The sequence below is a fragment of the Pelophylax lessonae genome, assembly GCF_965119305.1.
Source record: "Pelophylax lessonae genome assembly, chromosome: 8".
Lineage (NCBI taxonomy): Eukaryota > Metazoa > Chordata > Amphibia > Anura > Ranidae > Pelophylax > Pelophylax lessonae.
The window spans coordinates 301,486,730-301,541,659 of NC_138775.1; the positions used below are offsets into that span (position 1 = coordinate 301,486,730).

The following is a 54,930-nucleotide window of genomic DNA, read 5'->3' on the forward strand; positions in this document are numbered from 1 at the left end:
CAGTGCAACAAAAAACATATTGATTTACCAAATTTTATTACATAAACAAAAACACATTATTTTAGGGGTCAAACATTTAGGTCTTCTTTTTGCCAATAGAAAAAAAACCTTGCAGTGATCAAATACCACCAAAAGAAAGCACTATTTTTTATGAAAATACTGTCATACATTTGTGTTAGGTACAGGGTTGCATGACCGCACAATTGTCATTCAAAATGCAACAGTATAAAAAGCTGAAAATTGGCCTGGGCAGGAAGGGGTGTAACTGCCCTGTAAGGAAGTGGTTAACTATTGAAACATGGGAATAAATATTCCAGGGGGTAATCATGCTCAGCTCAATGGTTTAGTGGTTAGTGTTCCTGGCTATAAACACTGAGAGCATGAGTTCAAATCCCAAGTGTGCCATCACCTTCTTAAATTTTAGACAGCTATAAATAAATACTGAAACTTGGCAAATGCATAATTGCACCCTGCACATATGCATGTTTGTTTCTTGAATATACAAGGCCATTGACATGCAATTTTAGGTGATGTAGCCAATGTATTACTATGTGGCCAAAATAAAATTATGGCACACAGGGTGTTATCATGGTTGGGCCTTGAACTCATGACCTAGCAATCTTTAGCTGTGAGCTTAGCCCACTACACCAAAGTGCTGAATACAATCAGATATGCCTGAAATAAAGAATGAAGACTGCTAATTAGACAGCTGTGTAGTCTGCTATTAGAAAATCTAAAGGTTAAAACACATAAGATACATAACTATACCTTAAAATTAAAATAAACCATAATAAATGACATTGCTGTGTAATAGTGATTCAGAATAGACAAATTTCCTTTTATGAAAAACACAAAGGGAATTTGGCTAACTCCAAACTCAAATTCAGCCTAAGTTAACTCCAAACCCGAATTCAGTCTAAGTTAACTCCAACTCCGAATTCATTAAAGCATCTAGTTGATGGTTTAACTCCAGCCACTTACCTAATTAGGATGCAATGAGTTTAGGCTGGAGTTATTTCTGGAGAAGTGAGCAGCTCTACTCCAAACTTATACTGAATTAGGCCCAAAATGTGGGACCCTTGGAGTAATGTTATTTTGGATTCAAGTCCATGTCTTTCCAAGACAGTCAGACTTATAACAGATACTAATATCATCAGCTCACCCACCCGTCTTCCACACATTGGTGAATATGCTGCTTTACTCACCTGTTATCTACTGTGGGTTCTGTGTTTGTTTGTGTTGTATTATTGTACTTCAGGAGCTCGAGGATGGCAGTCTGCTAGTTAATTGGCTCAGGTTGATTCAATCATTGTCAGCTATTAGTTTCTGGTGGAAAAGTAGAATACTGTTTGTGTTGGTTGTTCTTTGGATAATTAGTTCAGGTAATTCTATTTCTGTATACAATTTAATCTGCATATGATAATGTAATCAGGCAACCCCTGACTTGTGTGTGGTAATCTGATCAGGAGGGGGAGGTCCATCCTGTATATATTTGGTGTGAGTTGTTCAAATAAAGTTTCCAGTTCTCTACAAGCTAAGTTCCGTCTAGTTTTGTATGGGGGGCGGCTGTAATATCTGATATCTATGTTCAGATTGGAGGAAGCCCACAAACACAGTGTGGGTCGCGGTTCCGTTACAGGAGTTTTGCCGCTCTGGCGCTTCCTATACAATCATTAGGGTTGTTCACACACGCAGCTGTTATTGCTGTTCCTTTGAAAAGCAATCTGTGGTGGATCACTTTTCAGAAGGTGAGAAGGCCTGTTTTAACCCACAAGATGCCAACCCACCACCCAGGGTGCATTGTGTTGTAGGGGTGGTTTGCGGCAGGCTCCAGTTCACTGGAATGGGTGGCAGTCAGCTGTAGTAGCGCCCGCTAAATGTCACCTCATTATTGCTGCAGGCTGTAGAGCACGGAGGTGCGGTATTTGTACGGCCGGAGAGGCTGCATTTCTGTGTGTAGGTGAGCAGTTGGGGTGTCATAACTATGGCTCAGCCACCTGCTTTTACCACGCCCCACCCGCCTGTGTGAACGAGCCCCGGGGTGAACTGGCCTTTCATTTGGTGGAAGACGGGAATGGAGATCACAACAAAAGGTTTGGCTGTATATTGCTTGTCATTACCGCCCCCTAAAATACATCCCCCCCTCCTCCGATGGTTCATGGTGATACCAGATCTGTGCATATTATATCTGATTGGTTTGAGGGGCCAATAAACAGAGGAGAGAACTTTGCTGGGTTTTTTTATTCTGTTCTGACTTTTGACCCTGACATGAACCTGGATTCCAGTGACCCTAAAGCCAGAAGGTTCCCCTCCCCCCATACTTTCCGGAGCCCCATCTCCATCCAGCAATGTGCATGAGACCCAGATCTCTCCCTCATGATTGGCTGAGATTCAACAGCAGAGGCCATTGCCTCCCACTACTCTCTATCACAGCCAATGAGGTGTGAGCAGGGGGGGCGGGGCTGAGCTGGGCTCTGCGTGACCAATCGATGATCTCCATCACATCCCCGACCAATCATTGATCTCCATCACATCCCCTACCAATCAATGATCTCCATCACAGCCCCGACCAATCAATGATCTCCATCACAGCCCCGACCAATCAATGATCTCCATCAGAACCCTGACTAATCCATGATCTCCATCACAACCCCGACCAATCAATGATCTCCATCACAGCCCCGACCAATCCATGATCTCCATCACAGCCCCGGCCAATCCATGATCTCCATCACAGCCCCGACCAATCTATGATCTCCATTACAACCCCGACTAATCAATGATCTCCATCACAACCCTGACCAATCAATGATCTCCATCACAACCCTGACCAATCCATGATCTCCATCACAGCCCCGACCAATCAATGATCTCCATCACAGCCCCGACCAATCAATGATCTCCATCACAGCCCCGACCAATCTATGATCTCCATCACAGCCCCGACCAATCAATGATCTCCATCACAGCCCCGACCAATCAATGATCTCCATCACAGCCCCGACCAATCTATGATCTCCATCACAGCCCCGACCAATCAATGATCTCCATCACAGCCCCGACCAATCAATGATCTCCATCACAGCCCCGACCAATCTATGATCTCCATCGCATCCCTGACCAATCCATGATCTCCATCACATCCCTGCCCAATCCGTGGACGTCACGCTGGCGCTGGGGAACGAGACCAGTTGTCTCCACTCCCAATGAGGCCTGCTGCTTCTGGGGAGAGGGACCGAGAATCTCCTCTCCTGGTACCTCCGGCTGCTGCTGGGGAGAGGGAACCGAAAATCTCCTCTCCCTGTAACTCTGGCTGCCGCTTGAGGAGAGGGAACAGAAAATCTCCTCTCCAGGTAACTCTGGCTGCTGTTGGGGAGACGGACCAAAAATCTCCTCTCCCGGTAACTCCGGCTGCTGCTGGGGAGAGGGACTGAAAATCTCCTCTCCCGGTAACTCCGGCTGCTGCTGGGGAGAGGGACCAAAAATCTCCTTTCCCGGTAACTCTGGCTGCCGCTGAGGAGAGGGACAAGAAAACTCCTCTCCCAGTAACCCCAGCTGTCGCTGGGGAGAGGGACCGAAAATCTCCTCTCCCTGTAACTCTGGCTGCCGCTTGGGGAGAGGGAACAGAAAATCTCCTCTCCCGGTAACTCCGGCTGCTGCTGGGGAGACAGACCAAAAATCTCCTCTCCCGGTAACTCCGGCTGCTGCTGGGGAGAGGGACTGAAAATCTCCTCTCCCGGTAACTCCGGGTGCTGCTGGGGAGAGGGACCAAAAATCTCCTTTCCCGGTAACTCCGGCTGCCGCTGGGGAGAGGGACCAAAAATCTCCTCTCCCGGTAACTCCGGCTGCTGCTGGGGAGAGGGACCAAAAATCTCCTCTCCCGGTAACTCCGGCTGCCGCTGGGGAGAGGGACCAAAAATCTCCTCTCCCGGTAACTCCGACTGCTGCTGGGGAGAGGGACTGAAAATCTCCTCTCCCGGTAACTCCGGGTGCTGCTGGGGAGAGGGACCAAAAATCTCCTTTCCCGGTAACTCCGGCTGCCGCTGGGGAGAGGGACCGAAAATCTCCTCTCCCGGTAACTCCGGCTGCTGCTGGGGAGAGGGACCACACCTCCTCACATCACCTCCTCACTGCCTGTCAAATGCCTCTAAAAAGTGATTTAAACGGGGATCACATTTTAGAGCAGTAGCACTTAACCACTTAAGCCCCGGAGGATTTGGCTGCTCAAAGACCAAGGCCTATTTTGCGATTCGGCACTGCGTGACTTTAACGGACAATTGCGCGGTCGTGCGACACTGTACCTAAATGAAATTGACGTCCTGTTTATCCCACAAACAGAACTTTCTTTTGGTGGTATTTGATCACCTGTGCGATTTTTGCTTTTTGCGCTATAAACAAAAAAGAGCGTAAATTTTGCGAAAATAACAATATTTTTCACATTTTTTATATGAAATTCCCCCAAAAAAATGTAAAAATCAAAATTTTTTAACATTTTAGGCCAATTTGTTTTCTGCTACATATTTTTGGTAAAAAAAATCTCAATAAGCGTAATCTGATTGTGTCAGGACTCTGGAGGTGAGCCTGACGTGCAGAGGGTAGCCTCTAGCTCACCGAGGGATGGAGCACAGACGAGTCACCTAGGCAGTAGACGCAGGCTAACCCGAGGTGCGGAATCTAAGTGCCAACCGGTCTTCACCAGAGCCTCTGATGGTGAGGATGGGTTTTGCTGCGTGTATAGCACCAGGTCGCGGTCCTCAGGGTTGCCCTGCCAGGAGGTGAACAGGTCCGGATCCGGTGGCAGATAAACAGACAAGGATAAGACAAAAGAGTGGCCACAAACAAGCCGAGGTCAGGGCGGGCAGCAGACAAGCGAGGTGAGGGACAAGCCAGGAGGTCAAACAGGAATCAAACTGGATACAACAGGTTTCAGGTTCAGGAACACAGGAGAAGCTGCAGATCAGACAGCAAAGACACTGTGCTGCTGAGGTGCTTAAATAAGCCAATTAATGAAATTAATCTGAGCTAGGTTAACCCTTAGAGCCCATTCACACTAGCGCGACTTGTGAGGCAACTTGTGTCGCCAGGTCGCCCCAGGTCGCTTGACATAACAAAAGCAATGTTAATAAATCAGTGCCGTCTTAATTGGCACTACTGAAGTCACTCCGACTTCAGAAAAGGGTCCTGTACAGAGTTGTATAAAGTACTCGAAACCCATACTTGAGTAAAAGTACAAGCGCTCGATCAAAAAGTGACTTGAGTAGAAGTACTAAAGTATTCAACATTTTTTGTACTTAAGTATTGCAAGTAGTTTTTTTTTTAATTTTGCTACTCAAGTACTGAAAGTAAAAGTACAAGTACTGTGTTATGTAGTTATTAAAGAAAGAAGTCAAAAGTTTGAACATCATATTGTTTTTTATTATTTATACATACAGTAACATTTACTTTCCTATGCGCTGATAATACACAATGTTCTGAGCTTCATGAAACTTCCATCTACTGTTCTGGCAGTGGTAATTTTTATAATAGTAACGAGTAACTATGCAGCACAAAAAAAAAAAATGGAGTAGAAGTATTGAAATCATCGAAAAAATGTAGTGAAGTAAAAGTGGAAGTAGGAGAAAAAAATTCTACTCTAGGAAAGTACAGATACCGCCTTTCCGTACTTAGTACAGTAGTGAAGAAGTTCTACTTAGTTACTATACATCTCTGGTCCTGTACTACTTTGAGGCGACTTGTGATCCGACTGTCCCATAGACTTCAATGGGAGTCGCCTCCTTATCTTAATTAACACGACTTGTTATCAGACTTTCCAGGAAGAAGAAAGAGATTAGCCAGGCATTCCCCACATTGCAGCCATGCCTATAATGGAATATATATATATGTAATGGTATATATATTCCATTATCTCTGCTTGGTCTGTGTGAGTGGCACTGGTGGACACTGATTCGTGGCACTGATACGTGGCACTGGTGGACACTGATTCGTGGCACTGATACGTGGCACTGGTGGACACTGATTCGTGGCACTGATACGTGGCACTGGTGGACACTGATTCGTGGCACTGATTCGTGGCACTGGTGGACACTGATTCGTGGCACTGATACGTGGCACTGGTGGACACTGATTCATGGCACTGATACGTGGAACTTATACGTGGCACTGGTGGACACTGATTAGTGGCACTGATATGTGGCACTGATAGGTGGCACTGGTGGACACTGATACGTGGCACTGATACGTGGCACTGATACTTGGCACTGGTGGACACTGATTCGTGGCACTGATATGTGGCACTGGTGGACACTGATACGTGGCACTGACACGTGGCACTGGTGGACACTGATTAGTGGCACTGATACGTGGCACTGATATGTGGCACTGGTGGAAACTGATTCGTGGCACTGGTACGTGGCACTGGTGGACACTGATTCGTGGCACTGATATGTGGCACTGGTGGACACTGATATGTGGCACTGATACGTGGCACTGATACGTGTCACTGGTGGACACTGATACGTGGCACTGGTTGACACAAAATTTGTGGCACTGATACGTGGCACTGGTGGACACTGATTCGTGGCACTGATATGTGGCACTGGTGGACACTGATTCGTGGCACTGATATGTGGCACTGGTGGACACTTATTTCGTGCCACTGATACGTGGCACTGGTGTACACTGATACGTGGAACTGATACGTGGCACTGGTGGACACTGATTCGTGGCACTGATATGTGGCACTGGTGGACACTGATATGTGGCATTGATAGGTGGCACTGATACGTGTCACTGGTGGACACTGATACATGGCACTAATATGTGGCACTGGTTGACACTGATTCGTGGCACTGATACCTGGCACTGGTGGACACTGATTCATGGCACTGATATGTGGCACTGGTGGACACTGATTCGTGGCACTGATATGTGGCACTGGTGGACACTGATATGTGGCACTGATACGTGGCACTGGTTGACACTGATTTGTGGCACTGATACGTGGCACTGGTTGACACTGATTTGTGGCACTGATACGTGGCACTGGTGGACACTGATTCATGGCACTGATATGTGGCACTGGTGGACACTGATTCGTGGCACTGATACGTGGCACTGGTGGACACTGATTCATGGCACTGATATGTGGCACTGGTGGACACTGATTCGTGGCACTGGTGGGCAATGAGGAAATGAGTAAAAAAAACAGAAAAGGGGAATTAGGTCACAACACATCATATTCTGATTGGCCAAATACAAAGTCGTCTGTAATATAAGTCCTGCAAAATAATTCATAAGTCGCGGTAAAGTCGCGGTAAAAAGTCGCTCCGACATGGGGCGACTTTATGGTCGTGGCAGTGTGAACCGGCTCTTAGGTTGCAGATTCATGACAGTACTTCAGTGTGCACAGGGAGCGTTCCTGACAGATTGGTTTGCGCAAAGGTTATTGCGTTTACTAACTAAGGGAAAGATTTTTGTCATTTTTTTTTAACTAGTAATGGCGGCGATCTGCGATTTTTTTTGCGGGACTGCGACATTGCGGTGGACAGATCGGACCCCTGACTGACATTTTTGGGGTTACCAGTGACATTACTACAGTAATCAGTACTATACATATGCACTGTTACTGTAAAAATGACACTGGCAGGGAAGGGGTTAATTTTATTAGACATCCAGGGGTTAAGTGTGTCCCTAGGGGCGTGCTTCTAACTGTAAAGGGGCGTGGCTAGTGGTGTAACAACAGACATACAATCCTACATAGCAGGACCGTATGATCTCTGTTCTTACACAGGGGAGAATGACTGGCGGCTTTGTTTACATCAGCCGTCTGCCTTTCTCCCTCTGCACCGGACAATCGCGAGTGACCAGCAGACATCGGATCCGCCGGGTTACACGCGTGCGGATGTGCAGGAGCGAGCGGGGGCGGGAGCGTGCCTCCGGCGGCGTGCGCTCGCCCCCTAGAGCCTCACAGGCTAGCCACGTAGTCCTACGTCGCTTTGCCTGTGAGGGGCTGACTGCCGCAGTAAATATACTGTGGGCGGTCGGCAAGCGGTTAACTGGTCTTTTGACTTTTAATAAACAGATGTATTGTTACTCTTCTGGTCTTTCTCATGACGTATTTACAGCCGGTCACACCTCATATAAAGTCCCAATCTTGTTTTTACTTTATGCAACAGGGATGGAGTCTCACACAAAGTCCCACATTCTTTAGTTATTAGGGATGGAGGTGTGATTTACCAGCATCTTTTATGACCTCATTTGTTATATTTTTTTATTCTTTATTTTATTTTTTGTTGGCCCTGCTAACATTCTCTATATTCTCTGAACATCATGGTTCCGATTTTTCCTTGCTGGGCATATCCCCAGCATGTGTTCCATCATTTTTTTATCATCCTGTATTTTTGGGGCCGTTTATCTCTCCATGGTTCTGTCCCTCTTCGGGCACTGCAATGCACTCCATCCAATTCCCTCCCCCTTCTCCCCCCCTCCCCTTGGGGCGGGGTTGTGGGTGTGAGGGGTGGGCGTTGGCCGCAGTGCATCGGCGCCACGCTTCTCCAGATGGGATGTGACGTCAGTCGTGGCGTCGGCATCCCGTCACGTGTCTTCCATCTGTGCTTTAAATGGGGAGGCTGTGCGGCGGCCGCAGTCAGTCCGGTGTAATGTTAGAAAACCATACCCTCGTCACTTCCTGTCAGGAACAGCTGAGCAGCGTAGCAGTGCACATGCTCACAGCCCCGGATACGTCATTGAACAGCCGAGGGCCTGAGTGCGCATGCTCCGAGGGTATGGATTTCTCACGGTAGTGTGTGTAACGTTACACTTGCGGCGGTTACATTAAAACAGCTGTGCTGCAATATCTTCATCTCCGCTCCTAACCCTGACACTTCCCTGATCTTATCTCCGCTCCTATCCCTGACACTTCCCTGATCTTGGCTAATAAATATAAAAGCGGGGGCGGGTGTATGAAATATAAATGACAGAGATCTCGGCTCCGTGATCCGCTTTTATATTTATTAGCCAAGATCAGGGAAGTGTCAGGGATAGGAGCGGAGATGAAGATATTGCAGCACAGTGTAATGTTCTGGTACCTTTGGGTACCCTAATTACTCTTTCATAAGTGTATGCGCCCCACCATTCTCTTTTGGTAAGGTGCGCATACACCTTTAAGACTGATGCTGTCATCACTAAGCGCCGGACTGGATGGCTATTTAGATCGCCGGCTCTCACTCACATGTGTTCGTTCAAACTGCTTTGTACCTTGATGCTAACCTGTCTTGAAGCTCTCGTGCTTGCAAGCTTACCTCGCTGTCGGAACCACGCTGCGCTGATCCCTGTATCCCGCTACCGGATCATCCGCTCTTGTCGAACCTCTCCTCTGCTACATTGCTATTAGTGATAAGTACCCCACAGGGGAAACCTCTATAACCTTCATAGTAAAGCTTACACTATCTAGCTCTGCATACTAAGGACTATTACCATACATGATTGCTAAACCTACCTGCATCCCATCTGCTACTATCTTACCTTCAAGAACATTTCCTTTCAAGTGTCTGTCATCTACCATCTCTACCCAACCTGTCTCTTCAGCCTATCATCACTGTGTTACTATATACATAAGTCACTCTAGGAAACATCTTATTGAGTGTGTGTATTTACTTGCTGAATTGAGATCATCCACACATGATGAGTCATTGGGAGTTGGGATTGGTGTCTCAGCGTTTCTCTACATGACTACTGAAGTGGAATATTTCTGCAGCTGAAAATCCACATCATACATAAAACGCAGGAGCGTTACAGATTGAACGAACCACAAATGGATTCAGCAGAAATAACCACTCAGATGACACAATTAAAACAGCAAGTAACTGCGTTAATACACGCACTTGCTGAATTAAAAGAAGACAATCAGGCTCTGTCGCAGCAGGTAATTAGACTGACACAACTTACCACTGCTCAGTCCCCTGAACCCAAAATAAATCCTCCTTTGGTATTTACAGGCGATCGCAAAAAATTTCGCGAATTTAAAAACGCATGTGAGTTACTTTTCTTGCTAAAACCTCGTACCTACCTTACTGATCACATTAAGGTTTGTACTATTATTTCTTACCTAACAGGCGATCCTCGGGCCTGGGCAGACTCTCTTTTTGAGAAAAGCGACCAGCTTCTCAACTCCTATGCCTTGTTCCTAGCAGAACTCACTAGCCTATATGATGATCCCAATAGGCAGAGTACTGCCGATCTTCAATTAAGATCCTTGAAACAGGGTGGGAGACCTGTAGAAGACTTTGTCGCAGAATTCAAGAGATGGACCCTTGATTCAGAATGGAATGATGCATCTCTGAAAACCCAATTTAGGCTTGGCCTATCAGAGGCCGTTAAAGACGAGCTCGCCCGAGCGGATCTGCCAAAAACCCTGGATGCATTGATACAACTCAGTATCACCATAGATAGAAGACTACGAGAAAGAAAGGCTGAGAAAATGGGAATGCCATTATCCAGTTCTTCACACGTCCTCCTAGGGGGATTGACAACTTCAATCACTAACCCTTACCTTTCTGTTTGCTTAACATTACAGCGGGACCAGAACAGGATTACTACTAAGGCCATGATTGACACAGGATCTTGTGGAAATTATATTGACATACGTTTTGCTGCTTTAAATAAAGTTTCTATTATTTCTAAACTTAAACCTGTCTCAGTGAGTCTTATTAACGGTGTTCCTTTATCCTCTGGTCCGATCACTGATCAGACACAAGCACTCCAAGTCACTATTAACGGGTCTCATATGGAGACCACTACCTTCGATCTAATACCTTCACCCCACTTTCCCATTGTGTTGGGACTTCCCTGGTTGCACACACATCAACCAACCATAGATTTTAAGGAACGGACCCTGGCCTTCCTCTCTTGCTATTGCGAGGGTACGTGTAACCTCCCGTCTTTCGGGAAGATCCTGTCTGTGGTGACAGATGAGATTGCACCACTATGTTATCAGGATCTCTCTGAGGTTTTTCTTGAGAAAAATGCTCAAGCACTACCTCCCCATCGAGACTATGATTGTAGCATTGATCTACTCCCAAATAGCAAATTGCCGTTCGGTCATGTTTATCCTCTTTCACAGGATGAACTTTCCCATCTCAAAACCTATTTGGATGAGAATTTGAAGAAAGGTTTTATTAGACCTTCCACTTCTTCCACAGCAGCAGGACTCTTTTTTGTCCGCAATAAGGACTCAAGTCTCAGACCTATCATCGACTATAGGCAATTGAATGCTATTACAATAAAAGATCGCTATCCTCTACCGCTTATCCCTGAGCTCATTGAGCAGGTGCGTGGAGCTACCTATTTTTCAAAATTGGACCTGAAAGGAGCATACAATCTCATTCGAATCCGTGATGGACACGAGTGGAAGACTGCATTCAGAACCAGATACGGATTGTTCGAATATCTTGTAATGCCATTCGGGCTATGCAACGCCCCTGCAGTTTTTCAACGATTTATAAACAATATTTTCAGAGACTTACTAGATGTCTGTGTTGTGGTATATCTGGACGATATACTTATATATTCACGATCCCTGTCTGAACACATAAGACATGTAAGACTAGTATTATCGAGATTGCTTGCACACAACCTTTATGTGAAGCTGAAGAAATGCTTGTTCCATAAAGAAGAGGTACTCTTTCTAGGCTACATCATATCCAAAACAGGAATCGAGATGGACATGAGTAAAATATCCTGCATTCAGGATTGGCCTACACCAACCACACGCAAGGCGCTACAGCGATTCCTGGGATTTTCAAATTTCTACAGGAAGTTCATTAAAAACTTCTCTGCCATTGTGAGACCCCTCACACAGCTCACTAGCATTAAAAAACCATTCAAATGGTCAGATGAAGCAAATAAAGCTTTTCACCTGTTAAAGACAAGGTTTACTTCTGCTCCCATACTACGCCATCCAGACCCATCCCTCCAATACATTCTGGAAGTAGATGCGTCAAACATGGCAGTAGGAGCAATACTCTCCCAACGACCTACCCACACTTCACCACTTCATCCAGTCACCTTTTTTTCTAAATCCCTAAGCAGTCCAGAGATAAATTACCCCGTGGGTGAAAAGGAACTGCTTGCTATAAAATTGGCTCTGGAGAATTGGCGACATCTACTCGAAGGCACCCAATTACCAATAATTATATACACGGACCATAAAAACCTCCAATATCTTCAGACTAACAAAACTCTCTCTCACCGACAGGTACGATGGTCACTATTCTTTCTAAGGTTTAACTTCCTAGTGACTTACACACCTGCAGATAAGAACAAAAAGGCGGATGCACTATCACGACTAACTGAAGAAAACTACTTCGAAATCCCTTCCGTTCCTATAATACCTCACAAACGCATTATTGGAGTTGTCCGTTCCTTGAAGGAAGAGGTTTTGCATGGTATAAGTTTGGATTCACCCCCACCACAACTAAATACTGATGCAGAAGGCTTCCTCTACTACAATGACAAACTTTACATACCACCTACCCTACGCACCAAGATCTTGGAATTATCTCATGATGTGCCTATGGCAGGACATATGGGTATGACAAAGACTCTTAATTTGATTTCCCGGCAATTCTGGTGGCCTGACATGAAAACATCTATACAAAAATTCGTCTCTTCATGCAATGTCTGTGCCAGGTCCAAAATTGACACTACGAGACCATCCGGTCTACTATGCAGTCTACCAATACCCCAAACTCCATGGGAAGTTGTGTCCTTGGACTTTATAGTGGAATTGCCTCCTTCCAAAGGATTTAATACCATCTTAGTGTCAGTGGACCATCTGACAAAGATGGCACATTTCATTGCTATTCGCAGACTACCTTCGTCCAAACAAACGGCAGAGCTCCTGATGAAACATGTCTTTAAGTTACATGGTATCCCAAAAACTCTTCTGTCTGACCGTGGATCACAATTTATTTCCAAGTTCTGGCAAGAACTATGTCACATACTACGGATCGAGCGGAAGCTCACTTCTCCTTACCATCCGCAGACCAACGGACAGACTGAAAGAGTCAACCAATGCATCGAGCAATATTTAGGTTGTTACACTTCTTACCAACAGGATGATTGGGTGGATCTTCTCCCTCTGGCAGAATTTGTCTACAACAACGCAACCCACAGTACGACCAAGCAGAGTCCGTTCTACTTGAACTATGGGTTTCATCCCTCTATTCTTCCACCACGCATCCTTCCTTCAAATAACCCAGTAGCCTCAGACTATCTTACCCAAATAAAGGACTCTCTGGGTTTGCTTAATACTACCATTGCACACGCTCATAGTCAACAAAAGAAGTACTATGATCTTCGCAGAAGACCTTCTCCTCAGTACACTATCGGGGACCTCGTTTGGCTCTCAACAAAAAATTTAAGACTGAAAATCCCTAGCAAAAAGCTTGGACCTCTGTTCTTGGGACCTTTCCCAATCAAGAAACTTATTGGAAAAGCTGCAGTACAGCTTACATTGCCAATAGACCTCAAAATACATCCCATTTTCCATGTGTCACTACTGAAGCCCCATGTTCCTGACCAAGGAATAAGGCCTACTATCCCACCTCCTCCTCCTGTACAAGTTGAAGGTGGAGAAGAATATGGGATCAAAGAGATTCTGGATTCTCGTATCCACAGAGGAAGACTTCAGTACTTGGTTCGATGGAAGAACTATGGGCCCCAAGACGACACCTGGCTAAACACCTCTGACATACATGCCTCTAGATTAATCCGCAATTTTCATGCGAAGTACCCAGACAAACCAGCTCCAGAGGCCTTCAGGAGCCGGCCTTAAGGGGGGGGTACTGTAATGTTCTGGTACCTTTGGGTACCCTAATTACTCTTTCATAAGTGTATGCGCCCCACCATTCTCTTTTGGTAAGGTGCGCATACACCTTTAAGACTGATGCTGTCATCACTGAGCGCCGGACTGGATGGCTATTTAGATCGCCGGCTCTCACTCACATGTGTTCGTTCAAACTGCTTTGTGCCTTGATGCTAACCTGTCTTGAAGCTCTCGTGCTTGCAAGCATACCTCGCTGTCGGAACCACGCTGCGCTGATCCCTGTATCCCGCTACCGGATCATCCGCTCTTGTCGAACCTCTCCTCTGCTACATTGCCATTAGTGATAAGTACCCCACAGGGGAAACCTCTATAACCTTCATACTAAAGCTTACACTATCTAGCTCTGCATACTAAGGACTATTACTACATCTGCATTATCTAAGATTGCTAGCTCTTGAGCCTACTACCACCTGTTCTTGCACTGGGTTGATCTCTCTTGTATGTCCACCTGCTACTCTGTCATCTGCTACCATACATGATTGCTAAACCTACCTGCATCCCATCTGCTACTATCTTACCTTCAAGAACATTTCCTTTCAAGTGTCTGTCATCTACCATCTCTACCCAACCTGTCTCTTCAGCCTATCATCACTGTGTTACTATATACATAAGTCACTCTAGGAAACATCTTATTGAGTGGGTGTATTTACTTGCTGAATTGAGATCATCCACACATGATGAGTCATTGGGAGTTGGGATTGGTGTCTCAGCGTTTCTCTACATGACTACTGAAGTGGAATATTTCTGCAGCTGAAAATCCACATCATACATAAAACGCAGGAGCGTTACACACAGCTGTTTTAATGTAACCGCCGCAAGTGTAACGTTACACACACTACCGTGATAAATCCATACCCTCCGTAGGTGCACCGGAAGTGACGAGGGTATGGTTTTCTCACGGAACACCGGCAGCTCCCCCTATGATCTAGCACTTGCCTGACGCTGGGTGCGATCCCTGCCTCAGCGCCATTACAGGTATATTTTCTCTTGGTACATTCTTTACCACTCTTCATTGTTCATACTTTACATGTTCTATGGCGGCGGTAGCACCACTATCTGCTCATCTCTTCTTCTGTGACTCCCACATTCTTTCAACAGCTATTTCTTGTATTGCACTCTCATTTCTTACTCTTATTTTCACTTTTATATTGGGGATTTATGACATCTACTTATTGTTACGTTGCTGAGACTTTTATTATCACTACCTTTCCTCTATGTGGTTGTTCCACATACATACAGTGCATTGCAAAAGTATTCAGCCCCCTTGAACTTTTCAACCTTTTGCCACATTTCAGGCTTCAAACATAAAGATATAAAACTGTAATTTTTTGTGAAGAATCAACAACAAGTGGGACACAATCATGAAGTGGAACGAAATTTATTGGATATTTCAAACTTTGTTAACAAATAAAAAACTAAAAAATTGGGCGTGCAAAATTATTCAGCCCCTTTACTTTCAGTGCAGCAAACTCTCTCCAGAAGTTCAGTGAGGATCTCTGAATGATCCAATGTTGACCTAAATGACTAATGATGATAAATAGAATCCACCTGTGTGTAATCAAGTCTCCGTATAAATGCACCTGCACTGTGATAGTCTCAGAGGTCCGTTTAAAGCGCAGAGAGCATCATGAAGAACAAGGAACACACCAGGCAGGTCCGAGATACTGTTGTGGAGAAGTTTAAAGCCGGATTTGGATACAAAAAGATATCCCAAGCTTTAAACATCCCAAGGAGCACTGTGCAAGCGATAATATTGAAATGGAAGGAGTATCAGACCACTGCAAATCTACGAAGACCTGGCCGTCCCTCTAAACTTTCAGCTCATACAAGGAGAAGACTGATCAGAGATGCAGCCAAGAGGCCCATGATCACTCTGGATGAACTGCAGAGATCTACAGCTGAGGTGGGAGACTCTGTCCATAGGACAACAATCAGTCGTATACTGCACAAATCTGGCCTTTATGGAAGAGTGGCAAGAAGAAAGACATTTCTTAAAGATATCCATAAAAAGTGTCGTTTAAAGTTTGCCACAAGCCACCTGGGAGACACCAAACATAGAATGTGTCGGCAGATAAGAACCATTTGGCCCATCTAGTCTGCCCAATATATCTGAATCCTATGAATAGTCCCTGGCCCTATCTTATATGAAGGATAGCCTTATGCCTATCCCATGAATGCTTAAACTCCTTCACTGTATTTGCAGCTACCACTTCTGCAGGAAGGTTATTCCATGCATCCACTACTCTCTCAGTAAAGTAATACTTCCTCATATTACTTTTAAACCTTTGCCCCTCTAATTTCAAACTGTGTCCTCTTGTGGTAGTTTTTCTTCTTTTAAATATGCTCTCCTCCTTTACCGAGTTGATTCCCTTTATGTATTTAAAAGTTTCTATCATATCCCCTCTGTCTCTTCTTTCTTCCAAGCTATACATGTTAAGGTCCTTTAACCTTTCCTGGTAAGTTTTTTCCTGCAATCCATGTACTAGTTTAGTATGTGTAACATGTGGAAGAAGGGGCTCTGGTCAGATGAAACCAAAATCAAACTTTTTGGCAACAATGCAAAACGTTATGTTTGGCGTAAAAGCAACACAGCTCATCACCCTGAACACACCATCCCCCACTGTCAAACATGGTGGTGGCAGCATCATGGTTTGGGCCTGCTTTTCTTCAGCAAAGAATTGATGGGAAGATGGATGGAGCCAAATACAGGACCATTCTGGAAGAAAACCTGATGGAGTCTGCAAAAGACCTGAGACTGGGACGGAGATTAGTCTTCCAACAAGACAATGATCCAAAACATAAAGCAAAATCTACAATGGAATGGTTCACAAATAAACATATCCAGGTGTTAGAATGGCCAAGTCAAAGTCCAGACCTGAATCCAATCGAGAATCTGTGGAAAGAACTGAAAACTGCTGTTCACAAACGCTCTCCATCCAACCTCACTGAGCTCCAGCTGTTTTGCAAGGAGGAATGGGCAAAAATTTCAGTCTCTCGATGTGCAAAACTTTTATAGTTACATAGTTAGTGAGGTTGAAAAAAGACATCAGTCTATCCAGTTCAACCTATGATGTGTGTGTGTGTTTGCTTTTAACCATACATTGTATACCCCTGTATGTTGTACATTGTATACCCCCTGTATGTTGTACATTGTATACCCCTGTATGTTGTGGTCTCTAAGGTGTCCATCTAATAGTTTTTTGAAACTATCAATGCTCCCTGCTGATACCACTGCTTGCGGAAGAGAATTCCACATCCTTACCGCTCTTACAGTGAAGAACCCCTTACGCACTTTAAGGTTAAACCGCCTTTCCTCTAGTTTTAGTGAGTGGCCACGTGTCTTATTGTATCTCCTTTCTCTGAATAGTTTGTTCCTTATGCTAGGGTCGCCAGTACAGTATTTGTACATTGATATCATATCCCCCCTCAAGCGTCTCTTCTCCAGAGAGAATAAGTTCAGTGCTTGTAGTCTTTCCTCATAGCTGATGTCCTCCATTCCCCTAATTATTTTTGTTGCCCTTCTCTGGACTTTCTCCAGTTCCAGCACATCCTTCCTGAGGACCGGTGCCCAGAACTGGACAGCATACTCCAGATGTGGCCGGACCAGAGTCTTGTAGAGTGGGAGAATAATCTCTTTATTTCTGGAGTGAATCCCCTTTTTTATACATCCCAGTATTCTGTTGGCTTTGCTTGCGGCGGCTTGGCATTGCATGCCACTGCCAAGCCTGTTGTCTACCAGTACCCCCTCTTTTTCCATCCTAGACTCACCCAGAGGTTCCCCCCCCCCCCCAGTGAGTAGCTTGCTTTCTGGTTTCTGGCCCCCAAGTGCATTACTTTACATTTTTCAACATTAAACCTCATCTGCCATGTAGTTGCCCACCCCCCCCACCCCGTTATTTTGTTCAGGTCCGCTTGCAAGGTTTCCACATCCTGCATAGAAGATATTGGCATGCCTAATTTAGTATCATCTGCAAATACTGAGATTGTACTAGATATCCCCTCCTCTAGATCATTTATGAATAAATTAAACAGGATTGGTCCCAGGACAGAACCCTGGGGGACCCCACTTTCCACACCCGCCCAGTCTGAGTACTCCCCATTAATCACCACTGTACAGGTCGTAGACGGTGGGTCCTTGAAGGACGCTATATTTCCCCTCTGTTTGGGCTCTGGGCCCTTTAAGGGAGCAAAAGGGGTTAACTCATTGATCAGAGGAAGTGGGTTTAAGAAGGACATGAAGTTGTAGATTGGGGGTGGTGGAGCATAGAGGAGACTGTGGATGGTGAATGGTGGACTTTTGTACAGCCAAGAAGGTGCACGTCAGTGTGCTGACTGGGAACCTATTGCCAGGGGAAGCTACCCTCTTCAAAAGTTGGGACTGTTTGACTGCAAAAGCAGCTCTGAACTCTTCAAGTCGGTGAGACTGTCTTTTCCTTGTTGTGTTTCTTTTGCTGCTATGAAGCCTGTTTAAGTTAATAAACATTTCTTTGCTTGCAACGCCTGTGTCCGGCGATCCAGCTGATCCCCCAAACATTACACCACCCTCTGTACTCTCCCCTGGAGCCAGTTCTCTATCCAGGTACTCACCTTATGGTCCATACCTACCTTCCTTAGTTTGTACAGTAAGCGTTTGTGGGGAACGGTGTCAAAGGCCTTTGCAAAGTCCAGATACACCACATCCACAGACCTTCCTTTATCCAGATACACCACATCCACAGGCCTTCCATTATCCAGATACACCACATCCACAGGCTTACCTTTATCCAGATACACCACATCCACAGACCTTCCATTATCCAGATACACCACATCCACAGGCTTACCTTTATCCAGATACACCACATCCACAGGCTTACCTTTATCTAGGTGGCAGCTCACTTCATCGTAGAAGGTTAATAGATTGGTTTGGCAGGAACGATTTTTCATAAATCCATGCTGATTACTACTTATAATACCGTTTTCATTACTAAAGTCTTGTATGTGGTCCCTTATCATCCCCTCCAAAATTTTGCAGACTACTGATGTTAGGCTGACCGGCCTATAGTTACCCGGGATATATCTCGGCCCCTTTTTAAATATTGGTACCACGTTGGCTTTTTTCCTATCAGCTGGCACCATACCTGTCTGTAAACTATCCTTAAAGATCAAGAATAATGGTCTGGCAATCACCTGGCTGTGCTCATTAAGAACCCTCGGGTGCAAGCCATCCGGTCCCGGGGATTTATTTATGTTAAGTTTCTCTAGTTTAGCTCTAAGTCTATCCTCTGTTAGCCATGGCGGCACTTCCTGAGGTGTATTATTTAGTTCGGCCTTACAAGCGGGGTTCGTGTAGCCCCCCGATTCCTTTGTGAAGACTGAAGAAAATAAATTATTTAACACTTCCGCCTTTTCTCTGTCCTCAGTGGCCATTTTTCCTTTATCATCTTTTATGGAGCCAATGTGTTCTGGCCTCGCTTTCCTACTGTTTATATACTTAAAGAACTTCTTGGGGTTCTTTTTACTCTCCTCCGCTATATGTCTCTCGTGTTCTATTTTAGCCGCCCTGATTTCATCTTTACATTTCTTATTACACTCTTTGTAATGCTTAAATGCTGCCAATGACCCCTCAGTCTTGTATTTTTTGAAGGCCTTTTCTTTAGCTCTAATATACATTTTTATGTTGGAGTTTAGCCACCCAGGGTTTAGTTTTTCTCTTTTAAATTTATTTCCCTTTGGAATGCACTGGCCAATCCCCTTGTTAAGTATGCTCTTGAAGCACTCCCATTTTTCCTCCGTGTTCTTTGTCCCCAGGGTTCTATCCCATTTGATATTTTCTAGCAGCGAGCGCAGTTTAGGGAAATTGGCTCTTTTGAAATTCAGTGTCCTTATATTACCCTTGTGTTTCCTATTACTGTAATTAATACTGAAACCAATTGACCTATGGTCACCTAAGTTGCCCCGTATTTCTATATCCGTGAGCAGGTCTGTATTGTTGGTAATCAGTAGGTCAAGTACCGCATTGTTTCTTGTCGGTGCATTCACCATCTGACCCATAAAATTGTCCTGCAAAACATTTAGGAACTGCCTAGCCTTGGCTGAATGCGCGGTTCCTTCTGCCCAGTCTATATGTGGATAATTAAAGTCCCCCATTATAATGACATTTCCCATCCTTGCTGCCAATCCTATCTGTAACATGAGGTCCACCTCACCCTCCTCCCTCTGGTTGGGGGGCCTATAGCATACGCCCAATATTACCTTCCCCACCGTGCCTTCCCTTTGAAGCTCTACCCATAGGGATTCTGCCTCGTCCTTAGCTCCATTATTAATATCATCCCTCATATTTACCTGTACGCTGTTCTTAATATACAAACATACCCCTCCCCCTTTTTTACCTTCTCTATCTCTGCGATAAAGGGAATACACCTGAATGGTCGCCATCCAGTCATGAGAGCTGTCAAACCAAGTCTCATTTATCCCCACAAAATCTAAGTCCTCCTCAAACATCAGCAGCTCCAGCTCTCCCATCTTGTTGGCCAGGCTTCTGGCATTGGTATACAAACCTCGTAATTTTGATCGGTTACATTTATCCTCTTTTGATGTTTTTAGGCTGCTCTCTTGATTTTTCCCCATACCCATCCTGGGTATAGGAGCTCCGTACACCCTAACTCTAGTGCCCCCATTTCTGCCCTCTGAAACTTGCTTTCCACTGGCTAATTCTACATCTGTACCCTCCCCCCCATTCCCTAGTTTAAAAGCCCCTCTAACTTTTTGGCCATCCTCGCACCCAGTACGGCTGCACCCACCCCATTTAGGTGCAATCAGTCCCTACCAAAGAGCCAGTGGCCGACTGAGAAGTCGGCCCAGTTCTCCAGGAACCCGAAACCCTCCTTACTACACCAGCTCCTCAGCCACTCGTTAACTTCCCTAATCTCCCGCTGCCTCTCTGGTGTGGCTCGAGGTACAGGTAGTATTTCGGAAAATACTACCTTGGAGGTCCTTCTCCTCAACTTAGCGCCTAAGTCCCTGAAATCGTTTAGGACTCTCCGTCTTCCTCTGCCTATGTCATTGGTACCCACGTGTACCATGACAGCTGGGTCTTCCCCAGCCCCACCCAATAATCTGTCCACCCGATCCGCGATGTGCCGAACCCGAGCGCCCGGCAAACAACAGACTGTTCGGCACACACGGTCTTTGTCACAGATTACACTATCTGCCCTTCTAATAATTGAGTCCCCTACCACCAGCACCTGTCTTTCCTTTCCCTTTCTCCCGGCCTCACTGGAGGAGTTCTTCCCCTGGCAGCTAGGGGCGTCGCTCTGCTCCAGCAATGCTGGTCCCTGACTGGTTTCCCCAACATCACACAACGGGGCGTATCTATTGGGGTGCTCCAGCCCAGGATCAGCCTCCTTGCCTTGTCCCCTTCTACCCCTCCTAACTGTCACCCCTCTACTTTGCTCTGATGCCTGCACCTCCAATACTCCGCCCACCTCTGTGCAGGCCCCTGTCTGCACCTGACTGATAGAGACAAACCCCAAGCGACTTACAGCTGTAATCGTAGCAAAAGGTGGCGCTACAAAGTATTAACTTAATATTAAAACTTAAAATTATTCCGTTTTTTATTTGTTAAAGTTTGAAATATCCAATAAATTTCATTCCACTTCATGATTGTGTCTCACTTGTTGATTCTTCACAAAAAAATTACAGTTTTATATCTTTATGTTTGAAGCCTGAAATGTGGCAAAAGGTCGAAATGTTCAAGGGGGCCGAATACTTTTGCAATGCACTGTACCACTATATCTTTTTCATCCACTTTCTCTTTTTTCTTTCTCTTCTCCTTTTCTCCCCTCTTTCACGCTTTGGTTCTCTGGATCTCAATTTTAGTTCCATTCTCCGCTTTACCCATATTATTATATTGTATATATTACATACATACTTTATTATTTCTATAGATATGCAACTATCTGGTCAGTGGAGACTATTTGAGATCCATTTTTGGAGATCCTTATCACACTCTTCAATTCATTACCTGTCTGGCGCATGCAGTCTTCGTGATGGGCACTTCTCCGGATGATACATGACCACTGATAAAGCTGTTACTCAATTGTAAGCCATACCTTCCTGTAGGTTTTCGTGGTATATGTATTCGTTACACTGTTATTTATGATTATATGTATATTTTTTCCTAGATATTTGACTATGCATACTCCTGATGAAGTGAATCTTCACGAAACGCGTTGAGTCTAACATAGGCAACCCATTCATTACAAGTTTTTACTATATCTCTGTACTTTAGGACCTTATTACAATGTATCAGACTGTATCAGGTTTACACTCTACTCTTTTGTATGATTGTCTTGGCCCATTTACACCCTTATGTGTATCATTTATGTTTATCCCATTACCATGGGTTTACATGATTTCTGTGAACACTTTGGTTCTACTGTTAATTGGTCTATTGACTTACAGATGTATTTTTACTCTTCTGGTCTTTCTCATGACGTATTTACAATTTATTTACAGCCGGTCACACCTCATATAAAGTCCCAATCTTGTTTTTACTTCATTTCAGAAATGTCAGAGAAGAGTCTCAGAGTCCCGAGTGCTGAGCGGGGTTCCCCTTTAGTGTGGCGGAGTCCTTCCTTAGGTCAGTGAGCCGCCCTCCCTAGACCACTCCCCTCCAGCGCTGACACCACACACATGTACTTAAAGCTGTTGGGGGTGTGATTGAAGCTTTCTACCAGGTGGAACCACTCCCCTCCATAGAAAAGCTGCACCTGATTGGCCAGACATTGCGCCTCCGGAACACTCTGCAGGAAACAAAGAGAAACCATCAGACCAGGAATATGGAGGAGGAGCCAAACATCCCCCCCCCAGTATACAGACCACAGAGGTGACCCCAATGTATGACAGGAGGAGTCTGTGCCTCGGGGTCATTGGCCCACCGGCAGGAAAACCGCCCAATAATCTGATGAGTTATCATCAGTGATCTCTGGTTTGATGGAAGGGGCGGAGCCTGACAACCCTCATATTCGGAGAACTCCAAATATTTAAAGACACTGTGTAGATTCATTGAAAGCTCAATTCTCAGGACGAGCGGTGGGGTCAGGACGGGGGAAGCATAGGTGGCAGGGGTCAGGCTGGGTTGGAACACTGGTGGTGGAGGTCAGAACGGGGGAGCGCAGGTGGCAGGGGCCAGGACAGCTCAGGCGAAGGGGTTCAAGCTGGGGGGGGGGGGACGCAGGCGGCAGGGGTCAGGACAGGGGGAAGGACAGGGGGAGCGCAGGTAGCAGGGGTCAAGCTGTGGTGGAACACAGGCGACTTGGTCAGGTAGTGGGAAGTGCAAGTACCGGGGGTCAGGACAGTGCAGGCAGTGGGGGTAAAGCTTGATGAAGGGGGAGCCTGGGACGCAAGCGGCAGGGTAAAGAGGGGGGGAACGCAGCCGTTAGGGTCATGCTGGGGGGGCACAGGCAGCAGGGGTCAGGACGGGGGAGCGCAGGGGTCAGGATGTGGGGGGAGTGCAAATGGTGGGGGTCAAGCTGGGGTGGAACACAGGTGGCGGGGTAAGGATGGGGAAAGCACAGGCAGCGGGGGTCAGGCTGGGGGAATGCAGGCAGTGGGGTCAGAACAGGGGAGCGCAGGCAGCAGGGTCAGGACGGGGGGGGGGAGGGAGCGCAGGCGGCGGGGGTCAGGATGTGGGTGGAATGCAAGGTCAGCGCAGGTGGTGTGGGTCAGGCTGGGGGGAGTGCAGGCGGCAGGAGTCAGGACTGGGAGCGCAGGTGGCGGGGGTCAGGACAGGGGAGTGCAGGTGGCAGGTGTCAGGATGTGGGGGAAGTGCAAGTGGCAGGGGTCAAGCTGGGGTGGAACACAGGTGGCGGGGTAAGGATGAGGAAAGCACAGGCAGCGGGGGTCAGGCTGGGTGAATGCAGGCCGTGGGGTCAAAACAGGGGAGTGCAGGCAGCGGGGGTCAGGCTGGGGGGGAAGCAGGTGGCGGAGTCAGGACGGGGGACGCACAGCACTACCGGGGACTGAAATGCTCCAGGAAAGCTCTTTTCATACTGAGCCAATCACAATGAGCCGCAGCTGACCACAGATGACACATGGGAGGCGATTCGCTACACCTGACTGAGTCATTTTTGGGAGGGGGAGGGGTTCCTTTTTCCAACTCAGTGATTCTGTCCTCTCTGACACGTTGGGGTTCTATCTATCCCTTGGATGATATAAATCGCACGCAGTAAATACCGCTGGATAAAACAAAAACTGTGTCTGTCTTCATTTCAGGCTGAAAAGCAACAAATTCAGATTGTTTTAAAGGGGGGGAGGGGGAATTTGTTTCTATACCTGACTGACACAGGGAAATCCCCAATCCAGGCCACACCCACATCCCCATACATTGACAGGCCACACCCACATAAAGAGGCTCATGCACAGACAATATGGCGGCACCGTACCAGGAATGTGGAATCCATTTCCGACTTCATCAGAACCAATCCCTTCTCCTGCTGGAGGTCCGTGTAATGATAGAAGATCAGCTGACTGGGCGCCGCATCCCCCGCACTCTGCAACCGAGAGACCACACCCATTATCATCCCAGAGCTGACTGCCCTCCATACTACCCCATACCATCCATGACTGCCCACCATACTACCCCATACCATCCATGACTGCCCTCCATACTACCCCATACCATCCATGACTGCCCTCCATACTACCCCATACCATCCATGACTGCCCTCCATACTACCCCATTACTATCTATGACTGCCCTCCATACTACCCCATTACTATCCATGACTGCCCTCCATACTACCCCATACCATCCATGACTGCCCTCCATACTACCCCATACCATCCATGACTGCCCACCATACTACCCCATACCATCCATGACTGCCCTCCATACTACCCCATACCATCCATGACTGCCCTCCATACTACCCCATACCATCCATGACTGCCCTCCATACTACCCCATACCATCTATGACTGCCCTCCATACTACCCCATTACTATCTATGACTGCCCTCCATACTACCCCATTACTATCTATGACTGCCCTCCATACTACCCCATACCATCCATGACTGCCCTCCATACTACCCCATTACTATCTATGACTGCCCTCCATACTACCCCATTACTATCTATGACTGCCCTCCATACTACCCCATACCATCCATGACTGCCCTCCATACTACCCCATACCATCCATGACTGCCCTCCATACTACCCCATACCATCCATGACTGCCCTCCATACTACCCCATTACCATCCATGACTGCCCACCATACTATCCCATTACCACCCATGACTGCCCACCATACTACCCCATACCATCCATGACTGCCCTCCATACTACCCCATTACTATCTATGACTGCCCTCCATACTACCCCATTACCATCCATGACTGCCCACCATACTATCCCATTACCATCCATGACTGCCCTCCATACTACCCCATACCATCCATGACTGCCCTCCATACTACCCCATACCATCCATGACTGCCCTCCATACTACCCCATTACTATCTATGACTGCCCTCCATACTACCCCATTACTATCTATGACTGCCCTCCCTACTACCCCATTACCATCCATGACTGCCCACCATACTACCCCATTACCATCCATGACTGCCCTCCATACTACCCCATTACCATCCATGACTGCCCACCATACTACCCCATTACCATCCATGACTGCCCTCCATACTACCCCATACCATCCATGACTGCCCTCCATACTACCCCATTACTATCTATGACTGCCCTCCATACTACCCCATACCATCCATGACTGCCCTCCATACTACCCCATTACCATCCATGACTGCCCTCCATACTACCCCATTACCATCCATGACTGCCCTCCATACTACCCCATTACCATCCATGACTGCCCTCCATACTACCCCATTACCATCCATGACTGCCCTCCATACTACCCCATTACCATCCATGACTGCCCTCCATACTACCCCATTACCACCCATGACTGCCCTCCATACTACCCCATTACCATCCATGACTGCCCTCCATACTACCCCATTACCATCCATGACTGCCCACCATACTACCCCATTACCATCCATGACTGCCCTCCATACTACCCCATACCATCCATGACTGCCCTCCATACTACCCCATTACTATCTATGACTGCCCTCCATACTACCCCATACCATCCATGACTGCCCTCCATACTACCCCATTACTATCCATGACTGCCCTCCATACTACCCCATTACCATCCATGACTGCCCTCCATACTACCCCATTACCATCCATGACTGCCCTCCATACTACCCTATTACCATCCATGACTGCCCTCCATACTACCCCATTACCATCCATGACTGCCCTCCATACTACCCCATTACCCTCCATGACTGCCCTCCATACTACCCCATTACCATCCATGACTGCCCTCCATACTACCCCATTACCATCCATGACTGCCCTCCATACTACCCCATTACCATCCATGACTGCCCTCCATACTACCCCATTACTATCCATGACTGCCCTCCATACTACCCCATTACCATCCATGACTGCCCTCCATACTACCCCATTACCATCCATGACTGCCCTCCATACTACCCCATTACCATCCATGACTGCCCTCCATACTACCCCATTACCATCCATGACTGCCCTCCATACTACCCCATTACCATCCATGACTGCCCTCCATACTACCCCATTACCATCCATGACTGCCCTCCATACTACCCCATTACTATCCATGACTGCCCTCCATACTACCCCATTACCATCCATGACTGCCCTCCATACTACCCCATTACCATCCATGACTGCCCTCCATACTACCCCATTACCATCCATGACTGCCCTCCATACTACCCCATTACCATCCATGACTGCCCTCCATACTACCCCATTACTATCCATGACTGCCCTCCATACTACCCCATTACTATCTATCACTGGATTGGATGAGCTCTCAGCCCCTCCCACCATGCACTATCACTGGATTGGATGAGCTCTCAGCCCCTCCCACCATGCACTATCACCGGATTGGATGAGCTCTCACCCCCTCAAGACCAGCTGAGAGGAGTTCAGCCAGGCCAGAACATTTTTGTAGCAGAACCCCCTAAAAACAAGCACCCCCCCCCCAAACTTGCTGCCCCCAGAGGATGAGGGAGGTAGGGCGGCACAGGCTGGATTGGGTGAGGGGCTGAACCCACATGGAAAGGAATAGGAGATAAAGTGAACAGTAACCATTAATGATGTCATCACACGTCCCGGCCCACCTACAATGAACAACCTCACAGCCTATATAGCACCTCATTGGGGGAGAAGACAGAATGTCGCTGTCCTATGCCCCAAACCTCCACAACTCACCAGTCCACGCTGGCCCAGACTTCCCCCATGATGGTGGGAATGCCCCGCAGTGCCTTCAGGGACTCGACTTCCTCAGGAGAATCACTGCGTACTCCGTACATGGGAGGTCCAGTGTTGGCCGGCAGACATTACAGGCCATACCCACTCCTGCACCCCGGGTCCAGGGACAGTTGCTTTTGACCTGCCTCCCTTAGTGACCGATTCGGATAGGACCCACCTCTGCCCAGAGAAATCCCATAAAAGAAGAGTCTTCAGAGAGACTCGGGGAAGTGTCCATCACCTTCAGACCCTGGACCAGAACTGAGGCTTCACTGAGCTGGGAGGGGTTATGTCTGTGCAGAGACTCCATTCACCTGAAGGGGGCAGTGTAACCCAAGTAGTCATCACAAATAACCCCTCTGTGTCCTGTGATGTATGAACCCCCCTGGGAGTGGTTTGGGTATCTTCTGGAGAGTGAGATCAGATAAGGAGAAATGTCCACCCTGGTAGCAGGAGAGTGTGAGGTCTGGTGGGGGTGAGGTGTCATCCAATCAGGTGATGGTTCACAGTGGGAGGTCTGGTGGGGATGAGGGTTTGTCCAATCAGGTGGCAGAATGATTGGACTGGTATGGGTGAGGGGTCCTCCAATCAGATGACGGTGCACAGTGGAGAAAGGTCCCCCTTATTCATACAAGCGGAGAGTGCGCACAGGTTGTGTTGCACGTAGTGCCCGCCCCTCCCCCGGGTGGATGACCCGGGTGTCCGCCCCTCCCCCGGACGGATGACCTCACCTGGATATTGATCAGAGAGGTGAAGTGAAGTTCTGTTCCTGACCACTGACCCACATAGAACTCGTAGCCCTCCGCCCGCGGCAACGCATACAGGAACTAGAAGAGAGAAGACAAGAGTGAAGGTCGGCCATTGCTGGTGATCCCACCAATCACATCGATCTATGGGAGTCACAGTCCACAGATGGGGGTGTCACTCATATGATGAACATTGGAAGGCCTCAGAGATGAACTTACTGCAGGGCAGCTCTGGGCTCTCCTCCAAACCACATCGAAGGTTTCCGCCTGAAAAAAAAAAAAAAAGTCAGAGCAGTTCCACGACAGGAAGGAGACCACCAAGGAAATTCAGCTATCAGAGCAGACTAGAGCTGTACAGACTGCAGTACTTCGATCCTGCCTGTAGGTGGAGCTGTGTTATCTAACAGTAAATAAAGACTCCAAGGTCTACACAATGATGGAGGATATGGAATCTGTGACGGACCCAACCAAGACCGGGGCTTCTGGAGAGGGAATATGGTGGTCCTCCTGCAGACTGGGTTGGAGAGGGAATATGGTGGCCCTCCTGCAGACTGGGTTGGAGAGGGAATATGGTGGTCCTCCTGTAGACTGGGTTGGAGAGGGAATATGGTGGTCCTCCTGCAGACTGGGTTGGAGAGGGAATATGGTGGCCCTCCTGCAGACTGGGTTGGAGAGGGAATATGGTGACCCTCCTGCAGACTGGGTGGGAGAGGGAATATGGTGGCCCTCCTGCAGACTGGGTTGGAGAGGGAATATGGTGGCCCTCCTGCAGACTGGGTTAGAGAGGGAATATGGTGGTCCTCCTGCAGACTGGGTGAGAGAGGGAATATGGTGGCCCTCCTGCAGACTGGGTGGGAGAGGGAATATGGTGGTCCTCCTGCAGACTGGGTTGGAGAGGGAATATGGTGGTCCTCCTGCAGACTGGGTGGGAGAGGGAATATGGTGGTCCTCCTGCAGACTGGGTTGGAGAGGGAATATGGTGGTCCTCCTGCAGACTGCGTGGGAGAGGGAATATGGTGGTCCTCCTGCAGACTGGGTTGGAGAGGGAATATGGTGGTCCTCCTGCAGACTGGGTTGGAGAGGGAATATGGTGACCCTCCTGCAAACTGGGTGGGAGAGGGAATATGGTGGTCCTCCTGCAGACTTGGTTGGAGAGGGAATATGGTGGCCCTCCTGCAGACTGGGTTGGAGAGGGAATATGGTGGCCCTCCTGCAGACTGGGTTGGAGAGGGAATATGGTGGTCCTCCTGTAGACTGGGTTGGAGAGGGAATATGGTGGTCCTCCTGCAGACTGGGTTGGAGAGGGAATATGGTGGCCCTCCTGCAGACTGGGTTGGAGAGGGAATATGGTGGCCCTCCTGCAGACTGGGTGGGAGAGGGAATATGGTGGTCCTCCTGTAGACTGGGTGGGAGAGGGAATATGGTGGCCCTCCTGAAGACTGGGTGGGAGAGGGAATATGGTGGTCCTCCTGTAGACTGGGTGGGAGAGGGAATATGGTGGTCCTCCTGCAGACTGGATTGGAGAGGGAATATGGTGGTCCTCCTGCAGACTGGGTTGGAGAGGGAATATGGTGGTCCTCCTGCAAACTGGGTTGGAGAGGGAATATGGTGACCCTCCTGCAGACTGGGTGGGAGAGGGAATATGGTGGTCCTCCTGCAGACTGGATTGGAGAGGGAATATGGTGGTCCTCCTGCAGACTGGGTTGGAGAGGGAATATGGTGACCCTCCTGCAGACTGGGTGGGAGAGGGAATATGGTGGTCCTCCTGTAGACTGGGTGGGAGAGGGAATATGGTGGCCCTCCTGAAGACTGGGTGGGAGAGGGAATATGGTGACCCTCCTGCAGACTGGGTGGGAGAGGGAATATGGTGGTCCTCCTGCAGACTGGATTGGAGAGGGAATATGGTGGTCCTCCTGCAGACTGGGTTGGAGAGGGAATATGGTGGTCCTCCTGCAGACTGGGTTGGAGAGGGAATATGGTGACCCTCCTGCAGACTGGGTGGGAGAGGGAATATGGTGGTCCTCCTGCAGACTGGATTGGAGAGGGAATATGGTGGTCCTCCTGCAGACTGGGTTGGAGAGGGAATATGGTGACCCTCCTGCAGACTGGGTTGGAGAGGGAATATGGTGGTCCTCCTGCAGACTGGGTGGGAGAGGGAATATGGTGACCCTCCTGCAGACTGGGTGGGAGAGGGAATATGGTGACCCTCCTGTAGACTGGGTTGGAGGGGGAATATGGTGGCCCTCCTGCAGACTGGGTTGGAGAGGGAATATGGTGACCCTCCTGTAGACTGGGTTGGAGAGGGAATATGGTGGCCTTCCTGCAGACTGGGTTGGAGAGGGAATATGGTGACCCTCCTGTAGACTGGGTGGGAGAGGGAATATGGTGACCCTCCTGTAGACTGGGTTGGAGAGGGAATATGGTGGCCCTCCTACAGACTGGGTTGGAGAGGGAATATGGTGGCCCTCCTGCAGACTGGGTTGGAGAGGGAATATGGTGACCCTCCTGCAAACTGGGTGGGAGAGGGAATATGGTGACCCTCCTACAGACTGGGTTGGAGAGGGAATATGGTGGCCCTCCTGCAAACTGGGTGGGAGAGGGAATATGGTGACCCTCCTACAGACTGGGTTGGAGAGGGAATATGGTGGCCCTCCTGCAGACTGGGTTGGAGAGGGAATATGGTGACCCTCCTGCAAACTGGGTGGGAGAGGGAATATGGTGGCCCTCCTGTAGACTGGGTTGGAGAGGGAATATGGTGACCCTCCTACAGACTGGGTTGGAGAGGGAATATGGTGGCCCTCCTGCAAACTGGGTGGGAGAGGGAATATGGTGACCCTCCTACAGACTGGGTTGGAGAGGGAATATGGTGGCCCTCCTGCAGACTGGGTTGGAGAAGGAATACGGTGGCCCTCCTGCAGACTGGGTTGGAGAGGGAATATGGTGGCCCTCCTACAGACTGGGTTGGAGAGGGAATATGGTGGCCTTCCTGCAGACTGGGTTGGAGAGGGAATATGGTGGCCCTCCTGTAGACTGGGTGGGAGAGGGAATATGGTGACCCTCCTGTAGACTGGGTTGGAGAGGGAATATGGTGGCCCTCCTACAGACTGGGTTGGAGAGGGAATATGGTGGCCCTCCTGCAGACTGGGTTGGAGAGGGAATATGGTGACCCTCCTGCAAACTGGGTGGGAGAGGGAATATGGTGACCCTCCTACAGACTGGGTTGGAGAGGGAATATGGTGGCCCTCCTGCAAACTGGGTGGGAGAGGGAATATGGTGACCCTCCTACAGACTGGGTTGGAGAGGGAATAGGGTGGCCCTCCTGCAGACTGGGTTGGAGAGGGAATATGGTGACCCTCCTGCAAACTGGGTGGGAGAGGGAATATGGTGGCCCTCCTGTAGACTGGGTTGGAGAGGGAATATGGTGACCCTCCTACAGACTGGGTTGGAGAGGGAATATGGTGGCCCTCCTGCAAACTGGGTGGGAGAGGGAATATGGTGACCCTCCTACAGACTGGGTTGGAGAGGGAATATGGTGGCCCTCCTGCAGACTGGGTTGGAGAAGGAATACGGTGGCCCTCCTGCAGACTGGGTTAGAGAGGGAATATGGTGACCCTCCTGCAAACTGGGTGGGAGAGGGAATATGGTGGCCCTCCTGTAGACTGGGTTGGAGAGGGAATATGGTGACCCTCCTACAGACTGGGTTGGAGAGGGAATATGGTGGCCCTCCTGCAAACTGGGTGGGAGAGGGAATATGGTGACCCTCCTACAGACTGGGTTGGAGAGGGAATATGGTGGCCCTCCTGCAGACTGGGTTGGAGAAGGAATACGGTGGCCCTCCTGCAGACTGGGTTGGAGAGGGAATATGGTCACCCTCCTGTAGACTGGGTGGGAGAGGGAATATGGTGGCCCTCCTGTAGACTGGGTTGGAGAGGGAATATGGTGACCCTCCTGTAGACTGGGTTGGAGAGGGAATATGGTGACTGATGGGAGTCACCTTGGTTGGGGGGCCTGTGGAACACAGCTTACCTTAGAGAGGTTGGGAAATCCCTCTCTCAGCTCCCTAGGTTACTCTTATGTGTAAGTCACCCTGTGTCTATTAAGGTCAGGATCTGTGCATCTGGGGGATGGTACCAGAGAAAGGTTGTCCCAACAGCCAGATGAGGGTATGGAAGATGGAGCAGCCGACTCCCCACCCCAGAATGATGACACCAACCCAGCAGAAGAGGGTGGGTGTAGATATTGGGAGGGCCCGTGGAACACAACCTACCTTAGAGAGGTTGGAAAATTGCTTTCTTAGCCCCCTAGGCCCCTCTTATGTGTCTATTAGGGACACAGGGTGCCCAAGAAGCCCAGTCTGGCCGGCCCAAACCAGACTTCCACAGACTGATCGGCTATGAGAGCTCCATGTGCCCTGCTGGGACAAACTTACAAACTATGTGGAACTTTGTCAAGGAAGCTGCCATGATGGATTGACTCTTTGGGATTTGTTACCCGACTAACTCAGGCACAGAGCGATTGGAGGTCTGGTATCTGGTTAGTCTACCTTTGGGCAAAAGAAAAAACGGGCGGAGCGCCTCTAAGTGCAATAAGTTTAATGCAGTCTACACACACAAATATACATAACAACTCACAGGAAGATGGAAGACAATCGGCTCAATGCAGAGTCAGGAGGTGAGCTGTCCATGGCGCCAATGCCAAGAGGAAGGATGAGGTGGAGGAATCCTATCCGGTGGATGGTATGGGAAGACAGAAAGATGCCGGCTGCTGTCTTCCGGAACCGGCTCTCGTGGCAGGCTGGGACTCCGCGTCAACCCCGTGACGTCAGCAAGGTCAGGGGGCACACAACGCGTTTCAGAGCATGCGCCAAGCTCATGGGGAGCATGCGCGCCCTTTTCTCAAGTGTTGGTATAGTCTGCCTTTGGGGGAAGATATGTGACGGTTCTCACCGTCACTGGGAGTGAAAGACAGATACTTAATGGACACTGAGAATATGGTTTGGATAACTTCAAATGGGAGAGTAATATTTATCAACAATATCTCTCAAGAACTATGAAGATTTAATTCCCCTTTACACTGTGAGACCTATAGCCTGTTGTCATGAAGTCTGTGACACCTAGATGTGTATTCCATGTACTTCAATGAAGGAGACGGACAGACTGTCATTGGCAGTCTTATCCTATTGTCTATCTATTGAGGTGGGATGCATTTGTGTAAAGTCTGCCTGTCCCATTGTTAAATCTTAATGACCTCACATTGTTCTGTCCAGATGGCTAGATAATTAGTTCAGGTTAATTCTGTTTCTGTATACAATTTCATCTGCATATGATAATGTAATCAGGCAGAGGGAAGGGATTGTTTACACTTAGGGAGTGACTGAGTGTTTTTATTGGATTGTGAATTTAATATCCTGTTCCCCACAAGGCCCACCTGGGCGGTAACCTTGTGGGGGGAAATTGTATAAAAGAGCAGCTGTACCATTAAACCTTGAGTTCTACTTCACCCTCAATCTAGAGTCCTGACTCTCATTGGGGGAATCGGTTACAAGGGATTGCTATGCTCTTCATACTCCCTTGAATAATCACTGAGCTCATGTAAGAAGTTGCTCCTGTTTCTGCTGCACTCTCTGGGGAAAGAGAGGTTCACCCACAGGAACCTGGAGCCTTGTCGTAGGTCCAGAGTGGGTCGGAGATGGCAAGACCCCAACCAAGCTGCGGCGGTTCTTGGGTCTGAGGTGGTTATGGTGTCTGGTGGAGAGCTTGGAGCCCTCGGGAAGCACTGGGAGCATCCGTCAAAGGAGGTACCCAGTCGGGGTGCCAGTTGATCCGTTACAGAGGTCATTCCCGGAATGGAGCGGTAAGCACTTGGTGCTCTTCATACGATGGATGAAATGTGAACATTCCAGGCGCCATCTTTGTGGAAATCCTCGCCTAGAATCTGCCGCGGCCTTCTGTCTTCCATTCCTTTGCACACTACGAGGGTTCGCACTCTCTCCACATTTGTACCCGCCCACTTCTGGTGTCATGGTGGACATCTCCCCATCTCTACCATTCACAAACACGGGACTTCCTCATAGAATGTCCTCCAGAAGCGGCTGTCAGATGAAGCCACTCCCACTTTTCACACAAACTTTGATAATTCGTTGCTCTGGATTCCGGTCACTCATCTTCCGCCAACAACACAAAACACACGCGTGTTACATTACAAGTCCATGCAGTTCACGTGTTATTCCTTCTACTACTCCGAACAGACCGAGCCCACTGGTCTGTGACCCCGGAGAGTGCTACGTGTCAGAACATGCTGTGTGACTCCCCGCTACCGGCATTCCGGTAATTCCATTGTCACACCTCCTGTGTATATATATCGGGGGATCCCTGGAACACCCCTACAATCATTCCAGATACTAGATCCGCTATGTACTAACACTCCCGTATTGAGGGAGAAATTCACCAACTCACCGGAATGACGGCGTACACCGCGTCCTTCACCGAGAAAAACTCCTTCCAAATCTGAGGACAAAACGATCGTATGAAAATCAGAGTGCCCCTTTCCTAACCTCAGACTCCTCCCCCTTTGTTTCCCCTCCTTAATCACGGACTCCACCCCCTTTCTGTCCCCTTAATCACAGACTCCTCCCCTTTGTGTTCCCTCCTTAATCACAGATTTCTTCCCCTTTCTGCCCCCCTTAATCACAGGCTCCTCCCCTTTGTGTCTCCTCAGACTCCTCCCCCTTGGTGCCTCTCCTTAACCACAGACTCCTCCCCTTTGTGTTCCCTCCTTAATCACAGACTTCTTCCCCTTTCTGTCCCCTTAATCACAGACTCCTCCCAATTTTGTGCCCCCTCCCTAATCAAAGACTCATCCCCCTTTCTGCCCCTTAATCACAGACTCCTCCCCTTTGTGTCTCCTCAGACTCCTCCCCCTTGGTGCCTCTCCTTAACCACAGACTCCTACCCCTATGTGTCTCCTCCCTAATCACAGACTCCTCCCCCTTTGTGCTACTCCTCAATCTCAGACCCCTTCCCCTTTGTGTCCCTCAATCAGACTCCTCCCCTTTGTGCCCCTCCTCAATCACAGACTCCTCCCATTTGTGTCCCCTCCCCCCCCCACACATATCATCACCTGTTCTATCTCTTCAGCACTTTTCTCTCTCACCAGATCCAGGTTCAGGACGGAGTCCAGAGTCTGCAAAGGAAACACACCATCAATCCGACTGGGGGGAGGGGCAGTACATTCCATTTTAGGGGGGTGGTACTCACAGTGGGTGGAGTTAACCCTTCCTGTTCCTAGGATGCATTTTCTGCATGTTATCTTATTTTATATGGTGACGTCACATGATTGGGGGGGTGGGGGGCCATGACTCACCTTCCGTGTGAAGCTTCCTCTGAGTGGTCCCACCTGCGGGGGAGGGACAGACAGATTGTTATACAAAGACACTCACACCTCCATCACTGTATAGGGGGGCGATATTGGGGGACGCACCTTCTCCTCCACCCTGCGGGCAAACTCAGCTTGTCTGGAGGAGCCGAGGGGCCGCGACGTCACCTCCGTCCTCTTCTCCAACCGAGCCTCAAACACAGCCGGGTCCGACCTGGGGGGAGAAAGAACATCTCATTCTGGATGTGCCGGGACTCCGCCCGTAACCGGGGGAGGCCGCGGGACTCCGCCCGTAACCGGGGGAGGCCGTGGGACTCCGCCCGTAACCGGGGGAGGCCGCGGGACTCCGCCCGTAACCGTAAGAGACTGGAGGACCCAAACAATAGTTTGGAGGACTGGGATATATCGATGGGGGGTTGCAAATGTCATTAAAATGTAACTCCGCCTTTGCTGAGAGGACCCTCCCCTGCGGGTGATCTGTGTGCATTGACAGATTTATTGCACTGAAACCGCCCCCCCCCCCCCCTTTCCTGACCTGCCGGGCTGCGTGCCCAGATAAGAAACTGGTGGCAAGCAGAGAGCGGGGCCCCCCCGTGTGAATGACAACCCCTCCCCCCCATGTGAATGACAACCCCTCCCCCCATGTGAATGACAACCCCTCCCCCCATGTGAATGACAACCCCACCCATTCACCAAAAATGTATCAAAATTAAATAAAAACAAGTTTGTGACAAATTCCCTTATGGAAAGAACAAAACCAGCCCCCCCCCCCCGATGGAAATTCAACGCCAATCATGCCTCCGCCCACCGCACCCGTAAAAAGTAAAGGCCCCGCCCGTAAAAAGTAAAGACCCCACCCCTGATGGAAATCCATCTCATGCCACCGCCAGCACCTAGAAAAACAAATGGCTCCGCCCCCAATGGAAATCCATCGCCAATCACACCACCGCCCATAGCACCCAGAAAAAGGAGCGGCCTCACCCCCGAATGGAAATCCATCTCATGCCGCCGCATCCGGAAACTGCACCCCCCCCAGGTGACCGTCTCCTTCTCTGTACTGGGATGTCTCTATACCGCCCCCTGTGGAGGATTCCATGTACTGCACTCCCCTAGGTGACCGTCTCCTTCTCTGTACTGGAATGTCTCTATACCGCCCCCTGTGGAGGATTCCATGTACTGCACCCCCCCAGGTGACCGTCTCCTTCTCTGTACTGTGATGTCTCTATACCGCCGTCTGTGGAGGATTCCATGTACTGCACTCCCCTAGGTGACCGTCTCCTTCTCTGTACTGGGGTGTCTCTATACTGCCCCCTGTGGAGGATTCCATATACTGCACCCCCCCTAGGTGACCGTCTCCTACTCTGTACTGGGATGTCTCTATACCGCCCCCTGTGGAGGATTCCATGTACTGCACCCCCCTAGGTGACCGTCTCCTTCTCTGTACTGGGATGTCTCTATACCGCCCCCTGGGGAGGATTCCATGTACTGCACTCCCCTAGGTGACCGTCTCCTTCTCTGCACTGGGATGTCTCTATACCGCCCCCTGTGGAGGATTCCGTGTACTGCACCCCCCTAGGTGACCGTCTCCTTCTCTGCACTGGGATGTCTCTATACCGCCCCCTGGGTTGGATTCCATGTACTGCACTCCCCTAGGTGACCGTCTCCTTCTCTGCACTGGGATGTCTCTATACCGCCGTCTGTGGAGGATTCCATGTACTGCACCCCCCTAGGTGACCGTCTCCTTCTCTGTACTGGGATGTCTCTATACCACCCCCTGTGGAGGATTACATGTACTGCACCCCCCTAGGTGACCGTCTCCTTCTCTGTACTGGGATGTCTCTATACCGCCCCCTGTGGAGGATTCCATGTACTGCACCCCCCTAGGTGACCGTCTCCTTCTCTGTACTGGGATGTCTCTATACCACCCCCTGTGGAGGATTACATGTACTGCACCCCCCTAGGTGACCGTCTCCTTCTCTGTACTGGGATGTCTCTATACCGCCCCCTGTGGAGGATTCCATGTACTGCACCCCCCTAGGTGAGCGTCTCGTTCTCTGTACTGAGATGTCTCTATACCGCCCCCTGTGGAGGATTCCATGTACTGCACTCCCCTAGGTGACAGTCTCCTTCTCTGTACTGGGATGTCTCTATACCGCCCCCTGTGGAGGATTCTATGTACTGCACCCCCCTAGGTGACCGTCTCCTTCTCTGTACTGGGATGTCTCTATACCGCCTCCTGTGGAGGATTCCATATACTGCACCCCCCTAGGTGAGCGTCTCCTTCTCTGTACTGGGATGTCTCTATACCGCCCCCTGTGGAGGATTCCATGTACTGCACCCCCCTAGGTGAGCGTCTCCTTCTCTGTACTGAGATGTCTCTATACCGCCCCCTGTGGAGGATTCCATGTACTGCACCCCCCTAGGTGACAGTCTCCTTCTCTGTACTGGGATGTCTCTATACCACCCCCTGTGGAGGATTCCATATACTGCACCCCCCTAGGTGACCGTCTCCTTCTCTGTACTGGGATGTCTCTATACCGCCCCCTGTGGAGGATTCCATGTACTGCACTCCCCTAGGTGACCGTCTCCTTCTCTGTACTGGGATGTCTCTATACCGCCCCCTGTGGAGGATTCCGTGTACTGCACCCCGCTAGGTGAGCGTCTCCTTCTCTGTACTGGAATGTCTCTATACCACCCCCTGTGGAGGATTCCATGTACTGCACTCCCCTAGGTGACCGTCTCCTTCTCTGTACTGGGATGTCTCTATACCACCCCCTGTGGAGGATTCCATATACTGCACCCCCCTAGGTGACCGTCTCCTTCTCTGTACTGGGATGTCTCTATACCGCCCCCTGTGGAGGATTCCATGTACTGCACCCCCCTAGGTGAGCGTCTCCTTCTCTGTACTGAGATGTCTCTATACCGCCCCCTGTGGAGGATTCCATGTACTGCACCCCCCTAGGTGACAGTCTCCTTCTCTGTACTGGGATGTCTCTATACCACCCCCTGTGGAGGATTCCATATACTGCACCCCCCTAGGTGACCGTCTCCTTCTCTGTACTGGGATGTCTCTATACCGCCCCCTGTGGAGGATTCCATGTACTGCACTCCCCTAGGTGACCGTCTCCTTCTCTGTACTGGGATGTCTCTATACCGCCCCCTGTGGAGGATTCCGTGTACTGCACCCCGCTAGGTGAGCGTCTCCTTCTCTGTACTGGGATGTCTCTATACCACCCCCTGTGGAGGATTCCATGTACTGCACCCCCCCTAGGTGAGCGTCTCCTTCTCTGTACTGGGATGTCTCTATACCGCCCCCTGTGGAGGATTCCATGTACTGCACCCCCCTAGGTGACCGTCTCCTTCTCTGTACTGGGATGTCTCTATACCGCCCCCTGTGGAGGATTCCGTGTACTGCACCCCGCTAGGTGAGCGTCTCCTTCTCTGTACTGGGATGTCTCTATACCGCCCCCTGTGGAGGATTCCATGTACTGCACCCCCCTAGGTGAGCGTCTCCTTCTCTGTACTGGGATGTCTCTATACCACCCCCTGTGGAGGATTCCGTGTACTGCACCCCGCTAGGTGAGCGTCTCCTTCTCTGTACTGGGATGTCTCTATACCGCCCCCTGTGGAGGATTCCATGTACTGCACCCCCCTAGGTGAGCGTCTCCTTCTCTGTACTGGGATGTCTCTATACCACCCCCTGTGGAGGATTCCGTGTACTGCACCCCGCTAGGTGAGCGTCTCCTTCTCTGTACTGGGATGTCTCTATACCGCCCCCTGTGGAGGATTCCATGTACTGCACCCCCCTAGGTGACCGTCTCCTTCTCTGTACTGGGATGTCTCTATACCACCCCCTGTGGAGGATTCCGTGTACTGCACCCCCCTAGGTGACCGTCTCCTTCTCTGTACTGGGATGTCTCTATACCGCCCCCTGTGGAGGATTCCGTGTACTGCACCCCGCTAGGTGAGCGTCTCCTTCTCTGTACTGGGATGTCTCTATACCACCCCCTGTGGAGGATTCCATGTACTGCACCCCCCTAGGTGAGCGTCTCCTTCTCTGTACTGGGATGTCTCTATACCGCCCCCTGTGGAGGATTCCATGTACTGCACCCCCCTAGGTGAGCGTCTCCTTCTCTGTAATGGGATGTCTCTATACCACCCCCTGTGGAGGATTCCGTGTACTGCACCCCGCTAGGTGAGCGTCTCCTTCTCTGTAACTGGGATGTCTCTATACCGCCCCCTGTGGAGGATTCCATGTACTGCACCCCGCTAGGTGAGCGTCTCCTTCTCTGTACTGGGATGTCTCTATACCGCCCCCTGTGGAGGATTCCATGTACTGCACCCCGCTAGGTGAGCGTCTCCTTCTCTGTACTGGGATGTCTCTATACCGCCCCCTGTGGAGGATTCCATGTACTGCACCCCCCTAGGTGACCGTCTCCTTCTCTGTACTGGGATGTCTCTATACCGCCCCCTGTGGAGGATTCCATGTACTGCACCCCCCTAGGTGAGCGTCTCCTTCTCTGTACTGGGATGTCTCTATACCACCCCCTGTGGAGGATTCCGTGTACTGCACCCCGCTAGGTGAGCGTCTCCTTCTCTGTACTGGGATGTCTCTATACCGCCCCCTGTGGAGGATTCCATGTACTGCACCCCCCTAGGTGACCGTCTCCTTCTCTGTACTGGGATGTCTCTATACCACCCCCTGTGGAGGATTCCGTGTACTGCACCCCCCTAGGTGACCGTCTCCTTCTCTGTACTGGGATGTCTCTATACCGCCCCCTGTGGAGGATTCCGTGTACTGCACCCCGCTAGGTGAGCGTCTCCTTCTCTGTACTGGGATGTCTCTATACCACCCCCTGTGGAGGATTCCATGTACTGCACCCCCCTAGGTGAGCGTCTCCTTCTCTGTACTGGGATGTCTCTATACCGCCCCCTGTGGAGGATTCCATGTACTGCACCCCCCTAGGTGAGCGTCTCCTTCTCTGTAATGGGATGTCTCTATACCACCCCCTGTGGAGGATTCCGTGTACTGCACCCCGCTAGGTGAGCGTCTCCTTCTCTGTAACTGGGATGTCTCTATACCGCCCCCTGTGGAGGATTCCATGTACTGCACCCCGCTAGGTGAGCGTCTCCTTCTCTGTACTGGGATGTCTCTATACCGCCCCCTGTGGAGGATTCCGTGTACTGCACCCCGCTAGGTGAGCGTCTCCTTCTCTGTACTGGGATGTCTCTATACCGCCCCCTGTGGAGGATTCCATGTACTGCACCCCCCTAGATGAGCGTCTCCTTCTCTGTACTGGGATGTCTCTATACCACCCCCTGTGGAGGATTCCGTGTACTGCACCCCGCTAGGTGAGCGTCTCCTTCTCTGTACTGGGATGTCTCTATACCGCCCCCTGTGGAGGATTCCATGTACTGCACCCCCCTAGGTGAGCGTCTCCTTCTCTGTACTGGGATGTCTCTATACCACCCCCTGTGGAGGATTCCGTGTACTGCACCCCGCTAGGTGAGCGTCTCCTTCTCTGTACTGGGATGTCTCTATACCGCCCCCTGTGGAGGATTCCATGTACTGCACCCCCCTAGGTGACCGTCTCCTTCTCTGTACTGGGATGTCTCTATACCACCCCCTGTGGAGGATTCCGTGTACTGCACCCCCCTAGGTGACCGTCTCCTTCTCTGTACTGGGATGTCTCTATACCGCCCCCTGTGGAGGATTCCGTGTACTGCACCCCGCTAGGTGAGCGTCTCCTTCTCTGTACTGGGATGTCTCTATACCACCCCCTGTGGAGGATTCCATGTACTGCACCCCCCTAGGTGAGCGTCTCCTTCTCTGTAATGGGATGTCTCTATACCACCCCCTGTGGAGGATTCCGTGTACTGCACCCCGCTAGGTGAGCGTCTCCTTCTCTGTAACTGGGATGTCTCTATACCGCCCCCTGTGGAGGATTCCATGTACTGCACCCCGCTAGGTGAGCGTCTCCTTCTCTGTACTGGGATGTCTCTATACCGCCCCCTGTGGAGGATTCCATGTACTGCACCCCCCTAGGTGACCGTCTCCTTCTCTGTACTGGGATGTCTCTATACCGCCCCCTGTGGAGGATTCCATGTACTGCACCCCCCTAGGTGAGCGTCTCCTTCTCTGTAACTGGGATGTCTCTATACCGCCCCCTGTGGAGGATTCCATGTACTGCACCCCCCTAGGTGAGCGTCTCCTTCTCTGTACTGGGATGTCTCTATACCGCCCCCTGTGGAGGATTACATGTACTGCACCCCCCTAGGTGAGCGTCTCCTTCTCTGTACTGGGATGTCTCTATACCGCCCCCTGTGGAGGATTCTATGTACTGCACTCCCCTAGGTGAGCGTCTCCTTCTCTGTACTGGGATGTCTCTATACCGCCCCCTGTGGAGGATTCCGTGTACTGCACCCCGCTAGGTGAGCGTCTCCTTCTCTGTACTGGGATGTCTCTATACCACCCCCTGTGGAGGATTCCGTGTACTGCACCCCCTCACCTTCTCAGCTCTTCGATTTTCCGCCGATATTTATCGTAGAACGGATTTTCATCCACAGAGAAGACTCTCATTTGTTCCCAGAGACCCCCAAGGGGCCCCGGACCCCCTACTCGGCTCCTCACCGACAGGAATCCCCGGAATCTCAAACTCATCTGCACCAAGGCGGCCGCCATTTCCCCCTCCCGCCACATCCGCTCCGACCGGAAACAGCGGACGGTGCACAAACGTTCCGCTTCCATTCTGGCTGCCGTGTACTTCTCCTTTCTGCCGCCGGGGGCGCTGAGTGCTCCGTGTACTTCCTCAGCCGGCCGCCGGGGGCGCTGAGAGCTCCGTGCACGGGGACGTAGAACTCTGTTGTCTAGACGCTGTGATCCCGCCCCTCGCCGTTTCCCTGGCGATGCATTCCGCTGATCGCTCTGAGCCAATCAGAAATCGTAGAATATTCTGAACTGACCAATAGGGACCGCCGCCGGGAGACTTAAACCGAGAGCCGGAAACTGATAACCAAACATCGCCAGAGACCCGGAGAGCAACGGCTGAGCGACACCGAGCCGAGTCCTGAACCCAGGCCTAATACCGAGCACTGACACCGAGCCGAGGCCTAACACCGAGCTACAGCCCGAGTCCAGAACCAATACCGAACCCCCAACCGGAGCCCCAACCGGAGCCATGTCTCTCCGCATCACCCGGGTGAGTCCGACTTCTGTATTCCCTCTATATCCCCCATCCCCCCTATATACATCGCTATATATCCCATCCCCCCTATATACATCTCTATATATCCCATCCCCCCTATATACATCTCTATATATCCCATCCCCCCTATATACATCGCTATATATCCCATCCCCCTATATACATCTCTATATATCCCCCATCCCCCCTATATACATCTCTATATATCCCCCATCCCCCCTATATACATCTCTATATATCCCATCCCCCCCTATATACATCTCTATATATCCCATCCCCCCCTATATACATCTCTATATATCCCATCCCCCCCTATATACATCTCTATATATCCCATCCCCCCTATATACATCGCTATATATCCCCCATCCCCCCTATATACATCCCATCCCCCTATATACATCTCTATATATCCCATCCCCCTATATATATCGCTATATATCCCATCCCCCTATATACATCTCTATATATCCCCCATCCCCCCTATATACATCGCTATATATCCCATCCCCCTATATACATCTCTATATATCCCATCCCCCCTATATACATCGCTATATATCCCCCATCCCCCCTATATACATCCCATCCCCCTATATACATCTCTATATATCCCATCCCCCTATATATATCGCTATATATCCCATCCCCCCTATATACATCGCTATATATCCCATCCCCCCTATATACATCGCTATATATCCCATCCCCCTATATACATCTCTATATATCCCATCCCCCCTATATACATCTCTATATATCCCATCCCCCCTCTATATATCCCATCCCCCCTATATACATCTCTATATATCCCATCCCCCCTATATACATCTCTATATATCCCATCCCCCCCTATTTACATCTCTATATATCCCCTCCCCCTCTATATATCCCATCCCCCCTCTATATATCCCATCCCCCCTATATACATCTCTATATATCCCATCCCCCCTCTATATATCCCATCCCCCCTCTATATATCCCATCCCCCCCTATATACACCTCTATATATCCCATCCCCCCCTATATACACCTCTATATATCCCATCCCCCCTATATACATCTCTATATATCCCCCTCCCCCCTTTATATGTATATACACCTTTCTATATACCCTCCATGTTTCTCTTCCTATGTGTACCCCTCCCCCTACAGATCACATGGGGGGGGTGCATAGAGAAATCCCCCCTATATACAATGTGTACCCCTCCCCCTATATCTCTCTGTTCTTTTCATCGCTAACTCATTTAATCTTCTCGCTGTCACTGAATCCCGGCTTCATGAATCCGACACCGCCTCTCCTGCTGTCCTATCCCATGGTCTTCTATGGACTCCCTGCCCTCCAAAAATACAATTCCAGTCTCCACACCAGTGTTAATTTTGTCGACTAAATGAACACAATTTTAGTCGACTAAAACTAAAATGGCATTTTAGTCTTAAGACTAGAACTAAAACTAAATTGAAATTTGCTGCCAAAATTAACACTGGTGTAGTGCTGTGCTAGTGCATGCTCAAAGCTTAATACCATAAATAATAACATATTAGATTTTTCACTCCAGGACCAGCAGTAGTATATAATGAGTTTGGAAATTGTAGAGAAATGCTTAAATAATGCATTACAAATTACAATTGAACTACACCCATTCCATTATAGATGACTAAAATTGGTTTTAGTCGACTAAAATATACAGGAGTTTTAGTCGACTAAATACGACTAAAACTAAAACACTCGCAGAAGACCAAAATGGGACTAAAACGAAATTTGCTGCCAAAATTAACACTGCTGCACACTGCCAAGCAGACCTATTTTATCTCATTAACAGCCGGTCACCCCGCCCCCGCCAACTCTTCTCTACTCCGTCCTCCACTACCCCCTCCCACCGACTCACTCACTGCCCAGGAGATCGCCAACAGAAGATTGATACAAATCGTAAGGAGATCATTGCTGTTCAGATACCTTCCTCCATGCTTTACGCTTCATGCCCACAGGTGCAATCATTACTTCCCTCATTCAACCCCCCCACTATAGATGAGGTTCATTCAACCCCCCCACTATAGATGAGGTTCATTCAACCCCCCCACTATAGATGAGGTTCATTCAACCCCCCCACTATAGATGAGGTTCATTCAACCCCCCCACTATAGATGAGGTTCATTCAACCCCCCCACTATAGATGAGGTTCATTCAACCCCCCCACTATAGATGAGGTTCATTCAACCCCCCCACTATAGATGAGGTTCATTCAACCCCCCCACTATAGATGAGGTTCATTCAACCCCCCCACTATAGATGAGGTTCATTCACCCCCCCACTATAGATGAGGTTCATTCACCCCCCCACTATAGATGAGGTTCATTCACCCCCCCCACTATAGATGAGGTTCATTCACCCCCCCCACTATAGATGAGGTTCATTCACCCCCCCACTATAGATGAGGTTCATTCACCCCCCCCACTATAGATGAGGTTCATTCACCCCCCCACTATAGATGAGGTTCATTCACCCCCCCACTATAGATGAGGTTCATTCACCCCCCCACTATAGATGAGGTTCATTCACCCCCCCCCACTATAGATGAGGTTCATTCACCCCCCCCCAACTATAGATGAGGTTCATTCACCCCCCCCCAACTATAGATGAGGTTCATTCACCCCCCCCCCAACTATAGATGAGGTTCATTCAACCCCCCAACTATAGATGAGGTTCATTCAACCCCCCAACTATAGATGAGGTTCATTCAACCCCCCAACTATAGATGAGGTTCATTCAACCCCCCCACTACAGACAAGGTTGCTAAACTCCTTGCTAACGTCCACCTATCCCCCTGCCCTCTGGATCCCGTTCCCTCACAAATGCTACGTTCACCCTCTGGCTCTATTCTACGCTCTCTAACCCACATCTTCAATCTCTCCCTCTCTTCTGGCATCTTCCCCAACTCTATAAAACATGCACTAGTCACCCCCCCCCATACTTAAAAAGCCCTCACTGGACCCAACCGATCTGACCAACCTACGCCCCATTTCCCTGCTCCCCTTTTCATCCAAACTCCTCGAACGTCCGGTCTACAACCGACTGTGCAACCACCTTGCTGAGAATATCCTTCCTGATCCCCTTCAGTCTGGATTTCGACCTCAACACTCCACAGAAACTTCTCTAGGGCTGCACGATATTGGGGGGGGGGGGGGGGGGGGGGGGAGTACATTGCGATATTTTTTTCCCAACAATGTATATTGCGATATTGAGAGCCATCAATCCAGAGTTAAAACACACATATACTATACAATAACATGCAGTATTGGAGGTCTTCCTATGCTCTCTCCCTCTGGGGACAGTTATCATTCAGCATTGTTCCCAGCTCTCTATTGACTACCCCCCATGTTACAGAGAGGGGGAGGTGTTCTATAGTCCTAACATACTTCCTTCCTAGAGTGACAATGCTGCTCCTCCTACATACAGTACGTTTGTCACCCTAGGAATAGAAGTTTGTTCCTAGCAGGATCAGCAGGTGAAAATAAATTGTAAAACAATTGTAGCCCCCCTCCCCCCCTTTACAGATCGGTGAGCTGCAATAGGTTTAATTTCTGCACTTGAAGGGCTAGTTCAGCTTTACAGAGCGAACACTGCGCACAATTCTCGAATAATTCCCATTATAAATGGTAAACTCTGCGATTGTACGGCGAGAAGGTAAATCAGAATGACACGGTGAGAGAAGAGACAGACGGGGGTCCGGAGACAAATAGAAAGACATAAAAGACCGGCACAGCGGAGAGGAGAACCATCAGAAATCGGTGCCTGCCATTGGACGGGAAGATCTATAAGCAGAGAAATCGGGACTCAGTTGTGGTAGAAGAATACAGCCCGACATCCGTCCCGTATAAATATAAAGTCCATCCTGACCGACCGGTGAGCACGGCGCAGCGAACCAATCGCATCGTGAGTAGCGGCACAGTGAACCAATCAGGTGTGCAGGCACGCGTGATTGGTTCCCTGTGCCGCTGCTCAGTCAGGAGAGCTGCAGGACGGACTTAACATGCGGGATGGTCGGCTGTATTCTACATTCACTGTGAGTCCCCAATATCGGCTGACCCGGCGATGTGATTATCGCCCACTCCTGCAGCACAATATTCGATGTTACATCGAATATCGTTCAGCCCTACTGCTCTCCTAAAACTGACAAACGATCTACTAACGGCCAAAACCAATGGACACCATTCTGTACTCCTCCTGGACCTTTCATACGGTTGACCATCCCCCTCCTCCTCCTCAAAACTCCATTTCTTTGGTCTCTGTGACTGCGCTCTTCACTGGTTATCTTCCTACTTATCCAACCGCACCTTTAGTGTTATGTACAATTCTACTTCCTCCTCTCCTCTTCCCTTCTCTGTTGGGGTCCCCCAAGGCTCTGTTCTTGGACCCCTCCTATTTTCAATCTACACCTCCTCTCTGGGTCAGCTGATAGCCTCCCATGGCTTCCAATACCATTTCTACGCTGACGATACCCAAATCTACCTATCCACCCCTCAGCTCTCTCCTCAGTCTCCTCACGTATCACTAATTTACTATCAGATATATCGGTCTGGATGTCTCACCACTTCCTCAAACTAAATCCATCCAAAACCGAGCTTATAATCTTTCCTCCACCGCGTGCCCCTTCCCCTGATTTCTCCGTCAATATCGATGGCATTACTATCAGCCCATCCCCACATGCCAAGGTCTTAGGTGTTGTCCTGGACTCTGAACTCTCCTTCACCCCACATCCAATCGCTGTCCAAATCTTGCTGCCTCAACCTCCGCAACATCTCCAAAATACGCCCCTTTCTGACCAATGACATAACAAAACTCCTAGTTCACTCCCTGGTCATCTCGCACCTCAACTACTGCAATTCCCTTCTCATTGGATTACCTCTACACAGGCTCCTCCCCCTTCAATCTATCATGAATTCTTCTGCCAGACTCGTATACCTCGCCAATCGCTCAGTGTCCTCCACCCATTTGTGCCAACTCCTCCACTGGCTTCCGCTCACCCAACTAATTCAAAATACTTACAACATCTTACAAAGCAATCCACAGCTTAGCCCCCAACTACATCACCGGCCTCATCTCAAAACACCAACCGAATCGCTCTCTTCCTTCCTCTCAAACCTCCTGCTCTCTAGCCCCCTCGTCACCTCCTCCCATGCTCGCCTCCAGGACTTTACCAGAGCCGCTCCAATCCTATGGAACTCCTTACCCTTATCTGTCCGCTATCTCCTCCTCTATTAGCTTTTAGGCAATCTCTGAAAACCCTCCTCTTCAGAGAAGCCTTTCCTACCAACCCCTAACAAATGTACCTCCATTTTCACCCATCGTTGCCTCTTGTTTCACTTGACCCTCCCTTCTAGATTGTAAGCTCTGAGCCGGGCCCTCTAGTTCCTCGTGTATTGAATTGTACTGTATTGTCTTCCTTCACATTGTATATTATACTGGATTTATATTGCGCCAACAGTTTGCGCAGCGCTTTACAATTACTGACTTGGGAGGGGGTTGTATTCTGGGGGTCTCGACTCTGGAGGGGTGATATTTTGGGGGGGGCTCCTGATGGTAGGGGTGTTCTGGAGGGTGGGGTTTTTTTGTGGTCTGGAGGCGGGGCTCCCAGCTCTAGTAGCACGCTCTGATGGTCGCTCTCTCTACAGAACATGCTGTCCAATACAGAGAACAATGTGAAGAGTGGAGTTGTTGGGAAGATGGCGGCTAAGCCTGGGACTGCGCCCCCGCGCTGCCCTGGGTGACATTGGAAACACCAAGATGCCCCTAAAGAAGGTAACATTTGAGGCTGGGGGGAGGGGTGCATGTTCCTCCAGGGTATTGTGGGAGATCCCAATGGGAGGTGCTCTGGGGGGGGGGGGGGGGGTGATTCTGATGGAAGCATTGCTGGTTGTGGGGGGGGGGGCTGTTATGCAGGACTCACCACATTCTCTCTTCTAGGAACAAAAACCGGCTGTGAAAGTTGTAAAGAAAGTGAAGCCGGCTGAGAAAGTTCCGGAGCCGAAGAAAGTGAAGGAGGAAGCTGTCTGTTTAAAACCACCGCCCCCTGTGCAGGTATGATTGGGGGGTTGTTGTCTGACACCTGGATATTGGGGTGGTTCATGTCTGTCTACACTTGGGAGCTCTTGGTGGTGGGGGTTGAGTGTGTCGGGGAGCTCGTGGTGGTGGTGGGGGCTGAGTGTGAGGAGCTCTTGGTGGTGGGGGAGCTGTTGGGGGGGTTGAGTGTGGGGACCTTATAGACTCTTCAGCTGTGACTGGCTTTAGATTGCATTCTGTCACTCATAACCTTCTTCTCCCCTCACAGGTAGAGGCCCCCGGCTCCCCCAGCCCCATGGAGACATCTGGCTGCCACCCGGATGAGCTGTGCCAAGCCTTCTCAGATGTCCTCATCCAGGTGAAGGATGTGGATGCGGATGACGATGGGAACCCCATGCTGTGCAGTGAATATGTGAAGGACATCTACTGCTATCTGAGGAGTCTGGAGGTGAGTCTGGTCTGTAGGATGGCCTGCAGGTTCCAGGGCTCCTCCTTCCAGGAAGATGGAATAATTGTCATGTCTATGGAGGGGTTAATGACTGCTCTTGTCTCCAGGAAGCCCAGGCGGTGAAGCCACACTATCTCAAAGGCCAGGAGGTGACGGGGAACATGCGGGCGATTCTCGTAGACTGGCTGGTCCAAGTGCAGATGAAGTTCCGCCTTCTGCAGGAAACCATGTTCATGACAGTTGGCATCATCGATCGGTTCTTGCAGGTGATGCTCGGTGGGGGAGTTGATGATGGGTGGAGGGGGGAGGTGACGGTTGAGGGGGGGTGGATCAGATCATGAGGAACGTCCCAGGTGTCTATAACTTTTATCTTTTCTGCTCAGGATAATCCAGTTCCTAAGAACCAGCTGCAGCTGGTGGGGGTGTCGGCCATGTTTCTTGCTGCCAAGTATGAGGAGATGTATCCTCCAGAGATCGGGGACTTCACCTTTGTGACAGATCACACCTACACCAAGGCCCAGATCAGAGAGATGGAGATGAAGATTCTTCGTGTCCTGAAATTCGCCATGGGTCGGCCCCTCCCCCTGCACTTCCTCCGCAGGGCCTCCAAGGTTGCCGAGGTAATTGGGGATTTCTGGGTCGCTCAGTCCACCGAGGAGGGAAATCGTGGGATGGCCTTGCATTGGGTTTTGTTCAGCTGTTGAACTATTCATTCCTCCGCCCTCATGGGACTAAAGCCTTTAAATGGGGTTACTTTGGTCTGGGGGGGGAGGGCTGCCATGGCAAGCTGTATATCAGTGGTATGATGGGGGAGGGGGGTGCTCTGGTTTCCCTTGGTGACGGTTCATCTCTTCCAGGTGACGGCGGAGCAGCACAGTCTGGCCAAATATCTGACAGAACTGATCATGGTGGACTATGAGATGGTCCATTATCCTCCCTCACAGATCGCAGCAGCTGCTTCCTGCCTGTCCATGAAGGTCCTGAATGGTGGAGACTGGGTAAGTACCTGCATCGGCTCCTGATGCCAATCATCTGATCGGTCATTCTGCTGCTTCGCTCTGAATAGAGAAATCTTTTTCCAGAATCCAACGCTGCAACACTACACCATGTATTCCGAAGACGCTCTACTTCCCATAATGCAACACATGGCCAAGAACGTGGTGAAGGTCAACAAGGGACTCACAAAGCAAATGGTGAGCGGGGGATGGTAGAGATGGAGTGAATACTGGATGGGGGAGAGCTACTAATACTGGATGGGGGGGGGGGGCATGGGGGAGAGCTACTAATACTGGATGGGGGGGGGGGGCATGGGGGAGAGCTACTAATACTGGATGGGGGGGGGGGGGCATGGGGGAGAGCTACTAATTTTGGAGGGGGAGGAGACGTTACCACTGTGGCTGCAGCAGACCTATGAATTGTGTGCCGTGTTGGATCCAATTTCTGTATTACTTGTTGGTCCCGCCTGAAGGTAAACTGACCGTGGATTTTCCCATGCAGCACCTCCTTGCTTCTAGTAATTCTAGAATGGCTTCTACCCCCCCCCCCCCCAGAGCGGAGTAGCAGTATTTCTGGGGTGTGGCTGTCTCTCCCATGTCAGTGGTTGGAGATGTCTGTCTGAGAACATGGATGCGGTCTCTGCCCTGGGACAAGCGAATGAACAGCCACATTTAAGGCAAAGGTCACTTTTTTCATATTGCACCCTAAGCCAGGGACTGCTCCGCCCCACAAATCTTTTTATAGGTGGAGTTTCCCTCTTACTGGACCTGTGCTTGGTTTTGGGGTGGGGGGGGGATGGGGATTGTCCTGAGGAGGCCCACTAATGAGAACTTGTTCCTGTTCTGGGTCCCCCCCCCCTTAGTCCTGTATCTGCCAGGCATTGTATGGTCCCTGGGGTCCCATTGCTGGTTCTGAGATGTGATTTCTCTCTCTGCAGACTGTGAAGAATAAATACGGCAGCAGCAAACAGATGAAGATCAGCGCCATTCCTCAGCTGAGGTCAGAGGTCATTGCCGGGCTGGCACGGGCGGTCATGCCATGAGGAGCTCTGTACAGACATTGATGTTACTGTGTTGGCACTGTGTGCTTCTGTAAATAGTTTTTATTTGTAATAAAGTTGATTTTGATTTTATGGAGTTTCTATAGCATTTATCAAGATCTTAAAGTTCTATTAAACCCTTAAAATGGGAAAAGCCGACCTCAGCAGCTGCCCCCCCCGGTTTGGGTTTTCAGGTATGGGTGAAAAGTTATGGGGGTTGTGGGTGTCCTCCCTTTCGGGGGAGGAGGATCTGAACCAGGTATGGGGGAGGGGGGGGAGATATGGGGGTTGTTGGTGTCCTCCCTTCGGGGGAGGAGGATCTGAACAGTCTTGGGTTGCAGCGTTTGGCTCTCGTCTGTCATACAAATAAGTGAACTTCATAGCTCATCCATAGATGGTGATTATAGTACAGAGCTGTGCGGTCTATAATATAGAATAAAGGTTCAGAGAATTCAATCTCTAATGACTTGGGGGGGGGGGGGGGGGGGGGGGGTAGTACAGAAATTCCTATAAATCAGAACTCTGAAATACAATAAAACGTCCATATACAATGTTAGTCTGAAATCAGAGGGAACAAACTCATTGTTTGTGAATGGTGATTACAGGTTTTAGGTTTATCGGCCATAATGCATTCAAGGGAAATCCGTCACCATAAATCGGAGGTCATGTGACTCTTTCCATCCAATGTACTGACCTCTCACCCTAAGAATGTGTAAGCCTCCAATGGAGCTGCTATACTTCTTGTCTGCCACTAGATGTCCTCTGTACTCTCCCCAATGAGAACCCAGCATTTATGGATGATTGGTACTCCGGGGTTTCCAGGGATCCTCACCATAGATTATAAAGAATGCTCATTGTGTAGCAAGCTAAATTCTTAGAATAAAGCAGCTAAAATTTCAGACAAGAACAGAATATTCAGCGTTTGCGAACGCTGTGCTCGTTCCGGTAATCTCCATTTACAGGACAACCATATGAATGCAGAAGTCACGTAGGGCGTGAATTACCGGAACGAGCCCAGCGCTCAAACGCTGGATATTCTGTTCTTGTCTGATTTAGCTGGCTTTATTTTTTTGGTTGGGGATATATGAACGCTCATCGTGTAGCACTTTATAATCTGAGGATCTTTGGAAACCCTGGAGAATTCCAATCATCCATACATGATTAATCATTGGAGAGTACAGAGGACATCTAGTGGCAGACAAGAAGTATAGCAGCTCCATTGGGGATTTAGTTGAGATGAGAGTCCGGTAAGCAGTGGTGGCACATTGAATGAAGAGCAGAATTCACACCTAAACTCCGACTTACGGTGAAGGATATCCCTTGCACATATTATGGACTTTAAAACCAAAATTAAACGACTTTTGCAATATGAGTTTGCTACCTTTGTTAGTTTTACACTACTGCACTCTGTAGGATTGTATGGATTTTGTTTTGCATGTTGTAACTCAACAGTTATGGGAATTTCTGTACATAAGTATTTGAGTTTTACTCTGAAACCAGATTCTGCACAGCACTATAATTTAATGAGGGGTAAAGGAGTGTTCCATACTAACAAGATGGGTTGAGAGGCCACAAATGAGGCCCACAGCCTTGGAATCTCAAGTCCCAATCAAGAGCCATTTCTATAGAGGAAGACTTTTTTTTCTTGTCGAATTGGGATCCTTCCAAAAGGGGGTGGGGGTGTTCTCGCCGCCCCAGCAAAAAACTGAACAGATAACAACCTTCTTAGGCCAGGAATCTCCAACTTCCTAAACAAACGGCCAGTTTATGTTTCAGACTTTAGGGTGGGGGAGTAGAGAATGCCACAGCAATGGTGATGTAAGCCATGCCTCATCTTTAGAATGGGGGGGGGGGGGGGGAGGTGTCAGTGGGAGGGATGGTGCACCAGAAAAAGGCAAAAGGGTGGCAGTTTGGAGACCCTTGCTTTAGGCCCAAAGTATTCAGGTGAGGGGGAAGGGTGGAACGCAGATATTAGATTACCCAACCAAAAACCTGGAAATGGTCCTGCAATCTTCAGCTGGAAGGAAGAGGAGTCCTGCCAGAGAAGATCTTGTAGATGGCCTGGATGCCAAAGGCTGGTGCTGGACCTCTGAGCAGTGGATTGGCCAAATTGCGGCATTTAAAGCTGGGTTCACACTTATGCAAATTGGTTGCATGTTAACCCCGCGTCCAAGTCACTTTACAGGAGACTGATTGGCTCTCGATGGAGCTGGTTTACACTAGAAAAAGGTCCTGTATGTCTTTGGCTGAGTTTCGGGTCCAAATTCAGACCTGATTATTGCACTTTAAACTGAACAGGGATGCACCAGACCCCGAGCCGCAGCCTGTATGAACCGGGCCTTAAAATGGAAATGATCCTTTTGCTCTGGCTGATCAAGTGCTAATGAACTGGATAAATGGGAATATGCAAACTCTAACAGATGTCCCCCACACATTTAGGAGAGAGGGCACTGGGAAGAGGGAAATGTGGGCCAAGTCTTGCTCAAACTCAGAAGTTGAAGCCTGGTATAGCCTTGAGGTGCTCTGTGTTTTCAGATGGTAGAAGCCCGGGAGGGGGTTGAATCTTCAGCTGTGGAAGGGACTTTTCCTTCTGTGACCTCTTGAAGAATTGGTGAAGTACCTCACCAGAAAATGGTCTTCCCTTTGGGGGGCGTGTGAGGTGTCTTCTACAGGCAGCTTCAGCTTGTCCGGGTGTTGAGCTGCAAGATTCTGCTCATGTGAATGGAGATTGGAGCCGGTCTGGAAGTTTGTCTCATGATATATGTTCTAGGGAATCCATATAAAGCTGGAGGATTTGCTTAGGTAAGATGTTCCTTCAATAGGTACATTGAAATGTTTGAAGACTGCGTGGTCCACCGCCAGGACAGAAAACTTCTTGGTGAACTCTTTCCACTGGTTATAGCTCAGCAACGATTCTTACAGGAGTGAATGTTTTGCTTTTGTTCACTTAGACACCGCTCCTGGTATTCATAATTATTGGGTTATACTGCCCCCTACAGGAGTAGGACACTAGGCAGAAAAGCATTCTGGCTACACCCATGGGCAGTCCCAGGGTGTATACTCCCTCTCTGCGATAGGCACTCAGTTTTTGTTTTTTTTTTTGTTTTCTTTGTTTTTTTTTTTTTTTTTTTCCTGCCTAGTCAGGACCTAGTTCCTTGCTGGGATCTCTGGTCCTGGTAACATCTATTTTTTTTTTATATAATTTTTTCCTCCTGGAATTTTCCTGTGAGATTTACAATCAGCTGCCAGACTGGGCAATAGGCTGGATAATCTAGATCCGGTGGTCACCGCAGTCTGGTGGGCGCGCGCAGACCTCAGCTTTACACTAAGTCGGCCACGACAGCCCCACTGGATGGGGGCAGGCCTTCGAGATTAAACACCTCGCGAGGTCGCATACGACTGGGTCTCGGCCCGAGTCCGTGTTCCTCCTGGCTGACAGCCCCCCATTTTCATTCCTGGTATGGTGAGAAGCTGCCCCCCCCCCACCACTGGAGGGTCTTTGGATGGACATTGGCACCTTGGGACAGTCGGGCCCCTGGGTTCCCCCTCCTTCCTGCAGGCACCCCCCTTTTTTTGCCAAGTCCCACATCCTACCCCCCCCCTCAAACACTGGGACTGTTTTGGGTGGTCTGGTCACTTGCCTGGGATGGGGGCGCTAACTGGTGATGGGGGGTGTACCGCCCGGCACCGCAAAATCGACTGTGCAGGGGGGTTTGTACCTGTTGAGGGCACCTGCCTGGGCCTCCTCGTCCTGCCTGGATCTGTCCTTGAGCCCTGGTCTCCCTCCT

At 49.5% G+C, this 54,930-nt stretch overlaps 2 protein-coding genes across 2 annotated transcripts; one reads left to right on the plus strand and one right to left on the minus strand.

Annotated features, from left to right (window-relative positions):
• Positions 1-22,427: 22,427 nt before the first annotated feature.
• Positions 22,428-42,095, minus strand: ATPAF1 (ATP synthase mitochondrial F1 complex assembly factor 1). Its single transcript, XM_082266477.1, has 9 exons — positions 41,903-42,095; positions 35,499-35,607; positions 35,382-35,414; positions 35,139-35,201; positions 34,475-34,525; positions 28,239-28,286; positions 28,005-28,100; positions 24,313-24,420; positions 22,428-22,671 (listed from the first exon to the last, which is right to left on the minus strand). Exons 1-9 carry the CDS (start codon positions 42,091-42,093, stop codon positions 22,510-22,512), a joined length of 861 nt encoding a protein of 286 aa, XP_082122603.1. The 5' UTR covers positions 42,094-42,095; the 3' UTR covers positions 22,428-22,509.
• A 476-nt stretch (positions 42,096-42,571) lies between these two features.
• Positions 42,572-51,235, plus strand: LOC309562424 (G2/mitotic-specific cyclin-B1-like; the record flags this gene model as incomplete). The annotated part of the gene is given in 10 exon segments (XM_082266638.1): positions 42,572-42,592; positions 48,272-48,337; positions 48,339-48,398; positions 48,564-48,677; positions 48,928-49,107; positions 49,215-49,373; positions 49,491-49,727; positions 49,965-50,105; positions 50,190-50,300; positions 51,041-51,235. Coding segments are annotated over 10 exon segments (1,194 nt in total). The 3' UTR covers positions 51,146-51,235.
• Between the last annotated feature and the right edge of the window lie 3,695 nt (positions 51,236-54,930).

Coding starts and splice junctions, on each gene's coding strand:
- ATPAF1 (XM_082266477.1), bottom strand. CDS start 42,093: ATGTGGCGGGAGGGGGAAATGGCGGCCGCCTTGGTGCAGATGAGTTTG. Junction 35,202..35,381: donor GAGGAAGCTTCACACGGAAG/GTGAGTCATGGC, acceptor TTTCCTTTGCAG/ACTCTGGACTCCGTCCTGAA. Junction 22,672..24,312: donor AAATGGATTCCACATTCCTG/GTACGGTGCCGC, acceptor TGTTTCCTGCAG/AGTGTTCCGGAGGCGCAATG.